Consider the following 72,089-nt stretch of genomic DNA (forward strand, 5'->3'; position numbering starts at 1 on the left):
TAGGTGATGAATCCGTCATATGGTGTTTACAATTCAAACTTTTAATGATTCGTATTCTATCCGACTATAGAGTCGACATGAATGTCATGGCAGAGATTACACGAAGACTGGTGTGACTTGAGCAAGCGGTTGTCTTAGTCTTTCAAAATATTTTTAACTAATAGACTGATTGTTGTTGTTAAAATCATTGTCTGGACTTGCAACTGAGCATTACTTTGACTTTAGTACATTTTGTTTGAGATTGTTCACATTGTTCCGATCCAGGACTATCCCAGCTGTTTGTGTACTTGAACGTCGGGCAGCAAATAAGGTATCCTAACCTTTAAATTTTCAATCGCGTATAAGACCCGTTGCATTATAATATTATGTACTTGAGTGTGTTTTTGTATATGCACGCTAGGTCATGCCAAAATATGGAAAGCTGCATTAAATGAAGTTAACGTGTAACCTCCGCCATACATGTAATGTTAATAAGTCTAGTGGTATTTTAGTGTAGATAAAAAATCAATTTTCTTCTTTACAATAAATATTTCGGCCAGTTTCAATCCTTAACCATCGTTGACTGTAAGTGCTAGTCAAAATATCGACATAGTGTAAATGTAGGTAGGCTTACATTGTTTTGCTAACGTAGTTATAATGAACATCACGCCGTACTCGCTTTACCGCGTAGTTGCTAGCGCGGCTCCGCGATACGGTAACCTTTGCGTTCAAATAGACATGCCAAAATAACTTTGTGTTGTTCAATAATGTAATGGATGCCAAATATATTGACATATGAAGCCAATTTTATGTTAGTCTTAAGTATCTGACACTAAAACAATGTATTGAATGAAAAGTAGAATCAGCAATGTTGCTAGCAACAGTATAGAAAAGGCGACACAAGTTTGTTCTTAATAGACTTGATATTATGTACAAAAATTTGTCATTTTGATATGCTTAGTGTTGTGCGAAGTTATAGTTATTTTGACAGGGTTTTCGAGCTTATCTATACGGATGCCAAAGTTACCGTTATCGCCTTTACCGAACGTATAATATGACTGAAAGTGCATAATAGGAGTGAAGTACTTGGTATGTTATTTATATTTATTTGTACTTATTTTATACAAGGTTTACATAAAATTATCTGAACCATTGATATTCGATATAATGAAATTTGTACGGCGAGTTACCATCATAATATTATGTTAAATATTAAACATATTTATAATAATAATAATTTCAATATAATTTTCATTGTACATGATTATTTTGTAAATGTATTTGTAATAAATTGATTTTTGACATTGTTTAAATTGGTTATACGAAATTATGAAATTCAATGTATTTAATTTAATCTTATTTTGGATCAATATCGTAAGAAGTATGGTTACGGAAATTAGTATCAATTTAAAACTAGTATTTACAATTTATCATTTCGTGTCCACACTTCGTACAATGTGTTTTTTTCTATTTATTTACAAGTTGTTTAATTTTTAAAGCTCGGGAGGAATAATGATCAGTTTGTAAATATTTGAGTCATATTAAACGTAAAATGTCATGTAATAATAATAAATTGATTACTGATAAATTTTCTGTTTTAATTGCAAATAAAAAAGCTGAAAATGATTTAACTTGTTTAATTTTTAACCACCTTTGCATTTATAACCTTTTTTCAAAAACATAAGGTCACTGGGTATTTTTGCCATCGTAAGTGTAGGTAAATGCAGTATTAGATTTTTTTTCACATTTCTGTTATTGCCAAATATGAGGAGCTCTGCGCCGCTTGTGCCGGCGGTATTGCCGCTAGTATGTGTGTAGTAGCAATGAGACACATATCTTAGTGAAGCTCAGTTAATATTTTAGAGAAAAGGCCTAGAAATTGATGAAATCATTAGCGATGTAAAAAAAACTGCGTTTTCCTCAAAATTGTCATTTTGCGAATACTCTGTTTTTATTTATGACTGCAGATTGTGTATGCTCCGTGGCACATTCAAGAAAAGGCTAAAGAAATAAATAGTGCTCACAGTTTCTTCAGAATTGGTCCTATAGTATCCACCTAAGTACACACTTAACGGCTTGGCTAAAAACTAAAAGATTTTCTACCCAGGCGTGTAAAAAATTGCAACACGGATTAGGAATGGTAAAGTAAATCAATAAGTATCATATTTACTAGTTTATTGCAAACAAGCGTTATAAATCAGAATTAATGTTTACTTCACGCCTGCCATCTTTGCTGCAACTCAGTGCAAAATGCAACCTGTGATTGAAAATTCAGTTCACAGATGGCGCTACACGTTCCATGAGAAAAGTTTTAGAAAGTTTCAAACTATTTTGAATACACGCGAATATTTATTTTTCGATGTAGGAAGTTGATTTTATAGGAAGATTAAAGGTTTAATTAGTTCTTTACACTTTAAACCGTCGTTTCGTCACTTTTAGTAGTTTTATTAACTTTTGGATCCTATAGATATAGTCAAGTTGTGTGTAGTGCAGTGTCCCAATGAACATAAATTTATACGTTCCACCGACATATGCTGTCGATGTCAGCGTAGGAAGAAATAAAGTCTGAATGTGTTTATTTCTCTTCTTTATAGGTATGTTATAAGCAAATAATAAAAATAATCGCAAAAAAGATGATATAAACAGTGGTCCCAAATCGCTTATCACGTGCCTACTAATTTAGAACATGTTTTATTACTACCTACATACAAGTAAAATCACTCATACTTTTCTATATTTACTCTTTTCGTTCTTTTAACCAGAAAGTTATTCTACCTTTTAAAGTTACTCAAACAGTTTTTTCTTAGCGGCCAAGAACTTTAGTGTTGACTTTTGACCACTTTTGTGAAGTTTTCTTACTTTCATTTCTAGTAATAATTATTAAGAGTGCGCTAAATGGAAGGCTATACGCTAAATATAGAGGAAAAATTATTAAAAAACTGCAATAGTAGGACCTACCTGATATTATGCAAGTTAGTGGAGGTAAAGGGTACATGACTGTACCCGTGCGTCCGTACGTAAGGATAGTTAGTTACCTACTACGCCACTATAACTGAGGCGTAGTCCTAAGTTTTAGTTCTCACAAGATACAGTTATTTCCTAATAAGTAGGGAAGCATACATTTGTGCGTCCATTGGGCAATGTGACTAAAACCTTAAAAAATATATTATATGCTTTATAAAGACATAATTGTCATATTTATAATAATATGCATTGGTGGCAAATGTGGTTAGTGTCGTAATAATCAGACTGTTCTGAGGAATCAAGTTAATGCACCAGGAACTTATGTGCGTAATAAGTCCCTATTTAGTTCTATTAGTGATAAAGATATCGTATAGAAACCTTCCATTGCTGAATGTTCGACAAACAAATCTTGAGACAATTAGAAGAATCTAAATTCGCTGTTGTCGCGGGACCTACCTTCTTTTACTATAAAAGACAATTATCTACAAGTAGTACCCATAATAATTTTAACTAATTTGATATATTCATTAACTCGTGGCTGGGTAAGGATCTTCTCCCAAACGAGGCGCGTTCATCACGCTGGAAAGGTGCGGGTTGGGGACTTTGCTGCAAACTCTCAAGAAAATGTGCTTTGCAATTTTATAAGGCATACAGAGGTTTCATAATGATGTTTACTTCACCGTTAAAGCAACTGATAATTATTTCTAATTCAAACGTAACTTCGAAAACTCATTAATGTGTTGTCTTAAACCGAATGAATTTGATAATATATTCACTAAATTCAGAAAAAAGAAAAAGCACGTTAAAGAAAAATTTCTCAATTCCGTAAAAAACGAAGTAGTTGAATTCTATTTTTTCTTACTATCTCGAACCTACGTAGCTCGTTTTCTCTCTTTATAAAAGACAATGGCATTTTGCCAGTAGATAACGACTATCTAGATCAAACTAAACCTTTGATCTCAACCTACTTAAGTATCGACTTGTGCCAAATATGTCTACATTGAATTTCTTTGCTTTAAAAAAAGATTTACGATTTGAGAGGTTGATGCTAACAAAGGGTTAAAGAGGCGACTGAAAATATACCGTCTAGTTTTTCACTCTTTAGATATGGCTGTTCCTGCCTTAGGAAGTCAAATTTCTTATATTTCAGTGTAATTAACATTCAATATAATTCTCACACAGAACACAAAATTGCACCTTTTTCTACGGGGTTAAATGAAGACAAAAGAATGCCACTTGTTACGATCCTTACAAACTTTCTTTGCAGCGAACTTCACATAGCGAATCATCAATTAATAGTTGTAAGTCTGACTGTACTTTATGCTCATTCGTCAATTATGTTTATAAAACTCTGTGATACAAGACAAGCTTTGAGTAAGAAGGACTTCCTACAATTTTCAATATTAATTGACTGGTTAAACGATAAAAAAATTAAGGTTCTACCTTATTAAATGTTTTACATAACAATAATGCAATAAAAAATGTACCGTACCTATTTATAAAATAGTTTATTTTGTACCAAAATACATAGTTTTCCTTTATTAATTATCGAAAACAAAGTACTTCGAAACCCTTTATAATTACGCGTCAACAGTTTCAGTATATTAATTTGAAGGATGCGATGTCCTTCCCCGTTAATTGGTCACACTCATTACCTATCAATTATTGTCATTGAAATATTACTGGCAATTAACAGTGATGATGGGCCTTCCCTTTGATCGTATGTTACCATTTTTGTGGAACCAATTAAATGTCTGCTTTGTTATGGTGAGTCTACTCATGGAAAGATGTACTTGTGTAAGTATACCTATGAATAAGTAGGGTGGATGTACCGGTCCCAAACCATTTTAGGACAATTTTTGACTTTGAAACTCTCTGAACTGGTAATAAATAGTTTGAGCTCAGAAATGTATCAATACATACGTTTATTTTTTATTAATAATACAGGATTAATACAATAATTGAACATAAATATGTAGGTTTCTTAGTAATTTTATGAACAATACCTACCAAAAACGGGAATGTCCCTAAGTTTGACCAGCGCGTTCCAATAAAGGACCACAAGTGGACCAATAGTTGATCACTTTATTTAGGTGATAATAAAACACTATTACTAATGTATACTTTCATTTATTGACTGAAAGTCATTGAAATATCTCAAATTAATGTTTAACCGCACAGTCGAAGCTAGCTTCTTAGCTACTCATTAGAATCTGAACATAATTATCTCTTATAATATTTAATTTACACACACTTTATTATCTCATTTCATTATATTTAAAAAATGTATTTTTAGGGGGCATTTTGCATCTAAAACAATGAGAAAAAAAGTTTAAACTCCAACGTAGTTATTCATAGGAACACTTTTTTTTGTTCCTGTGTACCAATAGTAAACCGGTGATCAACTACTGGTGTGCATTGTAAATAATCATTTTAATTATGTTTAAACACACTGAATGGTCAAACAAAATCATTCCTATGAAAAAATAAATATAAAAGGAAGTAATTATCGTAGATCACCAGTAGCAAACCACTTGGTCAACAATTGGAACCCAGAACAAAGCCTGTTCCAGTAGTTAACCACCTTTAAAATGACTTAATTACAAGATTTATTCTTAAAAATAATAGCTCAAAGCTCTTAAGCCATAATTAAATTTTCGAAATAATACCATTTGATGACAATAATTTTATTATGAAATAATAGGAGGTTTTTAAAGTTTTCCTAACCATTACTTGCGTGCACCTCTAACTGTGATGGCGGCGGTTAGGCAAGTAAACGAGACACTGGTATGTTTAAAAGAGTAAGGTAGCGATATCTTTCGGTCATTCACCCAAAAAGTATTTTTCGGTGATTGGTAACAGTCTAGGCAAAATAACCAAACAAATTAATATTAAAAAAATGCTCGTGTTTTCTTATTTAATTCAACTGAACATGCAAGTGGTCAACCACTGGTACGTGGTTGGGGACTGGTACACCCACCCTACCTATGTATTTTTTTTAATTATGATATCTTTTAAAAAATGAGTTGTAAATGAGTAATGGTGATGAGGCATAGTGCAGCAGTTAGATAGTCTATATAGAGGCTTGTGCAAAACATAAACTAGGACTACAAGTAAAATACATCATGATTAGCCTAACCTTTCTTCCAACTATGTTGGACTCGACTTCCAGTCTCACCAGAGCCAGCTGACTACCCGTACCCACACAACCCTGTTACCTGGGTTAAAATACGATACCCTTTGGTATGACTGGACAGACTTTCAAGCTTCTGACTACCAGTTACGACTGTCAAAGATCTTTGAAAATGACAGGTGGGATACACAATAAAAAATGGTTTGTTGATCGGGGTGTGGGGGCTCCGGTGAGCTGCACCACCCAACCATACAGAAGCTACGCCACGAAGTTTAGGTTAACACAAATAATCAAATTAGATTATAGTACTTAGTTTCGCTTGCCGAAAAAAAAGCGGTAGGTAGCTATTGTCTAAACTTCTTTGTGAGAGCTCATTTTAGACTTACGAAGCTTACTTAGGAACGGCCAAAGGCGTTGGAATGCACATTTATCTAGAAAATAATTGAGATTTAGTTTTATCCCCAAAAAAAGTTGCCGTAGCAAAAGAACTAAAGGTCGCTGCTTAAGTCTGCTGGTATATGACGTTCTCATTCTAGATATTCTGTCTGCAACCCGTGCTCTTGTTATACGAGGCTCTCTTCTATCTTTTCGGACTATAGTTAAACTATTGAGAATGTAACCCCCGGTCTCTAAGTAGGTACATATAGCGGTAGTTTATCTATTCGATAGCGTTTAAATTAATATAAAATAACGCTATTCAAAAGATAAACTACTGCTAAATGTACTTCAAAAACCGGTGGTTAGTGTGTCAACTAATCGCTAAACAAACCCACATGCTTGCCTAACTTTGTAATGGAGTCACTCGCCGTGTTACCATTACGTATTCACGTGCCGAGTAATGCACGAAACAGTTTCTTTCATAACTTTAAACTTTATGTTGTGTTCACACGAATACTGAGTCCAGGGCCATTGTCGTTCCAATATTTCCATGTTTCACTGTCGTCATCATTCACAGCTGTTACTTTTTATGCTATTGCCTTATAAAATACTTACGAAATATTTTACCTATCAGTCTTTGAAAACAAAGTTCGGATTTTCTGCCATCGATTTGAATTTTCAAACTAGCGGGCTCGCGAGGCTATACTCGCGCTAAACTTCCATTTTAAGCCCTTAAAGGATGGTTCTTGTCAAATAAAGTAGTCAAGTATCTCCCTGACAGATTTTCTTAACAATGCTATACTGTTTAGCCAAGAAAGCGACAGTCCGACTTTTACCTTTATAATATTAGTATATTGAGGTTGTTATATTATACTTACGCATACTTACGATACATTTTTCCTTTTGCCTTCCTTTTCGTCTCTGCCTTCGATTTGAACGTCAACTGCGTTGCGACTTGTGACTCCGTTGTCTACGCTGCTACAACGTAGCACATCCGTAGATAGTGCTGTGGATTATGTAGAGTCAGTTTGGTAATAGATTTTAGTGTTTGTGTGTATGTGTAATGTATTGATAAATAAAACAATAACAAAATGCTGGTTTCACAATTTAGGAATATTGTATTATAATAATTAGAGATATAAAGTCAGAGCAATTGTATGAAAAAGCTCCTAAAATTTCACAAGTTAAACTAATTGATATTTATCAGGAGATAGTGAAACCGGCAGTTAGTATTGTTCTTTATCTTTATTTTAACCTTTCATTGAAGATGAAAGAAAATAAATATGTTCCTATATATCGTCCTATTCAGTCGTGTGTCAGGGTTTTCAGGTAGTATTCAAATGAAACCATTAAATATACAATACAATTTATTTTATGTATAATCAAAACAAATATGTACACGAAACACAGTATGATGCAACACAAACTCGGTATTATCAGCAGATACAAAACTTAATTAGAACAAGGAACAGTTGTTGCGTTCGTCATATGACCACATCTTTACATTTGTGCAGCGACAAATTCTATTGACTCCAATTCAAAAATACATGCATTTGCCTCGTTTATGGAAGAAATCATTATCATTATTACATTATTATATAGCCAAATATTCAAGTTACATGAATCTCACAATTCAGTGTTCGAAGATATATTTGCCTGCATGAAACAGTCTAAAATTTAACATAAAACGTTCAAGAATTATTTCTCAATTCATCCTTGTGCGGTTTCCAAATAGTAAGTAAGACTTTAACGGAAGATTACAATACGTTTTACTTTATCTAGGCAACACCTACATTATGACGTAACGCAGTGGACCCTAGGTACTTAGTATTATATTAAATGCGTCATTACAAATAAAACAGTTTAAAAAGCATAAAAATACAAAACAACATCATCGAAAATTAGGAACAATATTATGCTAACAGTTGTAGAGTCGGTACAACAATAAAATGTAATTCTAACGCGTATGTAACTATTTTGAACTTAAGTAGTCAGTTTTTAGCATCCTAATGTAAAAATAATTTTTGTATCTTTATTTACACAATTACTTACTTTCAAAACATTGATTTGTATATTTTAGGTGCATCTTTTGTCGTAGCCCCGGGCGTACAAAATAACTTGACTTTTGAATGCAAAAACAAATCTGTGAATAACATGTCATCAAATTACAGGAACAGTGTCTTGTTCCTTCAAACTGTTACAATAAAAAATATTCAAGCCCATATTTCAGTGCTTTTATGAATGGAATGTATAGACGGAAGCTGTCAATATGCTCAATATTGGAAATTGAAAGCGGGACGTTAAATTCACTCGGACACTGCTATTGTGAGGAAGTCACGTTAAAATCGTTGAGGTGTGTGGTGACTGGCGCGGTACGTCGAGGCGTCGACACTGTTTTTGTTTGTTTTACAATAGTCATTCAAAAGTCGTAGCCATTTTGAAACTCCGGTGCAAACGAGACTTAATAGTTGCGGATAATGGGAAAAGATTTTGTATTTTACATTTACAAGGACTGTACAATTGTTCGGTTAACGTTGACAATGTTGTAGCCGACAATACTCTAACAAAACAATATAAACATAAACTAACTTCGTCGTTACTCATCAAATGCAACATTTGGAATAATTTTCCGTACGTTTACTTATTAATACGCTATACTATAATAATATATTTCATGCAATGTTATTACTAACTCTGTAGGTACTTTTGGTATATAATAATTGCTTAATAGGAAGGAATATGTGAATTTAAAAAATTGACATACTACGATTATGGTAATAATTATAATTATTTTAGGGCAATCAAAGTAAACCTACAACGTAATGGATATGGTTGAATACAGAGATAGCGAAACTAATCTGCAAGCTTTCAATGTACGTAGTTATTGGTCGTGTTAAGGTATTACTGTCCACCAACCTGTCGCATGACGGCTGTTCGTAAAAAACGTTGACTCTATTTCAGTCAATAGATAAGGCTAGCTCTGCAGAACCGCGCTAACGTCTAAGTGAACAGTAAGCCTTAGAGAACTACACCGAAATACAAAAGTGGCAATCGTTTTGGTCGTTATATATCAATGCAAATGTAATCGTAAACCTAAGAAATAACGATGTTACATCGAAACGTCGGTATATTAATGATCTTATTTTATTAATCGAATTGTTGTATAAGTGAGTAAGATGCTAGGACTTCAGATATTTGAATTGAAAATATTATCGACAAGTATTTACAACGTACTTATATTATTTATGGGCTAAATTTGTCTTTTAAACCGTTTTTACATCGTTAGAGGTAATTTGTCAAACTTTATTGCTTGTGGATACATTACTCGTCGAAGCTCACTTACACAAAAATTCATAAGGCAAACTCAGTATCAAACATCAATCACCTTTGTGACTCTCCTCTCTCACTCTAACTTGCTATTCTCCCTCTCCCACACTCTACGCATCACAATATGATGTAATAATCACCATTCTTTCTACTGCTAAGGTTATTAGGTTATATCTATATGACTAGAGTACTATATCCTACACTATGACTAGACTAAACAAATCTATAATTAAATAAATATCAAAATGACCGTATAATCGAGCAGCCAAACGAAAGAACAAAGTAATTCCTTCATCAAAAATTTAATTAAAGTAATCCGAAAAGAGTTGACTTAAAAAAATCAACCGTAAGAGGTGTCTAAATATGTTTTTTACTAAACTTAAGTACGAATATATTATTTTTTAGATCACTAGCGTTAGTAAATAATTCTGAATATAAATTTCGTTGTGCAAATAAATGACTAATGAAAACGATTCGTTGTCAATCTTCGATTATTGCTTATCGTTGTTTCATTAATTACATCTCCCTTAAATTTAGTATTGCTTTATTTCATTTCACACTTTATAATTGCTTTTCGTTGCTAAATATCATTTCGATTAATAATATTATAATCTACAACAGAGGTAATTAATCAACGCTGTAAATGTTATAATATCAATTCACGTATGTTATATAAATTGTATGAATAATCTTCTTAATATATGGTGTTTGTCCAAAGTCTAGATATCCTTTCTTAATTTTCGCATTTGAATTGAACACGTCTTTAATATTGCTTTTAGAAAATCGTCGTCGATTTTTAATTGTACCTTAAAATATTTTTGTATGTCGCGTTTGTCCCAGTCTAATGTTTTGAATTAGAGTGGTACGATCAGATTGTTCTAATCAAGATAGTTTTTATTATTATTGGTGAAGTATTCTTCACGATTTGAAACTCCTAAGTACTTCAGCAACACTTTCAACTTGTTTACTATCTTTCAAGCGGCACTTAAAACTCTGTAAAACGTCGTCTAAGTGTCTGCAGTCTAAAGAATATAAAATGTAAACTTGTTTTTGTACTGCACTCATTAAGAATTGCCAAATACATGAGCATTTGTATGTTGTATTTGATACTATATTTTGTGAGTTCACTTCCTTGTGATAAAAATCTTTACAAGGATTCACTTTAGAATCCTTGTGGAGTCTATTTTTTATTGCTTTCGTTTACAATCATGTATTAGTTTTTTGTATGCTTCTTGATCATTTACTTTGATTTCCTATTGATTAATGGTTGGAAGCCTGTTAATTGAATTATGAGATTATGGAACAGATAAAATGAATATTATTTATTATATTTGATTCGGAATTATTATTGCCAGCTCAGTAGCTCTATAAGTCGGAAGCTCCATCATAAGAAGCTAATTGGAAACATAGTCCGTTTCTTAGATACATCAAAAATACTTCAACGATCATAAAAAATCATCCAGCTGATGTGGATCTGAATTAGTGATTATGCTTTCGAAGATAGTGTATTTTTATTTTTTCTCGAAAGAAACTGCGAATGTATCATTTATATATATTACACGGAATATTAACAGTCCCGTTAAATCATCGTTCCCAGTTCCCACAATATGTGTGTTTACTTTTAATTATTAAAAAGTGTATTTCCGAATCCATTGAATACGTCTGTAAATACAGAATTGCACATCGTTCATGACTCCGCTACGTGTGCGGCGTATGCTATTTTGCTACGAAAATAAATTTCCCGTAATGCTGACTGCAGTATTTTGCTGACGTCGAAAATTGCATCAAACTATAAAATACAGTCATCTTTCATAGCATTTGCTACGGCGTAGCAAAACTCGTAGCTTGTCAGTTTTGCTGTGTGCAGTGTATTCGTGAAACCAGACATCTTTTATATTCGTAAGTTATTAAAACCACTCACGTGTTCCTTTAGTTGAATATCCCTTCAAATCGATTTCATCAAAAATAACGATATACTTCTAAAAATAGTAATTGCCTTATTTTTATAAAATAAAAACTTAAAGTAAAACTCTTCTTAATTTTTATCCTAAGCGATACGAATAACGAAATTTTAATGTAAAACATCATATCACCTGATTTGCAGTCTACTTATTCAGCCGAGTTTGGTTATTCACATTCCCAACTAAATCTATTAAACAATATTGCTTTTATTATTGCTTTTCTTATCAGTAGTCACATTATTGCCATTATGCTAGAATCGTCTAGAAATAGGTATTGCTGGTTGTAAAAGATGTTAGTGTGTATTGAGTGTTAATTGCCGTGTTGTGGCTGGAGAAAGATAAGTAGATCGTCAGATCGTGGGTGGTGGGTACGCCAGCACATAATCGCTTGTACACAATATACACGTGATCATGTGCTTGGATCAATGAAACTAATGGAAGTATAATCCTGTGAGCGCACGAAACGTGCCACGATCACTATTCACTAAATAAGTCTTATAGTTGTTATTCGCCTCACCCGTCTCAATTTTTAATGCGGCGAATGTTTAAATTGACATGGAAGTATTTATTGTAAACGGATTTTTGACCGACCGTAAACCATCGACGCTCTTATTGGTTACATTGTCACTCTTCTAGTAACACAATTCTGTAAATATTTTAGATTTGTTTTGTGTAGTGTTAAACAGTCTATTTTCATCCAACATCGTTTACAACTCAGAAAATTATGCTAGTTCGTAATAGCAGTAATTTTATTGCTTACCGTATTGCTAATTTGGACATATTTTGTCTTTATCACTGAATTTATCTATAGAACTTATAGATCGAGTTATGAAATAGTCGACTTATTTTCATTGACTTAGCTATGGAATACTTTCATGTGTACCTTGCATTAGATTTGACGTAGATTTATATACAGTCTATTCGACTAAAGAAAATGGAATATTAGGAGTAGAAAATGTAACTTTTTTATCGCGGAGAGCTTTGAATTATTTGTTTTAGTAGTAAAAACTTATAATAGGAAAATAAACGGTCAGAGGTGCGTAGTTTAACAGGTAGATATGATTGTAGTGTCAACTATCGTAACTACGAGTGGACTGACTTACATCTACGAAACTGCTCGTCTATAGTACTCGTACATGTATAATATTTTATCATAAAGTTAGTTCATTAATACTACATCTACAAAAATTGTAAAGAAGGGAAATTTGGTACACAGGGACATATTTACATTACAATGTATATTATATATTCTTGTATAGTATAAGTTGGTTTCGTTATGTTACTCGTTAGTACTTATCTGTATAACCGCTACAATTATTATAACGTTAGTATAAATATTTGAATAAAATATCTTTTGTTTTTTAATTTTAATTTTTAATCATTAGAAGCCAATACTTAGCGATTTGTCTACTTAACGTCAGTAGCTAGTAGGTAGGATAGTAAAGAATTTCTCGAAGGGATTATTAGAAGGAATAAATAGATGAAACTATACTAGTAGTAAGGCTAAAGTCCTAGAAGTGGAAAGTATGAAAGTACACGGGTAACAGAGTACAAACAAGTACGAGTATGAAGTATGAAATGAATAATCACCTTGGTAGGTAACTAGGTAGAGTAAGTACGTTACACAATATTCGATGTTAGTTTCGTTTCATTCATGTTGTCAATATAAGTACTCCGAAGCACCAAACATATCTAATATTCTACATATTTTATTTTTAAAGTTATTCTATACTACGGTAGTATTGCTTATTGATTTACATTAATATTGCTTGTTACGCGTCACCTTGTATGGTATTTAACCTATGTTATAAAAATTATATATTCTTTAAACCTATGATCGCCGCTATACTATGTACGTCGTGTACACGCTATACTAAATAATATTAATATCAGTATCCTTTTCGATATATTTATGATTAAATATCTTAAGTTAATCAGTGGGCGACCAATCGGTTGGTATATTACGAAGGGAAGAGAGACTATAGTATCTAAGAAAGATAAATTGTGGCACTACACCTACTAGGAGTATTTGGAAAGGGAATATAATGACTAGTTCAGTTTAGTGCCTCTGTAGGCGGTCCTGTCGACTGTTACAACTTAGAACCAGGATGGGAACAAATAAACGATCGTTGCTCAAAGATAGAAAATATTATAAGGACAACCTTGCAGATCTCAATTAACTTTCTATCTACACCAATGTTTCATAATATTTACGAGTTCGCTGTATTAATCAGTCAATCATATTTCTTGCAATTTTGAGTTATCAAGCTAATCGTTTGACACCCGACGAAGCCGTCGCGGGCACAACATAGTATGCTTATGACGTGAATTTAATCTTTATTTTTTGAATTTGATTCGTTGATTTTTGAACCTCTAAAGCCTCTACCAATCCAAATTTTATTTACGTTCCCCAAAAAAAGTTCGTGCGAATAATTACAGGAACTTTATTAAAAATATTAATTGACTGGGTTAAAAGAAACACCAACGACGAATTGACTCGAGGCACTAACTAATAGACTAGGGAGGGGCAGCGCCCGGGATCGCGGACCTCGGCCGCTCGGCACGACGAGGCTCACTACTCACTAGCTGCTACGAACTCTACGACCCGCGTCATGGTGCGATGTCGCGCGCCGGCGGGCCCGCGGCCCCGCGCGACGCTCAGCTAACACTACAGAGCGCTACGGGGTTAATATTACAAGTCTGCTGCGTCTACTCGACTGCGGTGCGCGACTTTAATGCCTACTTTATTATTGCTTTTCGAATACCCATTTCTCACCGAGCACCTCGTGCTCGTCTCGTTAACCTACGTTAATGCTACCTTACGCTAAGTTAGTTTATTGCCAGTTACGTTTGACTTGTCACCTAATAACACACGCTCGACTAAAGGCATGTTCGCTGTGGTACGCGGCCCTGCCCCTGTCGCCGCTACAGGGCGCGACCGCCGCCCTCGGTCCGCGCGTGCTCCCGCACCACCTCCACACCACGCACACTACACCTTTACATGACGCTGCTATCGTTTTGGTCCATTTTACGGACTAACACGTATTATACGTTAGGTGCCTGCCGAAGAACGCACCACAAATTCAATTTTTAATCACTAACTTTGTTTGTAACCTCGGGAAGCCTCGAGTCTCTGTGACAAAAATTGTCGTCATGAACATATTATATTAACTAGGTACTTAAAGGAGTTAGGTAGAATTATCAAGTCATTAGAATTTCGTTAGGAAGTTGAATAATAGTGTAGCGCGCGAGTGGTGCAAGTGTGAGGGGAGTGCGTGATGGGGCATGATGAGGCGTGATGTGGCGTGGGCCGGCGGTGCGGACGGTGCGGCGGGCACAGGGCGGGAGGCATAAGGCACTGTCGCGGGCCGGCGCTGCGCGGCGCGGCGGCGCGGGGCGCGGCGGACGGCCGCGGCGGCGTGCGTGCGGAGCTTCGGACGGAAAGTTTTGGCAAGTTCCTCACCGAGACGGAGGACGCGGCGCGCGGCGCCCCGCGACCCTCCACCGACGAGCTCGGCGCTCGGCTCTCGCATCTCGACGTTAAACTTACACCGTAATACTCTCTAACCTACTTTGCGGTTGTAAAAATCACCTACAAAAGATATTAGTTTCATTCATATTTCAATACTTCTATGTATATAAGGGTATATTTTATCGACGAGTATATACATTTTTAATTAATGTTAACCGCTATCGGGACGTGTGACGCTACGGCCTGCGACCGCGGCGGCCGCGGCTCTACGGGGTCGTACGTGAATTCGTTGTATGCGAAACGTTGCTCGATTGTGTCGCGGCGCGTCGAGCGCGTGTGTCGGCGCGTGCCGCGGCGCTCGCACGACGCGCTCGCTCCAGGTTATTGTAAATTTTAATATTACGCTAACAAGCTAAATTCATATTAATACTTTACGTTTACGTGTTAACCAACTGGTGGTGGTTACGGTCCCTGGTTACGTGGGCGTCGCGCGGCGGTTAGCCGGACGCGGAGACGGGCGCGTCGGGCTCGTCGAGCGAGTTCTCATCGCGCACGCACGCCGACTCTTGGTGTTTGTTGAGGTAGCTCTTGAGCGCGAACGTTTTGTGGCACCGCGTGCACTCGAAATTCTTATCTGACGAGTGGGTTTGCATGTGCGCCCGCAAGTTTGATCGGTCCGCAAAAGCTTTGCCACAATGCGCACAGCCGTACGGCTTCTCGCCGGTGTGCGACCGTAAGTGACCCTGCAGCAGCCACGGTCTGGAGAACAGCTTGCCGCAAACGCCGCACACGTGTTGTAGTTGGTGCGTGAGGACGTGCATGGCGAGCGCCGGCATCGATACGTAAGCCTTGCCGCACTCACCGCAACGTTTAGCGGCCACTGAGTCGAGGCTACGATGTGTTTGTTTGTGTCGTGACAAGTTTGAGGAGGTGGCGTACCGCTTTCCGCACTCACTACAGGTATATTTCGCTTTTGGCTCAGGCTGCGGTGCGGCTTCGACAGGTGGGTTCGTAAAGTTACGACGTTTGGACCGGCCGTCGCTGACAAAAAACGCGTCATAAGTATATGCAATAGTCTCACGTGGTTTTTCGATGACCGTCGTTTCCTGCACGGGCGGTTCGGGCGGCGGCGGTGGCGGAGGCGGCGGTGGTGGTTGCGGCTCGGGGGGTGCAGGGGGGACGGGCTCCACTTGCTGGGGCGCCGGTGGCGGTGTTAGGAAGACAGCATGCTGGCTTAAGTCGAGGATGGCGTGAGCTGCATTGAGGTCCTCCTCGGCGCGGTGGAGGTGTGCAGCGCGGTCGCCAAGGCAGTAAGGTCGGTAGATATCTTTCTTTTTCGGTGGCAGAGATAGAATGGCACCAGTGCTAGTGTAGCACATAGAAATTGACTTGCCGCTCGCCGGTGGCGGAGGGGGGGAGACAGGCGAAGATTGGAGCTGTACCTGGAGGAAGGGCGATTCTGTCGAGTCAGAGGCGGAGAGTTGCAGAAGGGCATAGGATAGAGGCTGAGGCGCCGGCTGAGGGGCGGGCTCGGTGCCGGCGGGGGCCGCGCTCACCTCACTCGGCAGCTGGGCGGTGAACTGTGTGGAAGGCTGCTCCTCGGTGTAACCTGTCGACAACAAAGAAACCGATTATGGCATTTGGGCGTATTATTCATATTTTATAATGGCAGGTGTATTTTATCAATATTTCTTTTTCAAGATTAATAAACTTAGAAACAAAAATGACGAAAATCAGAACAAGGGATCATAATCGTGGCCGGTTCAAGCTCATAATCTCTCAAACACATTCGCATACGCAAAGCTTAAAAAACGCTTATTTCATTACCACGAAGCCTCCACTGGTTAGCTTAGATAACGCATAAATTGAACCTTCATCACATTTTGACAATGCCTCATGCGCATCAACACATTTTGCATTGAATGTAAAATTCAGTTTGGTGCGAGAGAATTAAAAGCCATTCTCTATTTTGATGAGGAAGCTTTGAGGCTATAATCGAAACGCTGTAAAATTTAAGGTTAAATTCACATTTAATATTGTATCTTGTCAGTAACAAGTTCCAAATATAATTATATTCAATAAAGGTAGTTTAAAATTAAATGCCGAAGCATGTCAAGTGTGAGAAGTTACATTGTTAATGCAGTTCGCCTCATAGCTAAATAGTTCTGTTCATCGTTTTATTGTATTGAGAACAACGTTACTGACCCGGTTACTACACTCTGACTTAATTAAACTGGTTGGAAGACATAAGAAAAGAAAATGGGCACTATATAAGTCAATATAATCTTATATTGACTTATACAAGTGCCCATTTTCTTTTTTTTTTTCAAAAATATATTTTGTTTGTAAACTTCGGTGTCAATATAAATTCTATCATTCTATGTTAAACAAGTGTTGATCTGTGCGTTTTGATCCTACTACTTCCGTTAGATTGTTTTTTTGGCCCATTTCGCCGAAAAAAGACCTTGATAACTTGGTTTCTTCAACCTGTGAGTTCTTTGTCTCATTGATAATGACATTACCAATGCTCACTAAACTTTGGGGACTTCAACAACCAGTAATCGTCCAGTAATACGACGACCTTACTGCCCTGCTAATGGTCATCCTATTACATTAAACTACCAACATTACCACGGAGAATTCACATTTTCAAAATACCACAGCCAAGTGGCTTGGTACCTAAAAGCCGTATATCACGTCTGCTTGAGAGCGGCTTTCAAGAGTTATTCGTAGCCGTTAATAACCGAGCAACCTGTGGCGTAGCAGTACCCGCATAGCAACCTGTAGAGCCCTGCGTTCCTACAATTACTTGCTACGAAATTGTCACGAACAGTCTACGAGGGCTACGAGAAAATGAATTCATCGCACAAAACCCTTTTGAATTTTTGAGAAGCTCTCCCATTAAGTTGAATGCTTACTTTGGTTAATATGATTACCACAAGAAGAATTTCGTATTAATTAGCTCCACATACTTAATTGCTACTTCTTTCTCTTTTATATATAGTTATAAAAAAGGTATTGCTTACGAATTCAGTGATATTGGTAAAATGCAGACAACGGTATTCAATGGCTCATATAATACATGCAAAATATGTCAACATCAGAATTTCACCCTCAATTATATCTCGATTCAATAAAGTCGAAATAACGAATCCAATCAGCAGTGTCGGTTTAAACAGAATTTAAAACGACCAAACAATGCAAGCTTAATATGACGAAGTGGATGACAAAATAGTATTTACCGAACAACGATAAACATTACTGAACGAATCTGGATAAATAAAGCCTTTGTAATGAAAGTTAAATATTTGGTACATGCTGGCAAATGTGTAGGACAGGCAACATAAGTTGGTCTACACTCGCGGTTAGTGTTAAACACAACAATGGAATTGAACCGAAAATTGGAGATTAGATAGAGGACGTTTGAAATATGTTTTATTTATTTATAATGCTGCTAGACGTTATCGGAGGCTCTACGCGCAAAAAAACAAGGACCTAATTAACTCAGTAAAAAGTAATCAATGACTCACTTTGGCCCTCAAATGGTCAGGCGTGAAAGAAGGACAAAAGAACGCTTGCTGTGGACTACAAGTTATCAAATATTTAATTAGTATTATATCACATAATTATTTTACGTGATAGTATATTTGCATTCTAATGTACGTAATGTTAGCCAAATCCGTCCAATTTAATCTGCCCACCTATAACTAATAAACGAAAACTATGCTGCATTAGAACGTTACATTATCAGAATATAACTAACTTATTCCGCAATTGTCAACACTTGGAATACAGACACAAAAAAGAAACTAACGTGGAAATAAACTCAGTTTCAAAAAGTGAAGAAAGAGAATAAATGTAAGTGACAATTCATTGAACAGTAGCGGACAGGTACAGTTTAAATAAAAGCCGACAAAGCATCGAAATATTGGTTGGAACAACAGATCGTTTGAACCACTACAGAGACTAAAGCACTCAGACAAATGAAATAGACTCGATGACTGAACTACGCGACACAAACGGTACCGTTTCACAAAGCCAACAAATAAAAACTTGAGCAAATAGTTTTATCGAGACGTTTTTTATTCGTTCGTTAGTGGTCAATCTATTGTCAAAGCTATTCTAACTGTTTGGATGCCTTTGACGTGGGTTAACGACTGCTGTCTTATGTAAAGCAAGTTAGAACAATTAAGAACATGAATTCTGAAATACTGTGCCGTTCAACTGGAATATTACTGCGGGAACCCATCCAAGCAACGTCCGTGTTAACGCTGCTTAACCCACAGATCGTCGTATAACAGGACCCAAAAATTGTGAAGCTCTTGAGACGTTTTAAATGGATGTATTCTGAAGTGATCAACACTAAATATGAACTAATAAAATCTGGGGCGCCAGTTGTATCATTTACAACTCGACGATAATAAAGTGAGGCAAATATACATATGTATACGCATATTTCTATTGTTACATCAATCTAATCCTCTCAATTGCTTTTGTCAGATCAATTAAATTGTAATACATTGTACCTAAATCTAATTTAAAGTTCTTAAATTGAGCGAGAGTGAAACGTACGAGAAAAATTAAAGTCTAGACTCATTGCCAGCAGAGAATATTTTAAATTAAACCACTAAATTACATTAAGAACCCTGGGGCATGTGATCTTATAATCAATCTTAGTCTGGAGTTTAGATTTATTATTTTCGAAGATGCTGTCATGTATAATGAAATTTTCCTATTATTTTGTAAGTTAAGGTTCTGTATTACCACTTCTAAATATCTACGAGTATGAGATAAAATTTATTTAGCAAATACGTTACCCAATACTTATTTATAAACATGGAAACTGACTCTTAATAATCCAAATGTTAGTATTGTCTTATTCTTTTTGTAACCAGTTTCTAATATTTCTAATCTTGTACCCAGCGCCTGCTTTAGCCAGTTACTTAGTCAAACAATATCACAAAATAGTTAGGTTATAATTGATTCGAGAAAGCGTGGTAGTGGCAAGTTATCTCATGTATTTATTTACAAGTTATGTACTGATACAGCGTTACACCATTCTCGACTTTATGCTGTAGTGTTTTGATAGAAGTTTCGCCCGTATGTTTTCAGTGTAGATAGGTAAATAGGCCAGGAAGGCGGCACCTGCGCCGTGTGTTCCCATCGTCCGGAGATACGTGCTGTCATTGGCTGATTTGATTTACAGCTGTTCTCCCGTCCAAGCCCACAAACATGCGCTCTACAGTTTCATCAAGTTTGTAATCAACTTTGTATACCTACAAAACTTTTACGACCCCGATAAAAGTGAAGTTTGATTTTTAATGGCTGTTAAATTGTTTTGTTCGATTACGGGGATTCTTGAAGGTTTTAAAACGTTAATAAAAAATCGAGTTGAATGAAATTCTACTCTTCGAATTAGTTACGACATGGGCTAAATAATTCTGATGAATTGTTAGTTTGTTTACAACAAATTTATGTTAATTCAAAATTGTAAACAACAATATGACATGTCTACCTTTCTTTCGTGTGACGTAAATTTGTTTATAACTTAACTTTCGGGGCCATAATAATAAAATTTTCTGACACTGCACGGTTATAAAATATAATGGTTTGATTATTTTCTCGTTACTAAGGAAAGCGACGTATACATATAATAAACGTTAATTTTAAAGGACTTTAAATGACGATCGATAATAAAGGAAAAATAAGCATCTTAAAGATAAGTTTTAGGGCAGACTTCTGTTCCAATAAATATAGGGAACATTTTCGTTGGATTTTGGTAAGATAATGTGGGTAAGTATAAGCTAATTAATCTAGGTAATTATAAAATCGTATATGAAACTTAGTGCTAGCTACTAATGATGACAGAAGAGATAAGCTCTAATTAAAACATTTGAACGTGGAATCGACTATCATATTGATTAAAATCAAAGCCCGTTTATAAGATTTCTACGCAATTTTGAAATTAGATGATAGATGAAAATATATAGATTTTTGTATTCACACTCGGCAGCAGTACCTTATAAAAATACTTTATTAATTTAAAGACAAAAAACAATTAGACAATTTATTAACAGCATTTTCAAAATGTATCTCTTTCTTCACAAATTTATTTCTTTAAACTTAGTTAGTTAACTGAAATAGTTCAAACGCATCAGATGGCGTTGCCAACTGCGCGTTGGCAAACCTCACCTCTGACTAAGATATGAAGACCTATGATATATTGGGAAGTGCATGCATTCTTTACTGATAAGTCACTCAATTCATTGTTCTTTGTAATATTTATAACAGTCATATCTACACCTGCCTGAGTATTTTCCGTGGTTATAAATCCCATGTTTCCTATTTTGTGAACTATTAATTAGCGTGCCAAATGTCGCCAAAATTCACTCAGTTGTTTTTGTGTAATGGATTAATGATAGTCCATACATCTGTCTAATACAAACATAAGTGAGATTTTAGGCGTGAATAGAAAATTGGGTTTAAAACTAATCACCTTTAGATTTTAAAGAATCTTTCTTGAGAATTTAATTCAATATCCTTTTACAGCGAAATCCAAGAGCTTTTAGCAGTCAGTGGTTTTCTTTGCCTATGTGTGAAGTTATTGATAAATGAGAACGTCTTGTTTTAGGCATAGACAGGACGACGGTGTTGTGTTCGGTCAACATCAGGCATCGGTTAAATGATGAATGGCCTTATGGTTAGACACGTCCTTTAACTGATAGGTAAGCGACACTGGAGCATGTGGGATTCGGCTTACAGGAAATTTCAAAGAGAATAAATCCTTGCCTCCTATAACGTTGAAGTAAGTTTATTTACGGCGAATTGTGGTTACAATCTTACACATTTGGATATAACAAAATTTATGTAATAAGAAGAAAACGAGGTGATTTTATTCCTAGATATGAATTTAAGACAATCTTCTGTAAGGTACATAATCGCTCCAATGTCTCAGTCAGTAATTGAAGCCACCTTCCATTATCTGCCCTTAGAACGACAAAGAACCAATTGCTTCAATCAATCGTTTTTATAAAACCTCAACATAAATTACAAAGTCAATAACGTATTTCTTTCATGTCAAAGTATGACGTGTGTTGATGACGTCACGGCGGCTTAGCGTGCTAATTCCATTGGAACTAGCATGTCGCATGTTTGGCCCTGACATTTACTACTAACACTAATTAGTACTGCGCTGTTTCACTTTCTAGTTTTTAAAAGAAACTCATTTTTTGTACTGATTTAAGTTTGTTTGTTTATATGAATGGGTTACTCTGTAGAATGAACAGGGCGATTTAAACACAACTAATCAACAATCTTTTTGTGCGTTAAAGTTACACCTAATATGAGGAAAGCTATTAGCAATTTAACATCACGCTACGAACTATGGCATCAGAGTTATTGCTATAACGGCAGGTAGAAATAATGGCACAGCTAATGCATTTATTTATTTATTTCATTTAGCTTAGATCATTACCCTGCCCGGCAAAGGACCTTCAACTTCCAGTGACTTGCTATCTCTGTCCATTATACCAGGACTATCTCCGAGACAAATGAGAAAGAAAATATAGAATTACTTGTTTCCCAATAAAAAAGTCGTAGTTCTAACTTTAGGACAGTAAAGTGATTGAAAACGATACAAAAGTGATACGTGTGAGCCTTGAGAGTAAATTTCAGATTGAATTACAACGGGAGTAACAAGATCTTCCTCAATTCCGAACACGTCCCTTTAGTCTAGTCTAATCATTTCTTTGCCTTTTCCTACCTGCCTTATAAGACTGAGAACTTTTTAAAACAGTTCTTGAAGATATAGAAAAGCGAAATTTATACGGTCACCTCGCCGCAACAACCCAAGCGCCCCGTGTGGTGGGTTCGAATCCGACCCGGGCCAAATCTTTGTGTGATGATCACGAGTATTAGTTCTGAGCCTGGTTGTTAATTTATCTATATAAGAATGTTTATCAGTTATTTGGTTACCAGAGTACAAGCTTTGCTTAGTTTGGAATCAAATGACCGTGTGTGAGTTGTCCAATTATATTTATATTTATTTTTATATATACTTGGCCAGCGTGGTGAACTAAACTTCTATCGTCTTCCATATTCGGAGCGACTACTGCCCAGCAGAAGGCCGGTAATGGGTTTTTTTGTTATTTTTCTGTATTTAGAAGTCTGTTTGATGATAGTTTAAATGACAGTTAAAAGGGAGTATTTAGTATCCAGGCACGCATGCAATTTGTGGTGGGTGTAAGAATTAGTTAAGTGTACATTTTTGATATTCGTTAGTTTACAATTCACACTATGAGACTGGTATACTTGGGGTTCTATTCATATAAATGGTATCAGCAAAATCATTTTTTTATTTATTAAAGTTCAATCGGAATGGCGGACTTTGATATGAGAGAATAGATAGAAATGTTATTGAAACAGGCAATCAATAGATAACTAACTCTTTATATGACTACGGTAATGTCTGTATCTAAATCATTAAAAATGTGTCACGTTACAAAAATGTGGATAATAAAATGTTTGTCAGACATTTTTCGGTTACATTACTTATATCCGGATACGACTGAGACCTTTTTAACCGAAAATTTGGGTTACCCGATCCGAGCCCCTAAGCCGCAGTAGTGGAGGTAGAATACTTTTCGAACCGGTGAGGTTTATGGGTTCAGTGATAAATGTTCCTACTTACTTTTGTTTACACCTATTTTTAGGAACTAGGTCTACGGGCGTAATATATTATGTGGATGAAATTTAATATAGAAGAAATTCATTAGTGGGAGCTTTAGTCAGTGGTAGTCAAATTGACTAAAGACTATAAAAACAGTCTTCAAACTCGTCTCGTTAGTAGCTTGATGTACTACAAAGTGATTTGCAAACAACATTCCCTCGTCAAAGCCAATGAAAGGCCAACAGTAAAAGTTTGTACATCATTCACATCGGTATCTTGTAACGTGCACAGAAATATCACAAAACCGCGGAATAATGTCATTGTTCCGTAGTCATTAAAGAAGACGCATTGCAAAACAAAGTTAACGAAATAAACACCAGGCGTGTCTTTGCCGCGAGTACAATAGCAAAAACAAACGGAGAGGGGGACACCGCATTGCACCAGTTGAATCTCACCCTTCGGGAGACCTGCCCCCCCTCGACCCCCCTGTCGCACCCCCGCCCGCCCCTACAGGGGCACTATTGGGTACTTGTTGACGTTCTACGGTTGGGGATGCGAACTGCGTACCCGATTGATTTTCGGAGAAGTCAATTTCACACGTATCTCTTGCAAGGAAAGCTTGTTCAAAATCGGTCTCTTTGTAGCTCGGGGATTGAATGAAAATATTTTCTATTTTGAATCGCTTACTCGATTTAGTAGAAATGGCATGTCCTATATTTATTGCGAGGTCCTATATGTATTTTTCTGTTGAAATTAACCGCCAGCTTACTAAAATGTAAATTTATGAACAAAGTTTTTAATATGCACAAATTATTAATTTTGTTCTTAATATTCATAGGTATCCAATTAAAACCTACACCGTAATTAAAATTTAAATAGCCTCGACATTTAACCGAGCAGGTAAAATTGGATTGCAATGAAACCGGATCACCAATAGATATTATAATAAATAGTGGCAAAACCGATCCTTTATAGTTCATTAGATAAATATTAATTGGCACTGATTGGTAGCAAATATATTCGCCCACCCGACTGTAATAATTAATTACAAAATTTGCTGCGAACAGTTTAATTGCATGCAGTGAATAATTTGGCTCATTCATTATTCAACTATAATGAATATTAAATGGTTGATTAAACGTGATTAATACAGGTATGAGAAATATTATTTCACAGTCTGAGCATCACTACCTTCGAGAAGGTAGCCGCCTCCTTTAAAAATGGTTCTTACATTGACCACCGGGTTGAAAATTTGTTTCGATCTTTTAAACCCGCTATATGAAAGATTTTTTTTCTAACTCAACTAAATAAAATTTTCATGAAAGTCCAATCTTGTAATTAGATAATGATTTGTATTTTATCATGAGTTTCATGAGGGTTCTGTATAACATGTCTTTCTAGCGCGAATATTTTGGGAAATGTGTATGACTACAGGGTGATGACTGCTTGCTTAGATTGCATGAATAGGAGTAAAAAAGTACTAATATAATATTAGCTTTTTTATTCAGATAAATTTAGAATACAGGAGTAAGTAAATTACAATCAGTTTTCAACAGCTATACTTAATATTGTTTCTTTTTTGATAAAAAAAAACGAGTACATACCTACTTTAGAATAGTTATGGAAGATATAGTGTAACGGAAAATATTGGAGTTTTTAATTGTAATACAATTATGATTATTTTCTCGTTGATTGGTTTCGTAAATTATCTTCACACCAGTTGACCAGAATACACTGATTGCTCAGTGAATTCAACTTTGGTTATTCACTAACATATTTCATTTGCCAATTTTATGTATTTGAATATTTTGTTAACACATATTTATTTAATTTCCATAACGTTCTGCTACTAGTTGACAAGGATCGTGATTTTTTTAGACTTTTACTTGAAAAGAAAACTCTATTCTAATGTTAAAATGTTATTGTTTTATAAAAGTCTTAGATCATTTAAAAACCCCACAAGTGTCGGTATTTCAACACAGCGTAATCAATATATTGTGCGGCAATGTTAGCACAAGTGCCAAGGTTCCCAGAGTGTTGTAGATCTTTGCTTCCAACCATTTAATACGTAGGTAAGGTTACCAACGAAAACAGTGATAGTTCCTACACTACAACACACACGAAGCACGTACAACAAGTACTTTAAGTAATATTTTATGTTGAACCCGCTCTGAGCTGACGTTAATTTTAACAGGAACGAACCAGAATACGCGAGACATTTAATTTCACGCTGTCCAATTCCGTTATATTCAGGCTTCAGAAGCTTTAGGAAATCGAACACTTGAATTTATTTAGGCGATATTACGTTACGTAATAAGCTCCCGAGATATTTTTAAAATAGATACGCGAGAGTGAAAAGAATTTTAGCTACGAATTTTAAACTCAAATTGAATTCGTTGCAGGGAATTGTTGTTCCGTTCCAGCCGGGATAGTAGGGTGAGTTCGTTCCCGTGTTCTGGGACAAAGCTGACGCAGATGTTGCGGAGCCGCTGTGTTCCCACAACGTGGAACAATTTCTAAAAGCATCTCGCTGAAAGGTTAGCGGACTTTACCGATAGTAGGAAAAGGATTGAAAAAATCACGTTCTTTTTTTTTAAATAATCGATGTCGGAGTGGAAAATGGTGTTGAAATGCGGGATAGTCTCTTCGGGTTTCAATATAAAGAAGCTTGAAAACTTGAAGCTGAATGTTATAACTCTAAATGTAAACTATTTTATCGTGACGAATATGGTCCGATTTTCAATAACAATTAAAACATTTATAAAGTTTCTTATGAATAAGTAAGTATTCGAAAGCAAGATACAAGAATAGATACATACAAAAGTCTGTAAAAGTAATAAGGCCTCAGCACCAGGTGTGTTCTTTACCTACATAAGAATTGGGTAAATAAGTGAGCAACAAAATAGATTGAATACCATTCAATTATGGACAGGGTAAGGTAGCACGCACACGATACAGTTTGATCAACAGTTTTATTGATCGTTGAATATTTATTACGCATCAATCGTATAACAATCTGAGGACTATACTGTACTAATATTTTATTTAACTTATCATTAATCGTGATAAAGGTTAGTTTGCAATCAGTTTCGTCGTTTCTACCTGCTAAATCAAATTATATCACATGTATGAAAACTGCCGTCGAAACTCCATCTCATAAGCTTTCTGAATTATATTAAAAACTGGTGAAACAGGCTCTCACTCAGTAGTAATAGGACTCTAAACTTACGAGATTTAATGCATGTCACTTGATTTCATATCGATGGCTTTATTATTTGACACAAAAAGAGCTCATCTGGGGGCACGGAAGTGCCCCCGCAAGTCGAGCAAAAAAAAAAGCGGCACGGCCGTAACATCCTTTTCTCGAAGCAATTCGGGCTATTTTTGACACCCCTATAATTTCGTTGTGGATAAAACAAGAAGCCTGGATTTTCAGCAACTAATCAGTCATTGTATAAATACGGTATGTTTAAAATTTCAGTCAATTTGAACCAGTAGTTTAAGAATGACAACTTGTTAAAATTTTGAATTTTGTCACTCACTGATTCACTGACTCACTGACTCACCGATCATCAAAAGTCTAAGGTACTTCTAGCAGACTTAGAAGCTTAAAATTTAGAATACAAATAGGGTTTAGTGTCTTAATCATGGGAAAAATCCAATATTTTCTAATTTCGGTCCAGTTTTCTAAATACATCAACGGCAACAATAACTTTGTAATCCCATATAAATGTATAAGATTACAAGGTTACATTTGCAGTTAAAGAATTATTATTACTGTAGAAAATAAAATAAATAGATGTAAATAGGTACATACTATATGAGGCATAACGGGAGGGGGTATAGGATGGGTAAGGGTGTTTAGCCCATGAAACTGAACAACATTCCCATAGGAAAATATGTTGAATTATGAAAAAATATAACGTCTTTCCATACAAATTGGACTTATGTTCGCTCTACAAAAAGAAGTGAGATGCCATCAAAAACATTCTGTAAAAACCTCAAATCTCGCCGTAAAAAGTTGTGAGATCTGTATAATACCAAGTCGATTAATCTATTTAGTCTCTACTTAAAGGACCTTCTGTCTTAAGTTATTACGTATGTTATTATCATGCCAATTTAAAAAAAATACCTTTAAAACAAATAGATCGACTTGGTCATCGCAAGAAAACACAAATTCGCCATTAACATTTCAGGAGCATTAACTTCTCGTCGTGCTGTCCAGTGTGATACATACTAATAATCAAATCATGCGATGGCCAGGTCGGTCTATTTGTTTTAGAGGTATTTTTTTTTAAATTGGCATGATAATAACATACGTAATAACTTAAGACAGAAGGTCCTTTAAGTAGAGACTAAATAGATTAATCGACTTGGTATTATACAGATCTCACAACTTTTTACGGCGAGACTTGAGGTTTTTACAGAATGTTTTTGATGGCATTATATTTTCACCTATAAACTAAGACATAGAAACGTGTCTTGAACTAAAACACGCGTATGTTTGTCGAAGGAAGCGAGCGTATGAGCATACAAGTATATATACGATCCCACACAAACAAGCTATGTATGTGTGGGACTATACGCGTAGACGTTTGGTGTGGTTCATGTGTGTGCGTGTGTATGGCCTACATCGCTCTATCTGACCTACTGGAGAAAACGTAACGGCCTCTGTTCAAGCCACGATTGTTAGCCATACTTCCGATTTTTTGTGAAACCTTTTGTTTTACTGCTGTTCTATTTTTGTAATGACGATGTGTTTTCTTTTTCAGGGATTTTTGTTCAGTTTCTATGTACGAGTTCTATCCAGCCTTGCATCGGAGACTCACCGAAAATGTAGTAAAGATTTACACTTTATTGGCTTCCGAATAATGTCGTAATCAAATTAGGAGAACATTTTTCACTAGAATGTTGATACGCGAGACAATGCATTTTTCATGTATTATAATTCAGAACTTCAAAGAGATTAGTACATAAAATTGCAAATCCAATAGTACAAAACACTGTTACTCAAGCCCAGATCATATAAATATCAAAATATCGCAAAATCATTTCTCCGTACCCTTTTCGGAGGCCGTTACGTTTTTTGAGGCTCTATTAAGTGGGTAAAGTATTCGTATGACTATAGGAGCTGACATAATGGGGGCGAGCGTGTAAGAAACAAATTCTACCGCATTAGCTACTTCATGAGCGGCCGATGACGAGGCAGAACAGGAGTGGATACACCCTAATTAGGTTAGTACTTTAGTAGACTCTTTGTGGATGGCCTTTTTATAGCAGAGTAATGCTTTTCAAGTGTGGGGAAGTTTTATGAATAGATATTTTTAGTAGCTAGTAGATGTAGAGGTTTGACAATTTGGAAGTTGATTATAACTCGGTTTAACATAATTTGATGGATCAATGTGATTTTTATCGAAGTTCCCCAATTTTCCGGTAAAAAATTGGAAAATTAGGAAAACTTATCTATTGAAGGTTTCAACCTAAGGATTGATGATTCGGAGTGAAACTGGATAGAAATTTCAAAAATGAATTATTTGTAAGTACTATGCCTACAAAACTTCTATAACTATAGAATAGTTTGATGTACTTCACAAACGATGCTTCTCAAAATATAGCGCGCATAAAAAATCATAAAAACAAGTTTATTTCGTTCATCCTATGATCGTAGTTTATAGTTTAGAAACAATTGACAAAACAATAGATTTTAAACTCGATATTGAATGGTAACAAATGGCCGTTCTAACATTTCCCGCAGTTAACACAATAAAACGTAATCCAATTTACTACACCACGGATTAAAAATAAAAATAGTCTCTCAAACCGATACAAAAATGTTAGCGACTAAAAAAGGTGCATTGGAGTCTCGTTAAATTTTCGAGTACCGCTTATGATATTTCGCATTTTTGTAAAACTGCGTAAAAATGTCGTTCGAAAACGAGAATGTATTTTTCGGTAGTGTTATTCTTTTATTATTCGCCAGTTCGTTTCGTCCAATTAATGATACACGCGCTCCGAACACAAAGGCATGTCAACGACGGCGAATTATTTTAAAATATACATTGCCGGATTGTAATTAATGATTTTATTTTAAAATCTGTTTGATTTCGACTGATATCCTTAAATAACGAGGCGATTAATTTTTAAATGAGCTGACGTTTTTCAGTTTTCACGTACGTAGAAATGATTTAGTAGTTATTTTGCGGATTGTATTCGAATCATAATATTTATATGGAAAGAGTAAGATTCCCTAAGATTTTATTTTGTAGATGTTAATAATGCATTTGTACAGCATCTAACGAACAACAGTATGGTATTTTTAACTAATCTACAACAAAGTCAGTTAAACAGATGACGCATTTATTTTCAGCTGTCTTCCTCATTATGCGGAATATCGTTCAGCGGGCGATTTCCAATCTAGCAGAGTGCCGCAACCATGAACTTAGATATCTGAACGCACCATGCGTGTTTTGATAGCGCAATCTGTGACGTCACAACGCGAATACCCGCAGAACGATCTAACTAAATTAATTTTCCCAAGAATGAGATAGCGGTGATGAACGAAATACGTTTCTAAGCCAACTCAGAGCAAAACGAGCGAGAGGAGAATTAAAACGGCGGGTTTACGCCGTTCTGTGCGGATCTCTGATTTTATTGTCTTTTAGCGTTGTCTCATTATCCCCATTTTCTTTAATGAGAGAGCTTAAAGCGAAACCTCCTTTGCGTTAGATTCGTGGGCCAATTATGTAATTGTGTGACGCTATCATTGACACAAGAATGTTCAAAGACACTTAACAGGTCAAATATTCGTAGCAACCTGTAATAGATTGGTAAATTCTACGTTGCGTTGATTAGAAATTTAGGAAACCCTTTTTGATAACCGGGAATAGATAACAGAAATAAAACCTCAAAAGCCACCACATTCATGCCGGTTGAACAGGAATGAAAAACGCACGTTATTGTCACGAAGCGTACACTATGAAATCAAATGTGCAACCGAATTTATCGGACATGGGTCGCAGCCTGACATGTTTCACTTCCTATAGAGACGCGAAAATATAATTGAATGTCAGTCACTATGCATGTGGTCTATTCAAAGCTAGTCGGGAGGTACTAACCAAAAAGATATTGTGTGATCGGACTACACCTCGCTTTGCACGTTTTGCGATTGAACTTTTCACATCAAAGCTAAAATGTACACAAAAATTGTAAAGAAAACTCAATGCTGGCACCCAATAACATTAAAGTTTTATATTTTGCTAGAAGACGAAATGTTTGCAGCATTCGATGTTTGTTATTTTTGTTATATATTTTATTCTTGCAATTTCTATTTTATAGAACTTTGCGTGTAGCTTTAAAAAGTACCTACACTAAAGAACAATTACTTAGTTAAATTACATGTTGAAAATTATATGGTTGGATTTATTACATTTTGTCAAGAAAAACCGCCTGCCCGTATCGATGGTCATTGGTATTCACAAGTAGTGCAAAGGCTACGTGCTTTCCGAGGCACGGAGCGATGCGCCCGCAGTTTTGTTCTCTAACCTCGCTAGTGGGTTTTTATTATTTATTGCTTTAGAATTTTGAACCTAGTTAAATAGTTGTATTACAGTTCAGTTTTGTTCCAGAATTATAAATAAACAATTGATTTGTCGGATAGTTTATGCAATTCAAAAATTGTTACACGTACGTAGATTTACTATAAACATTCTATACAGTTCGTATCGAACACACAGCTCGTTAAATAGAGCTATTAATTTGTTGCGGAGTACTTACCTTACTCGTGCCTACGACTCATTATCACACACATAGAGCTTACAACTTTATCATTAGGTCGTTCAAGTTGTGACCCGAGAGACGCGATGAACTTTCCAACTAAAGTACGATTTACTTTGTGTGGACTTGTAAGTTTAAAGTCTTATAACTTGAACGGAGTTTGAACAGTTTTATCAAGTAGATGGCTAGTTTAAGTTGAGAACATTTTAAAATAATGTGATCAAGGTAAGCTTGATCTTTGAGAAAATAGTGTAAGTGGAAATAAAATAGAGAAGAGACGGTCTTGCGAAGATTAGAAATATAAGTCGCTTTAACCATTTTGTGCTAGTTGCTAAAATGTATGAGCAAAGAACGTTATAAAGCTACAAACTATCTCCAATAGATATCCTAAAGCTGAAGTTTGCGAAACAGATAATCCCTACGTTTCGTTTTGAGGCAAGAGCAATCCCATTTCTGGCGTACCACTTTAATTTGCGAATTATTGCCAACATCGCTGCCAAGCGTTGGCACATTTTATACTGGTTTAAAAAAATGTTGCTTTAAAATGCCAGGAATGCTTGGTATTACAAAAAAGTAAAAGCGAAAATGTAGCACATTTTCACTTTTTTGCGTATTTAACTCCAATTCTTCAAGGCGTATCATATTCATATCGTATGATTTACATAACGTATATTATAGATAGGCCCTGTAACCTAGATGACTGAGGATATTATTTTGTTCACTGACATGTTGCCCTCCTGGCCAATATTCGGCTCGACTTTTATCGGAATCAGCCAACTGTGTAAGAGTTTGTGCAAAGTACGCAAGTGTGTGCACAATTTCCAAACCTCTCTATTCCATCACTCTCATAATCCGATGGGACAGTAACCGACATGATGGGGGAGAGGTCAGGCGTAGGATATCCAGCTCCCGTCAAACAACAGTTTGAAGGGTCCAAAATGTCCAGACAGGCACCCTTGACTTCACCCGGTTGAAATTCCAACCAACCAATCAACTAGGGGTTGGCCAAATGTCAAAACCACTAACGTTCCAGTTTGTTACATCAAAGTTGTTCGTTCCCTAGTGAATTATTGAGTAAAGTTGTTCTAAAGCATGTAATTCATGTTTGTTAAACATGAATGATGATTTACGGGATGGCGATGCGCGATCGTAGATTTATTGGAATCATTCAACTGTGTGGCCGTCGTAAAGTTTTGTAAAGCTTTTAATATGGGAACATTATGCTGAACCTAAAGTAAACGCTTTATCGTGCCTTTGGAATAAAATAGAAACCGAATGCACTGTATTTTCCTATCCTTGCATTTACAAAAGGCAACGGCTACCTCTAGTATGCTTTTGTCTTTTTCTCGATATTATCAAATATTTTATTTATTAAACATGGCATTATTCCGTTTAATAAATTTACACTCGTATAAATGAGCGTTGTTGGTTTGTGGAGAATGCGATTTGGAGTCGCAAAGCGTTCGAATGCGATCGGCGGCTAACAGGTTCAATTAAATAAACACGCTGTATTGGTCGCTGTTCAAAGCGGTCCTGAGGTTACCACGTACATCATTGTCTCTTTACAGCGTGTTGGTAAATCGACGTTAGTGGCTTGTGAGATATTTCTAATGCAATGCCATTAGGTGAATATATTTGCAGGACATTGCAGTAAACCGCATCATCCTAGTTGAGGCTTTAAACGGGTGACGGGATTGGTATAACGTTGGTATGATGATGCTCTATGCTGGGATATGTATCTTCTTATTATTTAATTCTTTTTAAGCCCGTTACTGTCCCACTGCTGGGCAAGACTCTTCCTAAAGGAGGAAGAGGTATCTTCTTATTAAGTTGGTAACTTCTATATGCTCTTAAAGTACCCTTTTAATTGTATAAGACAATAATAAAGGCGGAATGCCTTTATTATTGTCTCCTTATATTTTTGCTTTTCTGTGACGTTTTTATCAGCAAACCTACTCATTATTCAGTAAAATACACGCGTGTTTAAATAAAATGCTTTCAATCAAGAATCAGTGAGTGTGGAGATTGATTAGTTAAGCCAGTGAGTGTGCGATATAAAGGGGTGATGTTGAAAAGTCATCCACTTGTGTGAGGGGTGGGGTAGAGCTAACGGGCCCTATGTATAACCTAGGGCATTGACTGACGGTCCAAAGGTCAATAGTTCATTACATTGTGCGTTGAAACACTGGGAAGCCTAACTTTGCTATTAAGAAGGGGTGTCAAAATTGTCGCCTTATTGAAAAGTTTTACGCCGCCAATATTGTCGCAGACTGCTTTTTGTTCGTTTTTTAATTGTAAAAAGTGTCGTGATAGTTATAAAATGCCATTTTTCTTGCTTGACTCGGTGTTGTGTTTTCTTTTAAGTCTACTTTTCCACTTTCTACAAACACAACGTAGAAATATATAAAAGAAAAACTAGTAGTATTTTGAATTTTTTGGGCTTTTATCTTTATTAAATAAATTTGAGTAGGCTCAGGCACTGCAGTTTAGGTTCCGCCATTCGTAATATTTTAAAATCTCTAGCATTTCGACCTATATTTAAATAAATAGCGTCTGCTGGCCGCTCTTAGTAATATTAGTAAGTGGATATATGAGAGCACTGCACCAAGTATTATCGGATTTCGCAGTGAACCCGGCTTCGTGCCAATATCCATCTTTTATCGATTACTTTAAACCGATAGCTGCAGTTTTGTGCAAGTATTCCAAGTTATTTTTATGTGATTAAATGTTTTTTGCAACTATTTTATTGCATTGGTATTTGAGAGAAATACACCGTAGATTTAAAGCCGTACAGTCACAATGTAGGATGCGGGAGGCCATGATGTTAAGGAGCATCGTTAAGACGTAAAAACGTTGTTGATGTTGATGAGAAAAAACTTGTTCCCTAAACCCTCTTCTGAAATTGAGACAAGCAAACTTCGTTATAAGTTGATAAAAAAATGTTTCTACGACGAAATAGACAAGATTAGAAAAAAAACCTTATCCTAATCTATTTGTGAACATAATAATATTATGTACTATTTAAGGCTCAAGTGGAACTACTAGAGATACAGTTCAACTCAAATTATCTCAGAAATGTTCTAACACAAGGTAACAAAAGCATCGTTCCAAAGTATGAATAATAACGTGTAACTAACGTTCACGATATTAAAGTTAAATAACTCTTAAACGTTGGTGAGTTTTGAGATTGGCCCTCGCCTCGGCAGAGTGGTTAACTCATAATTACTTGGGTCCGAAACTAGCCGACGAACTCAAACTGTTTAACTCAACAAGGTGGTATTTTAACCACTTTGTGAATACTCATCTTTTACTATAATGATTTTCTTTTACGTTACTTTGGGAAATAGCTGGTTTTGAACATAAATCTGTTTTCCAGTTTGATGTACAAATTGGAAATTAAGGCGGTACTTTTTTTTTTCAATCATAAAGGGTTGACTTGCCTCAAGTAATTCTTACAATGGTTTCGACTAATCTTTGTTTCGAAGAAAAAAGAACGGAAAGAAAGTTGTCATCTACAAGATTTACAAAGAAACATCTTTTGCAAGAATACTCATCTGTGGGAAACCCTACTATCTGTAAAGTTATGTAGCACCGCTTCTATCGACAAATACCTATATGCAAACGGACTTAAGCACAATTAAAAAATGATTTCCACTTCTTCGCTTCACTCGTCTTCAAAAACCTGTCAAAGAATTTTCATTTACATACAAATAAAAGCAACGGAACGGAACAACTTCACATCGTATTTAAATATGCAGCTTAATAACTTGACTTCAAGTTGTTTGAAAGTTAAGACGTTTCACGTGTGAATTTTCAAAACATAATTCTACAATTCAAGGCGAGAATATTAAACTTAATTATGTACGTGAATTGTAGACGTGTGAAGTTGTACTGCTTGTTTTATAATTTATGTTACTGCGACTGTCGGAAAGTAAAAGTTCTTTCTCAAAGTTATTAATACAGAATGACAGACCTAGTTTAGTTTTTAAAACTTTCGCGTTGCATAACTAGTACTACTAACTCCTATATAACATATTAAGTGAGTAGAGGACCGATAAAGAGATGGATGGATTGTGTGACGGACATGGACATGAAAGAGGTAAAGACTGAGTTGACGGCTCAAAGAGATGAGTGGAAGGAAAAAACAACTATCTTGTACACCATCAAAGATCGTACTTTACATGGAGGAAAGTAAAGAAACCGATAAATTAAAGATGAACTCGTAACTATTTTTACACGGGCATTAAAGGTAAGAATGTTCACTTAATTTTTGATCGGCGTTTTGTCGCTGTTCGATATGGTCTCAAAGTCTCAGGGCAGAATCTGTGTTAATCCTCGTATAATACAAGTTAATAACATAAGCCCTAGAGCAAAATGAGACTGTTATAAGAGAGAGATAGAGGTGTTATAAGATCGTGCTTATCTGCCCGGCGTCCGTGTTATTGGAGATCCTAAACAATGGATTGATTTTGATGATTTATTAATATCAATCTCCCTCACAGATTGGAGTAACTACCTAAGTCAGATTGTCTTCCTATTTCGCCTTTCCAACACAATCTGTTAGAAAAACTATACTATTTCGCTTTAGACCAAGCATAAGTTATGCGTCAATTAAAGCGTTTCAATCGGCATTGTTTCTAAAACGGTCCTCTCAAATAGACGCACGAATAATCGAGTCAAGTGCAGTATCGTGTTAGCCTTAGCTCGATGTAATAGACGTCCAGTCCATCCAGGCGTTGTTCCCGTGAGCCTACATAAAATATACATTACTTATACGGAAATAGCTTAACCAAACGTAATTCAATCGTCCATGAATCAACGTCCCAGTTAGAGAGCGCTTCATTACGCTGCAAACGCCCGACGCAGAGTGAATTTTATTCAAGAGCGTCCGTTTCAGAGACCGACTACTATTCTATTCGAAAACGTTGGACGTTCAGCTCCGGATCTCAGTCGATTGAAATTAAATCGAATACTCACTCGCAATCGTTTGAAGCTCAAACATTTTTGGTTGGAAAATCTGATTTACATTTTAGATCTATACAAGGCTTAAAGTGGATTGTAGTTATCGTAAATTGATTGAAAGAGTTCGCTTTTAAAAGCGGAACCGGGATTTATTAGAGACGGCGTTCGAAATAGAGGAACATTGCTCTTGTGACAGCGCGTTAATACTTAATTTACGTGTGATAGTTGAAGTAAAGAATAACATAGTTACCGTTTCTTCAATCAGCTCATTAGTTTGTTGCATTTTCAAGTTGAAATAGTATCTTTAATAGACAAAGAGCTTTGTATTGAACCCATTATTATTTTATTGAAACGACCCATAAAATTTAATACACTGCAACGTTATTGCAAATTCAAGGAGGAATCGAAGTTGTTTGTTTTCAAATGTAAATGTTAAATTGGTTGAAAGGTCGGTATTATCGTGAACTTGGACTATTACGTTATTATTTATTCAATAGAACCTTTACATTGGCTTGTATTGCTGCACGATACAATTGTTAGTAAATTGCGTAGTGTTGAGCTATAAACTGTCAAGACATGACAACACCTTTTCTCAAGGTCTTTCATGTTGTGCTTGGTTTTCTTTGATATGTTTACGTTTTTCTTTGTTTAGTAAGAGAGTTACTAAGTGCTGATTTCACCGCTTATGGTGCTTACAGAGAGGTTATTACGAAAATAACTGTCAGAGTGCTCACTCATTAAGAGGCCGTACATGTTTATGTTTTTTATCAGTCACTTAAAGCAACTGGGATTATAATTTTACTGAAGGAAATCTTACAACAGTACTTACAGTACAATGCGATTATTTCTTCTTCAAAACAATTTGAATAGAAATAATGGCTGAAAGCATTTATTTCGGCATTAATACGATTCAAAAAGTTAAGTACTTTGTATGTCATCCCAATACAGTAGGGGAGTTGAATGAACAGGAAAAATACTTCAAATATGAATGAATAATATATTGTTGGGCAAAATGTTTTCATCTTTTAAGCTGCTTTGCCTACTGTTCAGAGTATTACGCTTTAATTCCATCAAAACTGCCTATATTTATCAGCAAATTTAATAGACAATTACAGTTTAATTCAATAATTAATAAATGGAATATTAATGCCCATTCATAAATCAGTGATAATGGTTTAAATACAGATAATAGTTTATTTTATTCGTTAAGCCGTGAATCAGGTTACTTTATTCCAACGTGTTCTGTAAATTCCCAACGTGATTCGTGCGCGTTGTGGCTATTTAGTTTGTGGTTTGTAAATGTGTGAAGTTAGATAGTTTTCATTACCTTTAGAATAGTTTTCGGACATCAATCATCCTCTTGTTATGTTCACAAAATGTTTCCTATATTATTCAATATTTCTATATCGTGGAGGCAATTAATACAACATTTTAATATTTATCTCATCAAAAACAACTTGAAGAGAAGCTAATTAGCCCGACAAGTGTCTGCGAGCGCGGCGCGGACAAACTCAGCGAAATTGCATATTTCAGAAGCATTTCAATCGAGATACGATGCTTCCGAGTAAAACCTTTTAAAATATTAGCGGCTATTGTTCTTGAGAATCTGGGGATATTAGCGCCTGTCTCCAGATCGCTCTCGTAATTAAATATGACACTCACAACGGGCTAACGTCGAGAAAACTTGGACTAAAGAGACTTAAAATGAAATGTATTACGACAAGGCTTTACAGCTAGCTTTTTATTAAAATGTTTTGCTCTCCAGTCTCCAGTCTTTACGATGAAGAGTTTTATTATCTTCGAGCTAATAGCGCGGTGTAAAGAGCTAAAGACTTTCGTATTAACTCGCCTTTGAAGGAGATTATGAGGTGTTGTTTTCTCACCTCAAAGGAAAATAATTTTCTTTGTTGATGCAAAATAAAATCTTATTATTATTTACGAGCATCCTAGACTTTTATTAGCAAAGGTAATTACTTTCATGCCAGTAATTACACTATAAATGGATAACTATTTTTCATTTAGTTCCTGTTGCTACTGCTTCTATTTGTTACTGGAAAATATATTGCACACTGCACGTTACCGCAATCTTTAACCTTTAATACCGGGAGGAATCTACGAAAATATTTTTCAAGCACGCTCCACTTAACATCAAAGCCTTCATAATACCTCAAAAAGGGGTTAAATAAAAGTATATTCTTCAGGAGCATAAAGTTGGAGAAATTTTATCAAAGAGCAGAGAGGTATTTCAGCTATTCAGGTTAAACCGCGAAATGAGGTAAGTAGAGGTAGGTAAGGTTCGCGAAATGAGGTATCCTCTAAAAAGGTAACATGTAGGTTTACAACTAGTTTAAAGGTGCTCCTACGTTAGTGGGGTAGAATGGTAACCATTAAAATAAAGGGGTTTAGTACCGAGCGACTCTGAGACTATAACGAGAAACTTGTTTTTCACTAAGTTGGCCGTACCTTATTCTAAAGTAAAGAGGCTTTAAATGTTTAATACCTGTACTTTGGGAAGGTTTCAAATGTAATAATTTGTAATAAAACAAGGCAGAATGTTAATCCCACGCACTATTTTATAACAACAGTGTTACCAAGACTAATGTTTTTTTTGTTAAGACTATAGGAAGGTTTCTAACTTGATACGTAACTTAAACGTCTTCATAATTTTCGCGACAAACAAGGCGGGTCACGGGTGACATTGACACGTTAACCTATTTACTTAGAAGAGTTGCATTTAAGAGAGAATGAGACGGGCTATACATATTTATTTACTCAATGCCTTTTATGAATTATACATTGAAGCGGATTAGAGAGAAAGTTTCTACAATCTTCAAATTGTTAAGATACTGTAGATAATATTCTTGCTGATTTACTATTAAACGTTACGTAAACTCCGCTCAGTTACACGGTGTTTTGTCTTTTTCACTCATATGCAGTTTCTGAACTGATTGAAAGTGACAAAACACTTTATAAAACAGAACTTACACGTCTTTTAGTACGACAGTTAAGGTGTTAATAATTCGAATGTTCTCGGGGAATGTGCCAAAATTCCGTGGCGCATCTAACCACCGCAGGCATGAAGTCGAGGACACAATAGGCCGCATTAGTCGCTTTAACACTAACTCGGCCAACTCGGCCGATTCATTCAGCACCGGCCTTTGTCAATCGCACACTAGTTTAATTGCACCACCATTATGCATCGTGCACCTAATTTCGTGTATTGTTTTGCACGAATATTAACGAGTTTGTTAATGTGATTTTCGAAATTGCAAATTTTGTATCTCGTTTTATTCTAGAGCGCTTACATACGCGGCGTGTTTCAGCAGTTTGGTAAGCACAGATTTATGCCATTTTGCGCGTGGTCACGAAGTATCTTGCCAAATCAGACGGTAGTGCCTTTGTCTTTAGTCCAGGGCTATTCTGTCAAGTATATTTGAATGTTTTACGTCTTTTTCTTTAGTTCAGTAAATTGTGAATTGTGAGTCAATGTTAAAAGCACTGGCCTTTGCTGTATTGTTTATTGCAATTCAACATGTAAATCCAGAGACATTCACACAAGTTATCAAATACACAGGTAGACCGTAAAAGTTTAATCTGAATAATCTCAATATCGCTTTCTCTATACGGGTCAATGCTTGCCTAGAAGTTAGTGTAGTCAATGCTAACAATATATGTTCATTTCAACTAGATAACAATCCGTAGCAAGTCTATTGTTCCACCGCAACTATGGCGGCTCAACTAGTGGGCTTCTACTGTCTCCACTGTAGATCAATTCTCCGACCGAGTCACTTATTATGCTGCGACGGTACGAAGAGCGAGACAGAACATTGATCCTCCCATTCTCCATCGTGCTATCTTTGTCTTTTCCATTTTAGCTATAGGTGAAATACGGATAAGCTTTTACGAATTCAACGAGTCGAAATACAGCTTTGAGTTCGCAGTCTGAGCTGTTACTGTATTTTCAATGTGTAAACAGCTATGTAAGTCTATTTGAAGCTAAGGTGGTGGACTGTAGTGGCAAAGGAAACACGTCTGTTAAGTGGAAATATTGTGAATGCAAGATAGTCATTTGGGCTTTTACAGCTTAGCTGCGGAACCTATTTAGATTAGTGAAATGCAGCATATTATATTCGATATAAATGTCATAGGCTACCTTTTCGACCACCACGTTCTCAAATCCGGGATTGCTGATGGTGGATAATGTTATTATTCCGTTTCTGGCATCTGGAAACGGTAATATTATGTCTGTATGTTCCATGGGACGGAAAAACAAACTTTATGAAATGAGGGTGTATGTTCCAGCAATAAACATAAATTCACATGTTTTGTATAAATTCTTTCTATTTGAAATAAAATTTATTTAGAAACCGAGAATAGTATCCAGTTTTGCCACAGTCAATAAGTTAACGTATCAAATGGAATACTTCATACATTTGCTGCCACTTTATCATCTGGATAGATTATCCGACACTTATCCAGAAGCTGCAAAACAGGACCTAAAGTTTATTTGTATGAAAGTTATGTCTATTCCAATACAATTCACGTAGATACAAGTAACAAACAACGCGGTTCTCGCCCTACTTAAATATTCATCCAATGAGTATCGTACGAGTGTATAAATAGTTCTCGGTGAATGAACGTAGTGCATTTGACATTGGTCTACTTTATGAATTAGGTTACAAACTTGCATCTGCGCCTGTTCACACTGAATATTTTAGTTTACCTTGACATTCATAAATGTTGTTGTTTAGAAATATGTTTACTAGATTTACGAGTATGTATCTACGCAAAACTGTAGCATCGCGTGTTGTAGGTTCGAATCCTTCCCGGGACAAGTACCTATTTGTGTGGTGAGTAGAATATCTGTTCTGAACCTGGTTGTTAATTCATCTAAGTATAAAAGTATGTATTTAGAGATAGCTAAAATATATTAATTTGTTTGTTAATCAGTTATTTCATTAAGATAGTACAAGCTCTGCTTAGTTTGGTATCAAAAGACCGTATGTGATATTTACTTATTTATTTGTGTCGTACCGCGAAAATCGAAAACTTGACATTTGAAATGAACTGCAAAAATTTACCCCCATTGTTTCGTGTTTATTTGTTAATCTTTGCTAAGAATACCGCAGTAATGAGTTAACCATTTTGCGTTCATAAGCCTTCATCGCGTAAAAATAAAATAGCTCCTAATAATCTTGCGGATAGCCCATCGATACGTATCTACTACTTATCCACAAAATAATAAAGTAAACTACACCTCCCTCGTTAATAAGAGCTGAGTTCCTTCAAATTACCTCAAAGTTTAAAATCCATTTGCCTAACGTCAGACCCAATTGGAGCAGGGAATTCGAATTCCATATTAGCAAAACCACGGGTAACAGTTAGTCATTACAAAGTTATGTAAAGTTCGACAGGCGGTGAGACGAGCCAAACTTATGGTCACGGCACGTCTGCGGTTTTCTTAGCTCGCTCTGTCTCGCTCGAACTCCTTCCGTCTCTGTCTGCCTTTCTATTGGGGTCCAACGTCGCTCGGTCAACCTTGTAATAGCTCAACTAGTTTGCGAACTGCTCTACGCTTCTACAGCAGACGTTAATTGGAGTCAAATACTACGGCTATGCTAACATCGACGTCAAATCAATTAGAGTTTGATTTTACACTTTGTCGTATGTCAAGCGCAGGGAAAATAAATTGAGAAAAAATATAGACAAGATTGTGATTAGCTTGAACGTTGAAGACTTGTTCGAAGATTTGAAAACCAATTCATAATTTCAAAGCCTGCATAGTAATATGTTCGAAAGTCTGTTTATGAAAATATCGATTGAAATAAACTGTAAGTACAATAAATTTTATTTTCAAGGTCAAGGTCACATGCAAGCATTTCAGACTAATTAACTCCATGATTTGGTAATTATGCTACAATCAAATTAAGCCGTTTAACTAACAGATAATCTCCATTCGTTATACAATTAAACAGACAATTTAAAACAATATACTTTGTTATTTTCAAGGTCACATTTCGACCTATGTTTAAATTAATAGAGGTATTAGCTGTCATTTCATTGATATATCGAGTTGGAGTTTAGAAATAATAGACTGTTTAGTAAAAAAAGCAAGTTGGTTAGCGAAAATTGTCGAATATTTTTTCGCCGATGACCGAACGTGTTTGTTAGGAAAACACTCGGTGCATAGTGCACACGGACAGTTCCGACGTTTATTTACCCACATCATTCGTCATATTCCGATGCGGAGTTTGCGAATTTTGTTCTGGTTTTATTTCACGGCACTATTTCTAACGCCGTTTGATGGCTTTTTTTAGACTATGGTGACGAAAACTTGATTGACGTACCTATCGTGTTAGCATTTTAGTGATCCTTGTTATGTAGTAAGTTTAATTTCATAGTATGGGCGTATATTGCCGAATTCTCTCCACGTTTGAGAGCTCGTTATGTTGGCTGCTAGTGGTTCAAGTTACAGGTAGGACCAATAGACAAGCCATACGTGGTCATAAACTGCATCGTCAGATACTTTAAAATTTGATTTCTGGTTTAACACCCTTGAGTACATTTCAATTACTAACTGATATGTATCTAGTTCAAATAATATCGATAACAGATTCAAGTTATCCATTAAACACATGTCACTATTAAGTAAAAACTTTAATCCGCCCGCTAATCTGTGGGATCTCGAGGGATTGCCGCGAATACCGCTCGAAGGACGATCAAATCGATAAATGCTCGAGAACGCAACCCCTGGGGGTGACCCTACGTCGACATACGTATACAATACGCACAACTAAATCAATGCTACTGCTAACATGCTAATTTAAATATTTCTTGCTAAATAAATAAAGCCGTTGTTTGGGTATTTTGAGTTTATGCGTTTAGCAGTAATTTTTTTTGCGAGAGTTTTATCTTTTTAAATATATCCTCAACCATAGAGTTAATAAGGTTCTCGGCTTACGTATGAGTGTCGAAGAACCTACCTAATCTATGAAACAACTTCAACAACAGACAAATAATTACAGCTGATAACCTGACCGATAATTATTCAGGAATTGCAAAGCCGGGGCTAAGGCACTCGGATATCTGATATCCGAAAACGTATTTATGTATTCATATAGATTGCAAATGTAATTAAAATCAGACATATTAAACCCTACGCTATTAATGGAGGGAGCACCGGCGCGATTGATATCCTTGTGGGGGAATGGATTTGATCGGATGGACCGATAGACGTTCAGTACAGGCAGTACCTACGCGGACAGACAGAATACACTCAAAGGCAAAATTCGACAGAATATTGAGAGTGGTTTTGAGACTGTCTCTCTAACTGCGGTTGCGTTTACTTAGCTTGGTTCTACAATCTGCAATCTGTCTGTCTGTGTGTTTTGCAGACTCGGGCTTTGAGTTTGATGATATAATCAATTTAACGGGTGTTGCGACTCTCCACGAGACAAGATTAATGCAGGAGATGTCCTTCACAAAACTTTTATCTAGCAGAAAAAATACTTTTACACTAATTCTTTGAAGCCACTCTACGTAAAATGAAGTTAATAAGCTATAACCAAATGATATCTATTACCAGATCGCTGGCTTTAGACCTAAAGAACAGTTGTCAAGACAAACGCCCACCTAATTCACTTAGGTATTAAGTATTAATGTGGCGACAGAGTGTGCTCGGAAACATTCACACCGGTATAGTAGGCAGTTTAAGAAATGTTGACGCAAATACCTACTTATATGGAATTATACTTACAATCTATGAAATTTATTTGAAAATATTAATGTTTAATGCTGGTTTCAAGAAAATCGAGAAACAGGTGCCCATGCGAGCCTGCGTGCCTGCCTCTTGAAACATTTTCCTTCCACAAGTAGAAAAGAACTAAGGAAAATTTTACACGATACAATAACACGTTATTTTTATAAAATAAAAGCAGTAAGTGCACACTAGGCGGGAAGTGCGCGCAATTGAAACGCGTGTTCTTAAAACCGCACACTTCATAATACAAACAGTTATGAATCTTTTGTTGAGCGGCCGTCGAGCGCGTCACAACACCCACCGAGTGCACTGAGCTTACACACCCGACAATTAATATTAACACGTTAATAAACCTCCTGTAATTAAAACCCGGAGTACATTTTAAAATGTATTGTGTAATTTATTATGAAATTGCATTTTCTCGTATAATAAAAGCTATACGATAATCAGATCAAGTTCAACACTTCCACGAGCGCATATTCGAAGAGAACGCTCATTTTACTCGCGATATTTTGAGTTTTATTGACGTTGAAACCTTTTAAAGTGGCCCTCCACGTGTGAATAAAACGGGAAGGTGTAAAATTTCATTAATCAGCGACGGACTTGATTTTATAAAATGTTTTAATGAAACAATATTGGAAGAGCGAGGGTGATTGATTTATTGAGTGGAGTTTATTAAGTGCCTTTATTGGGAATGTGCATTTTATAGTTGCGAGTGACCTATCAGATATTATAGCAGGGATCGAGAGATATTGAGCCGACACTCAAAACCGATTGATGTACGAACTTGGGCTCATTTCTAATGTGACTAGAAATTTAAGCATGAACCATCAATTTATATTCAACATTGGCTGCTGTATCCCGTAAGTTAGTAAATCTGTAAAAAAGGGGCACCATTCAAAACCTTTTACACTGTTACATTACCGGTGTAGGCAGCTATCAAATCATCATAATGTAATATGACGTAGCTTAATGCACGAAGCGACAATCGCTACTAGTACCTACCTGCTGAAATATACGCTTCGACAAACGCTTTATAACAGATAGGCCGTTTATTTCTTATTTTGTTTGGAATTCAGGGTTCAGCCTTTACTAATTTTGGAACAAATAATGCTTTAAGTGTCAAGATACAAGTGATTTGACCAGTACCACCAACATTTATACATTTTTTTCTACCAATATTATACGATTATCATAAATAGAACTATCCAATTATTTCAAATATATCCCACGACCTAAGACAATTACAATCGTTAGGACTACATAGAGTGGAAGGCAGCTATTATGTGGAAACTGTTATACAAACAGCGGTTGTTAAATTGGTGTCATCGACTCACGTACAGTAATCGATAGAGGTGACCACGGAAACCCGGGGCGATACACACCAAATAATATAATTAAATAAATATACAACTATACCAGTTATCCAGACGATTTAGAGGTTTTGTCTAATAGGAAAGTTCGTCTGCTTTACCATTGGCAAGAAAAATGGACAGGTTTTATGTTTGAAATATACTTGTAGTGTTTCTAATGCAGATAAATTTAACATAACCTAAAAGTCTTAAGGTCGGGAAAAAAGGTAATAGTACAAATTGAATGTGCATGTAATCTTAATACATTGTTACAGTCTGATGAATTTATACCAATGAATTAACATCTTCATTCTCCAGACAAAAGCTACTACACAGTGTCTGCACTGTCTGGCTTCAAGTAAATTGGCACCGGATTAATCCGCTTAAAATGAATAACCCCTCTTGTGTTGTCCGGTTTCAACGTGTTAGGAAAATGTGAGCGAGATTCGACAGGAGATACGCTGAAATGAATTTAGGCAAAACAACGGCGGCGCTACTCGACAACTGATTCATCGACACTCTTGTTTCGTATGTCGAGAGGCAGGAGATTGTTAGTTTGATTCGACGGATAAACTCGGAAACAAAACCGTGAAAAGAGAAAACATGTGTTCTATTTCTATCCAACAACTTATATCAAACAAGTAACATAAAATTGTTTTAGAACTTGGGACAAAGTTCAGACGGAGGAAGCTCGCTTTCGAAAATAACACGTATTACTGTACAAACGGTTTACGTGCAAAGTGTTGAAGGAAAGGCAAAAAGACGGTAATGCAGTGCAAAGGACGATCAATTGGCACAAAAGAAGGAACGAGAGAGAGGCACAAAACCTTTTGTAAAAGCTGAAAAAAGAAAAAGAAAATCTCGTTTACACGTCGTTGTTGAAATGTGCTCGTATGTATGTCCCCGTGGTACCGTTCACAGTTACATACATTTGCCATAAAATCTGATGATTTATGGCTTGTGATAAGAACTGCATAATATTACGTAATATATCTTTGTCATACCACTGTTACAGTATTTGAATTTTTGAGAGGTTTATTTTGCTAGAAATGTCTTTAGAGTTCTATCGATAAGTTATTTATGGCTACTGGTTTCGTCCTCAATATTTTTAAATACTATGTTGAAATGTTTGTGAAACACCTATACAATCTAAATGTTTAAAGCAGAATTAGTCATAATCTTTTATACATGGAAAAACGTCTTAACTTGTTAACAAACTCAATTTCAATCAAGCTTATAGATTCCATCTTGAGCGCCAAACTTGTACGTCTTTAAGTTTAGGAATTTTAAATTTGCCTTCAAACCGAAATATAAATATTGGATGATACCTTTCAAAAGTGTAAAAAATGCGAACATTTCCCGAGAGGCGTTGTATCAATCAAACCGATGGAACGGGCCTTTAAAACTTTTCAGTGATAAATGGTTGAATCGCGTCTGCCACTTGTCGAACGATGAAAGCCCATAGAAAATGGCGGACGGGTCGCGTGTGCACGAAATACGAGTGGTAAGTTTCGTAGAAATATTTGGTATATTTTTAAGACTGTATTCTGCTGCCTGTCAACATATTGGACACTAGTATGAATAGAACGTTGTGTTATATTTAGCGCTATTTTAAAGTGAAGTGTAGTTACACAGTCGCAACAAAGAGTTATTGAACATGTGGGAGATAATGATCTGACAAAAAAATTACATTATGTGAAGATCAAACAGGTTGGACGGCTGGATAACGATTGTTTTAAAATAACTTTACCACATAAGACATTCTGTACTCGATTTTAAAATCGGCAACCAATAGGAATAGATTTCGGAAGAGATAAAGTTCACCGAATTTTGGAGCGTTCTAAATTTATATATTTTGGGACTTTTCTATAAAGGTTTACAGAATAAGGCCAACTTTATCTGTCACGGACTGATTTGGGTCTAGTCGAAGAATCACTGACAACATAAATTCAATACTTCGGCTTAATATTTGTATTTTTGCTACTTGATCGAAACAAAGAACCTGTTGTTTCATTAAAAACTCTAGCATATTTGTATTCCATTCTCATATTTAAAAACGTAGTGTTAAATTTTATCAGAATTGAAAATGTTTAATGTTTTATTGAAAGCCTGCGAGGCTTATTCCGATAAACTGCCAGTTTGATTGTTGCCCAGTCGAATTAAGCCCGCCAAATTCAATTTCCCCCTCAATTTAAGCTCAGGGTTGCTGCGCCGGATAGATGACCAGTCATTTATGAAAGTACATATACATACGTGCTATAGACACTCCAATATAGACTTAAGCAGATTGGAAAGGTAGAATGTTGAAAAGATATTTAATTTCAAAACGGCTTGTAACGAAACAGAACGATCTGTTTAAACAGTCTAAAAGGAGCCGTCTCGAAAGTTGAAATTATTTTAACGAAAACGAAAAGGAATATAATCACCTCCATTAAACTTTCCTGAAAAAGACTTTTATAACTAACTTTGAAAAAAATATGCATAGAACTTAATAGTCTGTCTTCACTTTTGTGCAGTTCTCGACACAAACGATAAGGGTTGTCATCAACTAAATGTCCGACTTTATAAAATTAAAGATAAAACACGAAGTGAGAATTTAAAAACACTAGGCTTAAATTATTCCGTAAAGGACGAGCCTTCGTTATCCCGGTACAGCGTTTGTTCAAAATAAAGGAGAAAAAGCGAAGGCTTTGAACAGAAAATATTCTACGTGTGAAGCGTAAGCTGCTAACTTTATTTAATTATTTTCTTTCTTTTACAAAGCATTTACAACGGTTTCCCAGTGTTACGTATTTGTATAAATTGTGTGATTTTCTGCAGGTTTTATTTTTGCTTTGAAATTATGATACTCGTACATTTATTTGACTTGCTTTAGAATATTGAATTTATGTTAGGTGCTCTGGAAATTCTTTTAGACTCTTTTGCAGCGGGACTTTGATTTATGAATGTTTTATGAAATAACTTTTGTATTATTACTATCCATTGCATTAACCTATCCGATTTACCGATTACTGATTGATTTATAGAAGAGAAAAGTTGGGAGTTTTATTCATTCATTTTGGATGTCCAGCATGTACTGTGAATACCGAAAAATGTTGGATTTTGCTGAACAAAATGGTGGCAGCAATACTTCACGTCAATCTTAACGCGTATGGAAACATGTGAGTGGTGTATCCGCCGCCGGCGATGGAATTTCACGCGTCGATCGTTTGCTCGTGTCGGTATAATTAAATTGCGGTACGTTTCATTGGTCGCTTGCTGTACTCCACTGTACAAACTGTAGCGCCTGATAGCGACTAACTTGCGGTGGAGTTTTATAATATGCCATTGTTATCTTAGTTTTAGTTATCTCTTAGAATTTATTTAATTGTTAGAATGCTACATTACCTTTCTTAGCACAAATAATAACTACTGACGACGTAAAACTAGTTACTACTAATTTAACAGAGAGGGTAAAAATGCGGACTGAAGCGCTGGTGACACCTATAGTAAAAGAATAACACAGAATTTATCCACTATCGAGTAGAACAACGACCACTGTCTCGTCGAGTTATTAAATAATTTGAATATTGTGCTTCCATCCGAGTCGCCTATTAGACTCAATTTGTACCCGTCGAACGATATTGTTTAACGAGCCAACCGACTACCGCGTCTATTCTAAAATGGCTGCGAATGTTTTAGAGGTTCTGCTTTTGTGAATGAGATATTTCAGACGTAGACGGTCTGCAAATATTCCATTCACAAAAGCTTTTGAACAAGTCCGTGCTGCCGATTTCTTCCTATTTTTAATTCGGATGTAAAGGACTTTTATAAAACCGTTTCCATGTATCAGAAAACTCTTTCTTTATTTGGCTTCTGGGCATAGAACGAGTTTCAATACTGCGGAATACATGACCGGGCAGCGACTAATTAATTCCAGTTCAGTAATTTTGCTTGTTAGCCAGGAATAAAGCGCTTTGTCTGCGAGTTGTGACAAATTTGTACTTATGTCTATCGCTCTCCCGCCAACAATGCATCCAATGGAAGGGTTGCGGATGCACGCATATGTAGGTATGTTATAGGTATGTGCATATGAGTGGGCTCTCCCTTCTGGCTTAGGACCGGGATCGATATTTTTAATAAATGAGCTCCCTCGTTTTGTACACCACGCCGCGTTTTGTGCGCTTACTTGGTTGAAATTTTATACATGTATGCGTATACCTGTTACTTCCCTGCTTCATTATTTTTATGCTTTCATCTGATTTTGTTGTCTGTTTTAACTTTTTGGCAAAGGGGATCCAAATGAATTTGGAGTTAAAAGTAAATTGGAAAAGGGAACCTCTTTAATATTACTGAAAGTGTATTCAATGTTTACTCTGTTGAAATCCTTATACTAAGTGAAATAAAATATTTAAGGGCATGAGATGTCTCAGAAGAACGAAGAAAAGGAAGGTGCCTAAGCTGAACAGTAAAATACCACCATATTAGAAAAATACCCAGAATGTGAATAGAAAATTAATTATGTTTTAAAAAAATCAAACGTTTTGATAACCCATTTGAAATTTTAAGCGAGCCATTTTCAAAGCAAAATAATCAATCAGAAACATTTCCGGCCTGCATTGTTACATCGTTTTTAAACTATGGTAATTGATGACTAGCATTCAAAATTTTAATTAATGGCCGTTCAAATCGTTGTAAATTTCGGTACTATCGTTTTTTATTATCTGTGCACGCGTAGAGCGTTTAAACCGATAAACGATTGCCAATTTGCACTAATTCTATCACGGTTTGGTGCATTTTGATTTATAGCGGTTTGCTCTTCGTAGGCAAATATTTTTACCATATACGGCATTTGGGAAAAATATTTACCAACGATATTAAGCGATCGCAAATCATTCCATTGATTGAAGTGTTAAAATAAATAAGTTGACTATTTTTATAAGCACTTTCTGGTATTTACTCATAATTTATTACTGATAGGTACTATTCTTAGTTCCAAAAAGATTTTTGATTACAGTTTCTCTTTAAGAAATATAATTTTTAATGACTTCAGCGTTAATCAGACATCTTCCTTTGTCGATTTGCTACGGAACATTGTTCTGTATCAAAAGAGAAAAGTATATTTCACCGACACAAGAAAATATTTCTTCTTATAATTTTAAATTCGAGCTAAGATGTTCCCGTTCAATTTTATCTCCGGCTGCAACTGAGGAACTGTTTACAAAACTATTTAAAATAACTTAGTAAAGCAAACGTTTGCGCTCGAGCCGGTATTTCTTTATCAAATAAAAACATTGGTTTATTTTGCAATAAGTCTTTTAAAGAACTCTTAGAGAAAATGTTGTTGCTACCATACTAATATTTCAAACGCGGAAAAATCTTCTGTCTTATGTAGCGGCTAAAAGGAATACAAAAAGTGGAATTGTGGTTGAACAAGATAGATTTTAACAATAGCTCGGAAACGGCTGCAAACTTAGGTTATAATTAAATTTATACCAAAAATTTAAAAAATAAGTTAAGAGAGTCTTCCTCTGTGTCTTGCCCTATTATAGTGTAGTTTATCAGGACTGTATTACTTGTAAAAATATTTCCAGCAGTAAATTAAATTTCACTGGAGCAGTAGAATTTTCATTTCCAGCCCTGCACTTCATAATGCGCTCGACCTCGGGTAAAAAACAAATTCTTGACAGTATCTTTGAAGAAAATTTTAAAGTTAACATCAAATTACGTAATACTGAAAAAAGACCAACCACGCGTCCACACAGCTTTTAAGTTGCTATGAAAAATTGACAAAAAACAAAAGTAAGTTAGCAAGCCTTATCTAAAGCAGATTAAAAATCAAAATTTATATGACGCTATCATATTTTTAAGTAGCAACCCTCACTTGGTAATGTCAATTCTGTGACGTTTCTACTACGTCACCGTATTTCACTTACGCTGAATGATTAATCACCAGCAATTAATGACTTTTGAAAAATACCATATTTAGGTCGCTCACCCTTTAATTGCCTACTATATTTTTAGAAGATTACACCTAAAATATAAAGTTTGTAACTTTGTTAGTAGTTATAATAATTACAGGAGAATTTATATCAATGGCTATTACTTCCCAATTTATCAACTTCGAAATAATTTCTTCTTGTAAATTATTTATGTTCCAAAATAATAGACTGTATGACGTCATAATCATCGTATCTACGTCATACGTAAAACACTTCTATCGTCTCATTATCAACAAAGTTTGATTGCCGTTGCCTAGCAACGCGCGCCTAGTTGTGCCAATGCAACAATGTGCCCTTAGTTTTGACGTTGAGGTCAAAGTGAGTTCTAATGAGTATACATGTAGCCTTTATTCGTGACATTGAAAGCTAGTATAAAGATCAATGTGAAAGAATTAAAGGTCTTATAACACTTTATTTAATATTTTTGAGAGAAGAAGGTAAATTTAAAATAGGTATCCGCCGATTATGTAGATGAGATGACTGCGGTGACACTAAAAATAGGAGTAGGAGTGTCGAGAACTTTATGCAAATGCTAGTCCAAACAGAACTGTCAAGTTTGTAAAAATAAGCATTTGTTATTTCGGGAATAAGCCCTCTATTATTTGAAACAAATAAAAACCTAAAACATCAGTGTACGAATTCACAAGACAAAAGTTACAAGCATTTTACTGCTTTCGAAAGGTATCAAAGTTTTATTAAATTTTAAGGTGAAACATCGGCAATATCGATTCGCAATTGTGTTAGAATTAGTGACAATTGATAACTGAGTGGTAGCAAATTGAAGTTTATTGCCGAACTAGTGGCCAATTTGTTAAATTATTAGTTCTGCTAGCGCGCCTTCCGACGGCGCCGGTATGAGAGCTGTTAAAAATTTCACGATAGAATGAAACAATATTGTACCATTTAATTGGTATTAGAAAATAGAAGTAGTGAAGATTAATTTGCGCCGTTGTTCTTTTTATTAATATATTAGTGTGCAAGTCTTTGTCATATTTTATAGGTGATGTTATTCAGTTTATAATTTATTTTTAAATTGTCGGCTTTTTCATAAAATGTCAAGTAGGTAAATAAATATTTTTGGTATAAATGTTAGACGACAAACAAACGACAGTAAAGTTTACTTGACCATCTTCTTTAAATCCCAATGAACATACAGCAATTTGCTACATCGTTCATCAATTTAAAACAGAACACGACTAAAATATCAAACGTTTTCACGAAACGAAATAAATTGGAATTGTCCCATTGAATTTATTGGATTTGTGAAGTATCTATTCGATATTCGCTACAGAGAAACACCTATCAACCCGGCCATCCGTGTTAATCTAGAACGTTCTAGCTCAATTACTGCTACGCTTTGTTGCCGAGAGGTCTTAGTGTTTCTGAGAGGTAAGCCGATATCGGAATACCACTACTAAACTGTCGATAATTATTCCTCCCACTGATTGCTCATTTAGCGAATATTCAAATAATTTTCTTTACATTTTTAGCAGCGTGTTTTTAATAACCCGATCGCTTTAGTTGTTTATGTTTACTTTGAGGGCATGTAAATATTGACAACGGTGAAATGTCTGCAAGCGTCTAGACAGCTTCGCCGGGAATTGAAAAATAATTAGAAGTTTGCAAGAGGAATTTATCTGGATAATTTTATGAATTTTAACTTGTAGATTTTAGAGAAGGGGAAGATAAATTTGAAATACCTAAAAGTAGTTCCGTTCTCTATCTTGAACTGAATCATTTAAGAAGTAATTCAATAAATTGTACGTGTTATATACAAAAAAATATTGGCATTGCTTGTTTTCTTTTAGAACATCTTATTCGTTCAAAGTCTAGTTAAATGTCGCAGATAGTTTTGGTAGTCCAATGAACAACAAACTAGCATTTAAAATGTATAAGTGAATTAAAATTGATTTACTATCAATTCAGATAATAATGTAATTAGTCAATGGAATATCTCAAGCAATGGATTGACAAGTTAAAGTAGTTAGATAGAGTTGACGGGCTGGCTCAGTGAGGACAGACTTGAAGATAGACTGCCATGTAACTTTGTAGTTAACTTCAATATTACTGCTATCCCATCAGTTAGTAAAGATAATTATATCAATAGTTTATAACCAATGTTTCTTGGATAACTTTAATCGGCACAGTTGATAAAGAAATATTTATTCATATTGGTAAAGTGAGCAGAGAAATTTGATTTGGGTTAAGTTGAATGGTTAAGTTTTGATTAATTTTGAAAAAAACAGATGTTTTAAGAATGTTATTGGACGCATAGCATTCATGTATAACAGAGATATTAAAAATCCCATGAGATTTTTAAAACTTCAAAGTATTTAGCAAAGGTTAATTGTAGCGTTGTATATTTATGAGTTTAATATTTCGCGATAGTGAAGTTATTCCGTGCGTTAATGTTTAAAGTCATGTTTTTATTGTTGTTGAAGGATAAAGATCGACTGTTGTTTACATCGACTGACTAATTGTAGTAGTCGACCCCTATACTGTTATTATTTGATAAAAAATATGTGTAATCAACGTTTGTTTGTGGCGTTGTCGCTATTATTTCAGCAAAACAGTTTTATTACATTTTGTTGTGAGCGCGTGCTTGTTAGGGAGTGTTTTCAAAAAGTTTGGACGTCCATAGACAAAGTTGTCATTGATAAATGAGGAGACGGGGCTCCAATGGAGGTATTGTGTTGAAACTGTTCGTATATCACGAACGGGAGGCATTGGTTGTACGAGCATTCCCATTCCAGTGAACGAAAACAAAACACAGCTAAGTACAAATCAGTTCGCGTCGTCCTTCAAAGATGGCTTCATACTTTAGAAGCTTGTATTGTTCAACAAAAGCATCTGTACAAAGTTTAGGGACATTTGATTTATTGTTGTTTGATGTTTGTTTAGGGACATTTTATTATTGAATGCATAGAAACTGATTTGTTAGTTTGCTATTAGTAAGAAGTTGTAATCAAAAATAAGAAGTAGGGTTTTGGGCAATTATGAGAATTTATGCTTTTGAAGACAGTTTGAAGATATTAACGCTATGTAAGTACAATAGCAAGATCTATGTGGTATATAAGCTGTTGTTATAAAGTAGAATGGCCGGGTTATGGCGGTATAACGTAAAAGAAGATAGGAGTGCGTCACTCATATTCAGACGTATATGGCCTCCCGGGCGCCGCCGTCCGATATGGCATCTTGCCAAAAACGATGAGCTTTTGTCCTAGAGAAGGTAACTGTTGCTCAACTGTGTCTGCACTACATGTGGAGAATATGAACGTGTTGCGTGCTCATTAACTTCATTACAGCTCAGGGTAAGCTTAAGAGTTTCATCAGTCCATTTAAATGTATATTTATCGACGTCCATGGCGGGTTCCAGGTGCCTATTAGATCCCCGATACGAAGTAAGTAAGGTAAAGAGAACGCATAAATGCATACGCTAGCAGAAAGGTTATAAAAAGTTCGCAAAACAATTGTGGCGGCAATCGCAGCAAGCTTAAAACTTAGTTAAAGTTTGTAGTGGACGCGTGGAAGGTGTAGGTCGCGTGGCAGCGGCGTCGCGGCGGGACCTTGGCGCCAGTCGTGACCGTGGGGCCTTGACACGGCGGCCGTGCAGCGCCAGTCACTCCTCACACCTGCGGGATGCTTACCGTTGTAGAGGAGCGTCGGCTCGGGGTCTCTGGGCGAAGGCCCCGGGGCGGTGGCGGCGGGCGCGGGGCTTCGGCCGCGCCCCTCGCCGACCACGTCGATCTCCTCGTCCGACTCGTCACCCAGCTCCGCCGCCGGGGCCGCCTTCCACTTCTTGGCCATGAGGCAGCGCGGCATGGCGGCGCCCGCATCGGCCTCAGCGCGGCCGCATCAGCGAGAGACAGACGAACAGAGAAAAAGAGAGAAAAGAGAAAGAGCGGCGCCCCGGGCGAGCGGCTAGCGAGTGATCGCGCGCGTCCTCTTGCGGTTGTGGGGCCCTGGTGTGGGGGTCGCTGCTTATATAGAGAGCAGGGGGTTGCGCGCGCCGCCACTTCGATCGATGGGGGCGGGGGTGGCGCACCACGCCGCACAAACTTTCCTCCGCGCCAACTTGGAGCGACACTTGACAGCGCGAGCACCGAACCCTACACATGATCAACCAGTGCCCCTTGTGCACACGCGACGTGCTCGATTACGTTGCCTAAGATAAGCTCGAAGCCGGCGAGGATCTCCTGCCGCGCCACTCAGCCGCGGAACACTTTTATTTACTTTCCACAAGTTTGTTTCAAACTAAACTTTACAACTTTCTTCGCCAACTATTATATTCAAAGCTTTTAAAAATGATTTAACATCATCTATTGAGTTAAACTGATCAAGTTTACAAGAATTTGTATCGGAAAAAATAGTTTTAAAAGTTTTGAAAACTTTTTAAAAGTTATTTAAACCACTAAAAAATATAAAATTGGGTTCTGAAAAATGTGGTAGGACATTTTTGAAGATAATATCGTTACTTTTTGGAGCGGTAGCATCAAGTTCAAGTTAATAAAGCATGACGTACATTGTTAGGCGGCGCGCGCGGGCCGCTGTCTAAGATGAATGGTAGCGGGGCCGCACCTCCGGCATCCCAAGGGCTTCAGATAAGAGACCCCCGTAACATACTTACTCTTCATCAAATACACTATTAAATATTAGTGACAACCACTGTCAGATCTCTAACGTTATATTCAACTTTATTTTTTATTTATTTACTGTGAAGGTTTAAAGACTAATATTATTCATTACTTTTTATTTGAGACAATCCCCGATAGAACCGTGCTCAATTTTCATTACTAAATAACTTTTAAAAAGTTTTACGTAACTTATCAAAACTTTTTAAATTGCTTAAACTGTTGTAAAATTGATTGAAAATAATTGTAAAAGTATCGGAGAGATATATTTGACGATAAAAATGAATAAAAGTTAGCAATATTTTAGTTTTGAGAACTTTTATATTCCCGGATATATCGTGAGTATTAGCATAAGTTTAGACATGTTTTAAAACACTGATACTGGGGATCATTCTACGTTATCACATAGATGGATAGGTCATTTTTTTACGCCATATTTTTTGAGTCTTCGCAACTAATTCTTGCAACAATTCTTAAAGAAATTCAAGATCTCTAGCCCGCACTTGATTTACTATAGTTGAGTCACGGCTTGTCCTACCTGTCAATACAGCAGGGGACCGTTGCCCAGCAGTGGGACAGCAATTGATTTATATTCTATTTGTTATTACTGTATCAACGAAAAATAATTGTCAAAATTTGTTGTTCTAAAACATTAAACTAAGTTGAATTATACTAAAGTTGTCAAAGGCTGTGGCCGGCGGGTTGTAAGGCTGTTCGCTGTAGGCTATTATTACTACGAGCCAGCATTAACCGCGATTGTCAGACTGTCGTTCGATGAATGAAAACTATCTTTAGACTCCTTCAATGGAACTTTGTTAGCTATCTTTAGTTCATTGAAGCGTCGATGTAAAACTTTCATTGATTCATTTCTTAAAAGGAGGCTTCTGGCTTTTTCGTAGAAGTTTATAAGTGTTTTAATAGTTAAACTCCAGCTTAAAGCAAGTCATAAGATGAATTATAAAGTTTGTCTTCAACGAGTTTGCGTGCGGTTTTCATAGTTTGTAGTACAGGTAAAAAGTTGGAAAGTTTCTTGATTGTAGCTAGTAATAAAATATTAACCCAATTTTTATATCTTTCAAAATTTTCTCTAGGTATCGAATCTTTAAAAAAACAAACGTTCGAACAAAGTACCTACTGCACTTTGAAGTCAATAAAAATGCTAAGCGATACAAAAGACAGCCAGTAAGATTTTTGTCAGCAGTTAATAAGCTGACTTAGTTATTATATACGAAGGGTGTGTTTGTTTCGCGAAGTTCGTTAAACCAGTACCGGTTATTGTCTTAACAGCTAGTTAGTGGCTGCTTAAGGAGTTTGAAAACTTTGACGCTTGGATTAGCCATTAATCCACTCTGGCACGGATACTGCAGATTCTTACTTCACTATAATTTGAGGGAAAGCCCCGAGAAGAGAGTTCCTAATTTAATATTTAAGTTTATATTTAGTTTCGAAACTTTATGCAACACACAACCTTCATTTCTTTAGGTTCTCAGCGGTTTCAAAACAGTGGAAAGTTGTTAATTTTTTTATAAATGAAAAAAAAAGACAGTGTTTTGCTATCGCTTCGCGCGATTCAAAACTTTCTTTGACAAGAATTCCGATTTCTGTTTTACTTTTTAAACTTGAAAATCAAACTTTTCCTTGTACCAATATCAATTTAATATTTTTCATTGATGAATTCCAAGTTTTGAATTGATGAAACAACTTGGAGAGAGAGAGGTAGTTTGTAACTTTAAGGTAAATACGAAGTGTGTAGACAAGAAGCAACTATTTCATTAAATTAGCTGCATAGTTGGTGTTTGATTCTGAAGTACGGCAAAGTGCAGTTTCAGATCCGCTCCAGCATAATAAGTCAAAGTGATGCCGGTTTGAGTAAAATGTTTAAATGTTTACAGCATACTGAACTTTTGGGAGGTAATTTAGCACAAAGTTTGTTACTAACTACAGTGGTTAAATTATGTCAAAGGTTTTCGCTTGTGCCATGTCAGAGGCTTGAATAACTTTGACATCAGGTAGAATTTTCCAAAAAGTAGTACAAAACAAACTCGCATGAAATTGTAGGTAAACTTGTGGGACGATGTTTTTTTACATTCGTACTATCGAATAACGAGCGTTTGAAGTTTAAAATGACTTCAATTAAATATTTCTTGCAAATTACGTTTTAAGTATTAATCGTTAATAATAATAATCAGTTGTTCATACATACATAGACTAACCACTATAATATGTCAATAGGGCTAAGAAATCCCGACTGAAACTTTAATCTTTTATACTTTCGACTAACATCTTTGTTTAGGTCAAAACTTAAAAAAAACTTATTTAGATTAGGTTAGCATAAAATAATTGACTAAACTTTTAAAAACTTTCCAACTGAAGTTACTGTCAACCGTAACTAACTTCTCATTTTAAATAAGATTGTTTTTTTCTATCAGACACCGAACAGTTGTTTTATTACGCGCTCGATAAAAGATTGATTGATTGTAGTGATTTATTGCCCTGTTACGTGAAAATGAACATATTTAGTTTAAATTGCATAATTTTCGATAGTTTGGTAACCTGCCCGAAATACGGCGATAGATTTGCGCTCGTTTCTGCGCAAATCTGTGCAGGTGTCTGGTACACCTCAGCCGTTTGTATACAAACAATGAAATAGTAAACTTACTTGTAAACTTCTAAAAACTTTTCACTGATCCTTCATAATATAATAATATCTAATATGGAAAACTACTGCTCGAATAACAAATAGACTCAATAATTAAGGGACTAACCAGGAGTTGTTTGCAAGTTCTAATTATAGACTATTCTTTATAAGTCCAGTATTCCAGTATGAAAACATAGTGCCCTGTTAAAAAGTACCTAACACAAAAGTTTTCACTTTCACACCGCACGGCATCGCGTGTCCACTTATTTTGTTTTTATTTAATGGCAACTGTCGGGTTAATGTTTAGCGGGGTGAAACTCTCAGTAGCGCGTTTTTCTATAGTAAGTACAATGAAAAGTTTGACGTACAGAATTCACTCAAAATTTGAACTTGCGGCATCAATTAGGCTCGCAGGTTTTCACACAAGATATGTCGATAAGTTGGTGGTTATTAATAATATAATTATAGTGGTACAAATACGGGTTTACTGCAACACTAGCACGTGCGTGGTGCATCAAAATAAAAATTATCAAATCAGATGGAGACTATAATTGGCAGTGTTAAAGGTAACTTTATTTATATTGAAATGGAAAGACTTGAACATTTTGATTAAAATTTTAATGAAATGAGTAATATGGTAAATTAAACTGCGTTTAACGAAACAATACCCGTCACACTACTCACAGCGGTGTTCTATGTGATACAAAGTATCGTAGAATTGATCGCATTGCTAACTTTCTATAGGAAGTGTTTACTGTTGTCAAATTGACCCGAAATTTTCTAAGTCTCCATGCTCTATGGTACTAAGGTGCTTGCCATTCTATCATGCTCTCCAACATTAAAAACTCGAACTCGACTCATACTCATTTAAAACAATAGTAACGACCTGCAACATGTCATGTCTACAACAACTGAATAGCAAAAGTCCCATACATTTCCGCGACAATGACTAGCACTGGTAGGTTATTAATTATTTTAATTGGTCACTTAGAATGGACACTTAGAATGGTCACTGGTGACTAGCGACAGCCGACAACCGCTCATTACCGTGGCTTGTAATGTAAGGGTAATTTGACCCGTGCTTTGACAGGGGTCTTCATATTGTCACTTCAGTTGTTTAGAAGGCTAAATGGACATCGGTTAAGTTTCATTCAAGTTTAATGAATTGGCGTTGTTAGTGCGATTGACAGTGGTTTTTATTATTTATTTGATTGTAAAGTGTGGCTTATTTAGTAAGAAAAAAACAAAGTTTGACTCTGCTAGCCATCAAAGGGCTTATGCCAGGCAACAAACGTAGTCCGGGTCGCTATCTTCGGATACGGTGAAGATGACTGTAGTACAATAATGTAAGGTTCTAATTTCTAGTATATTAGCGTAGCCTTTATTCCAAACTATGATGGAGTCGCCTTCCAGTCTCACCGGATGCAGCTGGATACCAGTGTTTTACATGGAGCGACTGCCTATCTGAGCTCCACAACCCAGTTACCTGGGTTATAACACAATACCCTTCGGTAAGACTGGTCGTCAGACTTTCAAGCTTCTGACTACTGTTAACGACTGTCAAAGATCTTCAAAAATGACAGCCGGGTGGTCAATGGTCACCCATCCACAGATCAACCTCGGCAAGCGTCGCTTAACCTCAGAGATCGATCGGCGCGGCTGGTGTTAACTAAGCCACGAGCTCCTTTTCTAGTATGCAACTAAAGTCAATCTGGAGGCCTGCTCTTATTATTGGCAACGGCATTTATATAAACAAGGAAAAGTATACTTTGGCATTATTTCATGCAAGCGCAAACTTACCTTAGCATTTTAAACACTGCTCGGGATAAACTAAGGTCGGTGCATCATTCCATGGCATAGTTTGCGCCTGCATGTATTAATGCCAAAGGATCCTTTTACCTGTCCATGCCGATAATGGAAGCCGTGCTTAATAAAACTCTAACTATGAATAAAATTCACGGGTGTGTACCTAGTTTCTATTGCTAATATAATAATAACATAATATTCAAGTATCGAGTAAAATTTTAATATAAAACGATCTCATTCGTAAATTAGTTCGATCGGTAATAACATTGTCACGAGTCTCCAATTGAACTCATAAAATGTAAATATCTGGAATTAGTAAGCGCTACGTGTTTAGAATAACTTTGATATTTAAAGGAAATTAGACGCGGAGTTTAGAACAAGAATATTTAATAAGTATCTTCAAAATTAATTCAAGAATATTTTCACTATTTACAGATATTTGCTGGATATAGCTAAATCTGTTTAAGGACAATAGTTTGATAATTTAGCAGAGAGCCTTGTAGGCAAGGTTCGCGAATGGCGAAGGTATATAAAATTTGTAATTTAGAGCACCAGTGACCCGTAGGCCTATGCAGCTGACGGTGGCCTGTCTGATACAGCTACTTTATTTTGAAACTACACAGAATTAGTATTATATTATCAAGATAAATCTTGCATGCTGAGATTTTTTTTAGAACTATAGTAAGTGTAAGGAGCAGTGATAGCCGAGTGGTATAAGTTGACACCTCCCACGCCATTGGTCGCAGGTTCGAACCCGAGGCAACACACCAATGACTTTTCGAAGTTATGTGTGTATTAGAAATAATTATCACATGCTCCAACGGTGAAGGAAAACAACGTGAGGAAACCTTGCATGCCTAAAATTTGTTTAATACATTTATTGAGGGCATGCAAAGTCCCCAACCCGCACTTGGCCAGCGTGGTGGACTCAAGGCCTAACCCCTCCGTCATTACGGGAGGAGACCCTTGCCCAGCAGTGGGACAGTAATGGGTTAAATTTATTTATTTTATTTATTTATAGCAACTAATCTATTAATAGTCTTGTTACTTACTGAGGGTACTTTATTGAAAACGGCCTGAGACAGATGACGTTTCGTTAGTATGTCACCGGTTCGGTTACCAACCTGGACCTAAAAATACTTAAATTAAAATTTGTACACAGAATAATTTAAAACACAAACCAATGAAAGTATTGCGGTGGAATTAATAAAATATATTGTGCGGTCAGCTGTCAATCATACAGCGAAATTGTTTAAACCGCAAAATAATATGGTATGGCTGATGGTAGAAGTGTATTTTAAAACCACAATGCCCAAAAAGATTGACGTATGAGCTAAAAAATAACTATTTGCAGTTTGTATAACGACGTAATATAACGCTGGAACATTGAAAATTTACTAAAATCTTCTCCAGAAGAATACATGAATGTGTCGAAAACTAACTTCACTTAAGTGAAAAAAATACCTTGAGAATAAGTACCTCGTCCAAGCATTATATTAGATTTGCGATGCAATTGCTTTTTCTACTTAGGGTAGGCATAGGTTTTCAACGGGGGCAGTCACACTTTAGTGGACGCTGGGGCTTTTAGTGTAGTAGATTCAGGCGATAGATGTCCAAGATGGTCCTAAAACAAATGAAAAATACCAAAAAAAAAGTATTTTGTTCCAACTATCATATTATTATACATCTAAGGGAGCTGGGTTGCTTTTTTTTAAATGGGGCGGTCTAAAGTCCATATTATTATTGGTTTGGACCTTGTTCGTAAAATTATTAAGATTTCGATTAAACGTGCCTTCAAGGGAATTGCAATACTGTACCTCGATTCTCTACCACTATCGACTACCGACAACCGGCTAGCTATCGAAATTTTGACATTTAGAATGTACTGCCAAAATGTTTCTTACGACACCCGTCAGAGGCGCTGATCAGATTTTCATACAAAATTTCTCGATGACAGTTCGGCTGTCGGTAGTCGATAGTAGTAGAGAATCGAGGCACTGATAGATATTGTCAAACATAGTTCAATTTATTATTTCGAGGTTGTACCGTGTCTATTAATGAAAGTGTAAGCGCTATCCATTCATCAATTAACCGTGTCAAAGATTGCGCTTAAATTCGGACAACAGTTGATAATTTAACTAATTGACTCAATGAATAAACTTATTGACATGTTTCCGAATCCTTTTATGAATTGTTAAAGTGATGAGTAAATATTTTACACACTGTTAAACACGGGTCGCTTCCCAAAGTAAGGTGTTAAGACTTAAGTCTACCGCACTGGGCGAGCGCTGTAGTTTGAATTTCTACCAAATGTCGAATAGCGATCGTTTGACGATTTAAATGACTTAACGAGAATAGTTTTTGGGTAATACGCTACGGGCTTTAATCAAATTTCATACATTGCTCGATAGTCAATATTAGTCGAAAATCGTTCCACTGAAATTTGTATTCCTCCCAAGATATTTGACTGTCGAGTTCTAGTTCTATCGAGAGACTAATTGTAGTATAAAAATCTAATCAGCGCCTATTTTAAATGTCAAATCTTAATTGTGTCGTCTATAGTAAATGACGTGACAGCACTGTTTTTAAAATTTCGGAAGCTAAATAATTGGTTAGTATTTTTAGTTTCATAAAGCTTGCGTATAAACAAGAGATCGTAACTCATGAAACAATTGAAATGGTATGTTCGTTGCATATTTAAAATGCGTTCAAGACTTCGAGGTACCGCGAGAATAAATGTACAAGTTCATAATGAAGCGGATAATTATTTACTTTTAAATGGTACAAATTAATGGAAGCGTGTATCGCGGAACATTCTTGCGGGAAGAAAGGTGTGTTCATGTCTATTTTTAATGAAACCTTATTTGTTTGATCCTGTTTGCTTAGAGGTTTGTTGTTAATGCTTTTATATTTTTTTAATTTAAATTAAGTGTTGTACAGAATTTAAATATAATTAGAGGCCGTATAACTTGTCAAGTATATTTGAGGCGTGTTATTAGTTTTGACAGTAGTCTCCACAGTCGCCAAATAAATGTAAAATGTTAAGTTTTGACATCAGTCTCTGTAACCTATATGGATTGGACTAAACAAACAGTAATACAATTATAAATTATATTTACATATACCAGATGAGAAACATCTTTATAGTTTAAAAGAGACAAAGGTAGTAATTCATATGCGTCTATTTTAGAAAATATTCTAAATTATGTACCAGAGTTGGAGATAAGCTTTTTTTAAAATCTTTCACGAGCAAAAACTGTTCGAAAAGTAATACAATCAACAAGTCTCAGCTGACTATAAATAGCCCCGCAAACTTATTAATTGATGTAAAATACCGTTATTTTCACTAGATTGTATTAATAATGCAACACTTTGGGAGTCGTGCATAGTAAATGAGTGTTAGCGAAGTTTGAGCGGCCAATATACAAGCTTTGTGTGAAATAACTTTGTATCTGGCTAAAGGATTTTGTCAATATATTGCTTATTAAAACTACCATAATAACTATCAACGTGTGTACTGAAGCTTTTCAGCTTAGTTATTTATTTTAAATTAGGTACAAGATATATAGAAAATTCGAACATGATATTGTTTCAGGACGATTCCGTGATATACTAGACTTCTTCTTAATTCTAGTCTTCAAGACTAATTCGTTAGATAAAGTAGCAAGTTTTGTAAGAAGGGTAATTAATTGAATGCCTTTTAAAAACTAACCAATAGTTATTTGCAGGTGGTGAATGTGGTCTTAAGTTCAGAGAAAATTACATTAACACTTGAGAACAACTTTCCTACAGGCATCAAAAGACAGTGAACGGCGGCGGTGTCAGCAAGTCAAAGAAGCTAAGTTTTAAGTCACGGCTGCCAAGTGCCACAAAAACTATTTCTTAACTGAAATTACTTTCACCATTACGCCAAACGTACTGTCAAATCTTCGAGTCGTATTATTAAAAGCGTTAAGCTACAGGTAGACGGACGTACGACGACGTCGCACAAGCCTTTGAGCTTAGCCGCAGGGGTTAACAAGATTGCTCCTATTGTCGAGACTGCGTTTCCTCCTTCACCTAAAAAATAAAACGCAAAATCCGTAATCTTAAATGAAGCAGGTTTGTTAATTAATATATTTTCCTTAGAACCATTTCACTTGTATTTATTTATCTCGCAATATTTACATTCTAGGCTGCGTATTGTCAAAGACAGCAAGAATTTTACGCTATTTCAAATATCGCCTGAACGAGAATTTTATTTCAAAAAGTGTCTGTTGCGCCGCAGTAAAATGTGATCGTATTTTGACAAAGTCTTTTCACGCTTTGCCGGCGCCTAAACTTGTGGCGTTTTATGGAAAGTGATTGGCGTTCACATGACATGGACTGTGGCATACTATAAAAGCAAAAGGGGTACGATTCACAAACGAACATTTGATATATAGTGTGAAGCTTTTTAATTTGTCGATGTGGAGGAGTATTTAGTTGGCAGGTAGAGGGGCCGCGTGTTTTGTGTTCAAAGCGCTCCGTTTGTGTTTTATTTTACGTGGATGTGCATTGGTCACATGAAAAGTCTGCTCGTTGCGATTGCTATTCATAACGGTTTGAATGCAGGTTTAACTTCAGCTTAAAACCAACGCCAATTATGAGTTATTCTATAGATTGGACTTTTATGAAAATTTTACGTATTAAAAGATGTGGATTATGTGGAAGTTATTCGCATGTGTTTTTTTATACATGATTATTGCAAAGGTTGAAGTCAGGACATACAAATTTCATCATTATGTTTGTAACTCAGAGGTATAATCGCACCCGGACACACGGCAATAATGTACCATGAATTAAATAGCAGACTACGCCTGCGGCATGGTTTGTTAAAGGGAACCCCCGGGATTGAGGTTTAGTGTCCGTTGCAATACCTGACTGCCGGGGAATATAGAATACAATTAATTATTCATGTTAATGTTTGCAAGGAACATACCGATAATAAAATGAAACCACAACAATGGCGTTATAAATTTTGAGCAACGTACATATTTCACTTTTTTGGCTAAAAACACTTCTTATTCTTAATGTATAAGGCTTTATAAAAATAAATGCACCTCTTTGTAAAGTCTAAAAATAGCCAGACTAACATTGAACTGGCAACCTCCATTAAATATTTCACCGCCACTGTTTTTACCTGTCATCTTTTGAACGTCTCGCGGCTTTAATACAGTCGTGTTTCTTTTAACAGAAAAATCAATTTAAGTCACAGTCGTTTTCTAGACGTGTAATCTGAACTCCAGACAAGTTAGTGGTAAAATGCATTTCTGCCTTATTTCCTGTTGTAGCAACGGAGAGCACGGTTCCGGAGGGCAGGTGTTACACTACAAGACAGCGAGACGATCCTCTCACAGACGTCTCCGCGCCGTCTTCCCGCCAATAAGTTTGTTTACTTACACCAATCAAAAAGTATTCAAAGGATGTTTCGTCAAAACGAACGAATGAAAATTTTTCATTTAAAGTCTCGAAGCGAAATATCAAATAGTTTTACGTCTACGAATGAAAAGCAACAATTCCCTCGGTCTAAAGCACCGCCGCCGGAATGTTGTTTTCTTATAAAAAGTTCGAGTAGTGATTAAAACTAAGTGCATACCTATTCTAATTGCTTCACTTTTCCCTTTTAACTTCAACGCTTTTTATAAAGTCTATAAAAACGTTTGACTGAAAGCAATTTAAATACTTGCCTCGTTGTCGGAACTATTTCCAAGTATTTCCAATCAACGATCGTTCAGTAACACAATAATTGTGTATTTGCTTAACAAATTTAGATGGAAGTTGAAAGAGTTTGCATTCTTTATTTATTCAGTAGTTGACGGTGATGGTTTCATTAATGTCTTTGATTGGAAACGTGACATTTGTCTCGGTGTCGGGCGGCTTGTAAATTAGTTCTGTTTAATAATCAATCGTTTTATTTATAGTTCTGAAGTACCTTGAATCTAATTTCATACATAGATACACTCTTGTATTTTCGTTAGTTATTAAAACAGCAACTTAAACTTTGTTAAAGTCACAGTCCATTCGTACAAAAAGTCCACTTGTCATAAATGAGATTGAAAGATGTTCTTTAGTAAAAAATATAAAATGGTGTTGTAAAAGTAGTTAATTAAAAAGAGGTAGACATTTTCTTGGCATAATGAAGTAGCTTGCAAATGAAGCCACTTTACGATAAGTTCCTTAGTGCATTTCAAGGAAGACTAAAATTCCTTTACATTTTACTCGCTATAATTTGCATTGTGCTTACATGGAGGCTGCTACTTATGAGTAGAATATTTGCGAAGCGTTTTGAAGTTATAAAAACACTATAACATTGTTATATAACGCAATGAAACTCAATTAATGATAATGAAGTTAACGAATCAATTGACTTATGAAAATTAAAGCCGCACAAAATACTACCAAAATAAATAAAAACGACTTAATAAAAAAGAAAATGATTAAATAAACTTGCGAAACAAGGACAATCGTCTTGTCAAGAACCCATATCGATACAGAAATTTCATTCGTAGCGAGACATATAAACGGTAAACAAGGGATCTAGCTATTCACAAATAAACGTGGCTTTAATTCGCAACCGTTCTTAGGAGTCTCATTCCAGTAATATGCACATGTGAGTAACACAGCTTAGTGTTTAAGCCCTTTTCAAATGTCTGGCTTACGGTAGTCAAACCTTTTGAAGGAAAGGGAAGAGCACGAATTCCTGAATATCACAAGCATTCATAGAAAAGCCGTGCAATAGAATTTCGTGTTCGCTCGACCGAAAATGACAAACAAAGCACTATGGCGCGTGTGAAAAGTTCTTGTGGAGCAATACAGATGGAATGTACGAAATCTGTAGCCGACCATTGACGGTGTCTGACAAACGGCTAAGCGTACGTTTATTACATGTCGTTTTCATTTTTGTGTGCAATAAATAAATAAGGTTGGTATGTCAGAACACGGGTTTTTAGATAAACAATTTTTGCAGTAAATATTTGTGTGGTACACAAATGGATTCGGATCGTTTTATGCAACTTTTCTGATTTGTCTAACGGAGCAATGAAATCAAGAAATTTTTAAAGAGAAAGTGGTTCAAATGTATTGTAAAAAACGAGGAATAAAATATTATAAAAATATCCACGTTTACAGGACATGCTCTCTGAATAAAATATTAAAAATAAGAGTTTAAAAGAGCACACAGTTACACTCGTGTGTATGTAAACAGTAAACATTGAGACAAACAAACGTGTGACGCAACACGAGGCCAGAAGTACACATATCCATTGGAGAAGGTATTATCACCGCAACACCTTTTGCGTCACTTTCAACTGACTGTTGTATATTACTCTCTACTAAATATCTCGCCTTACAGCTTCTAGTCCGTAGCGATGAGCTCATATCAATGTGAGTGTTTTTTAGAAAATTGTAAGTCACTATAATTTTTCTGCAATTTTTACTGTTTGTAAGCTGATGATGTTGTTTATTATGGCCTAGCAGAAGAAAAAATCATACATTTCCTCTACCGTATGTTGACAAACTATCGTCAAAGTTGATAAACTTAATTTTGAAAAAAAAAACGAAACGCCTATAGATGATAATCGTTCTGTTTACGAGATGATGTCACTATGTGTACTACGAGCCGGCGTAGACGTACTTGCCACGTGCCGCTTACGTATCGTACGTAGATTAACAGACTCCCAGCGGACGCGGGACGGCGCGTGGTTTGTTTCAGATAATCTCTTTATCGGTTTACTAAACATTCTCCGTATTATTTGTATCACTGTACTCAATCTGAATACTGTTTATTTATTTAACTATCTGATGTAAGCGGTTCATTAAGTGTTTGTTTCTCGGATTGGACGGTATTATCGGTTCGGAGTTTTCGTGTATTCTTTTTCTCGTGATTTTTATTCCCGCCTCATGGAACATTTGGCCGAATCCTCAAACGAAACTGCTTCTACGTTACATTTAAGTTTTGTGCTGTCATTGTTACTTTTACATATTGTGTTGCATCGATAGATATAACTTATCTTAAGATTGAGTGACGTTTATTCATTCTGCCGTTAGGGTAGTTTTCTCAAAGAGGCTACACAGCACTAGCAATCTGGTTAAGCCTTGCAGTTACACTCGAAGACTTGTGTCAGGAGTGGGTTCATGTCGACGGGTCTTAAACTCGGCCTAAAGTCTCGGTAGTAAGTTCAATTCCTTTACCATTACACTACAGCCATTAAGTCTTTGAAAAGAGTTTTCAATTAAACAAATTCCGATTGTGTGTAAGTTTTCTCATCTTTATTTGGTTCACAACATTTGAGAAGTATCGGTTAGCTTATCAAGTAGAATATTGACAGTTATTTTCATACATTTTTAGACTATTTATCAAGTGGATTTTTGTGGACCATTCATTTCTAAGCCGTCAAACTAGCCCTTATCAAACGCTTGACTATTTAAGTTACATTGGACTATAGACCGAAAACTTAGTAGTCTTGCCATGAAAGATTTATCTTAATAATAATAAATAAATCTGCTTATTTTCAAAACAAAGTAGCCGCATCAAACAGGCCACCGTCAGCTGCATAAGCCGACACTGCGGGACATGTTCTATATTCTAAATTTTGTCACTTACGCCAGCCGCAAACTTTGTATACAAGGTTCTCTACTAAGTTTTTTTTAACCCATTAATGTCCCACTGCAGGGCAGGGGTCTCTTCCTAAGCGAGGGGGAGGGATTAGGCCTTGAGTCCACCACGCTGGCTAAGTGCGGGTTGGGGACTCTACTAAGTTATCGGTGTATAATATTAAGACTGAAAATAACTTATTTCTATTAATTTGCACCTACATCTTCGACGTTTCTTACAACTCACGTTGATAGTGAAACGTTTTTATAAAATATCTCTATTATACTATTTGTATATACTATTTACTTCAAAACTTGTTCAATTCCCGATATCTTATTTACAATATCAATTAACTAATTTCATACTGCATTACTAGTATTAGATGTATTCATAACACAGCGTGGTAATGAGGCGGAATAATATTATTGAGCGTTTGCCTTAATTAACCGAATTAGTGTTCATTTGACCTTTGGAAGTTCATTACGCATAATTAGTTTAAACTAACTGTTTACATATTGTCTAACCATGGATGGAAACTGATAATGATCAACCATTGAAGTTGTGGTTTTGAAACGATTTTTCGTTGGCGAAAATATAGAATGAAAATCACTTCATTGTACACCAATACATGTATAAAAAAAAATTTTTCTTTTCATTGGTTTTGTTTTACTTTTATTGTTTAAAAGTAAAACAAAACAAATGAAAAAAAAAATAATTAAATGAAATTAATACAAAATAAGATAAACTTTAATAATAGTACAATTGGTGGCTTTATCGTAATCTTTTCCAAACAACCATGGGATGGAGAGAATATTAATGTAAATAAAAAAATGAGTAAAGTGTCACCTGTGGCTTGTTTTTGTTGAAGATAACTACTAAAGTTTACGCGTAACGTTCAAGAGGTCTCAAATTTGGAGCCTTAGTAAGAGGTGATTTTGGTTTCACAGTAAAAATATTTATCGCCATATTCATAAAAATATATGAAGTTATGAAAGGCTAATAACAGTCTTGTTTCTTTCACTCCTTAGCGAAATGAAAAAGAGAAAGCATATGATAGTAGTTTTTTTACTAAAATAGGTTTAAAGAGTGTTTGTGAATAAGAGGGTTAGTATTTTACGACTAATTACACAGGCTTTCAAACTGTGCGCTGTATTTTTGTTAGTCAGTTGTAGTGACCCCGAGTTCGACAGTTTGCCAATAGATGGCACGCTCAATGCTGTGTTTATGTGGAACGTGTTTGATGCTTTGCTTTTGGAAATACATATAGTTTGTTTTAAAATGTGCTAATTAATCATTTATATCGCGAATGACATAAAACATAATTTAAAAAAATGATGACGAGGCATGACACAAGTGTAAATATAAATATTTACACTTGAAATTTTATTTGTTCACGTATTAGCACCAATTATTTACAAACCAACGCTTTTATCTTATTATTAGTAATTAGTAAAATAACGAAACATCGTACTCTATTCATTAACATCTGATATCGTCAGCAAGTTAATGTCTATATTTAATTGCAGCCGTCTATTAGTTTAGCTTATGCAGGGCAAAACTAATAGTCTAACTACCAAACATTAATAACGTTTTAGATCGTAACTTGATTATAAAGTTAATAGAAAAATTAATCAAAATTGGCAATTGGTACTTTGCAACTAAGGTAAATACTAGGAACTACTATGTAAACAAAAGATTTTCTTGAGTGACCTTGTTATATTTTTAGTAGTTCTCTTGAATACATAAAATAGAAATCCAAACCGAATACTTAAAAAAACATTTTACATTATTAGTCTCACAATAATCAACTACACACTACCAACGTTCATAAGACTCTACAAGGCAAGAACATACTTCCCGACTTTAAAAGTCAATGTAGAATAATTGAGCAAAGAGCGCATCGTTTGCAATAAGGCTTACGAAGAGCTACGTTTAATTAAAGCTATTTGTTCTGTTGATCGGATGCCTGGGATTCTTTAAAGTTCTACTAGTAATAGTTTCTCGTATACCAGGCAAATACACTGTTAGTTTTTTTCTATTCTACATTTTTAATAGTTGGTGGGTGTAAATAAATACGAAGTGTTGAATGTTTTGATGAATGATTTAACAATACGACTAAAATAATCTTAACAAGTAAGAAGTTTATAACCAGGATTAATATATTTATAGTAGAAGAGGTGCTTCAATACCGGAAAACGTTTTGATCCAATCAAAGTCGGGGACAGGGGCTAGTTTTTAATAAGAACGAATCTTAGAAAATAACGCGTATATCTTGACAGATGAATTATTAGCATAGTTTAGAAACTGTCTACTAAAAGTATACCCTTGGAGACCGACTAAGTATTGTTATAATTTTTAAGTAAAACTGTAGCTCAATTCTCTATTACTATCGACTACCGACAACCGACCTGTCATCGAGAAATTTTGTATGAAAATCTGATCTGCGCCCCTGACGGGCATAGTAGGAAATGTTTTGGCAGTACATTCCAAATGTCAAAATGTCGATAGCTAGCCGGTTGTCGGTAGTCTATAGTGGTAGAGAATCGAGGTACTGATCTTCGGATTTAATATACTCTCATAACAATATATGCACCATAATCTTGATGTAAAAGTTTGTACCGATCAAAACTCGTCTACGAACCTTCTACAAGTTGCTACGAGAATACGTGCTACGAACAGCTACGCGAAACA

The 72,089-nt window shown here is 35.8% G+C and overlaps 2 protein-coding genes across 8 annotated transcripts in view; one reads left to right on the forward strand and one right to left on the reverse strand.

Moving 5' to 3' along the window:
* The window catches only part of syd (JNK-interacting protein syd), a 39,329-nt gene extending 37,724 nt beyond the window's left edge, over positions 1–1,605 (forward strand). For all 7 annotated transcript variants that reach the window (XM_076135477.1, XM_076135473.1, XM_076135475.1 and 4 more), the window contains one exon: positions 1–1,605. This exon is cut by the window's left edge and continues 2,737 nt beyond it. The gene's annotated coding sequence lies outside the window, so the exon portion shown is untranslated.
* Positions 1,606–7,808: 6,203 nt separating this feature from the next.
* LOC142986161 (uncharacterized) lies at positions 7,809–55,647 on the reverse strand. The gene is made up of 2 exons (XM_076134462.1): positions 55,357–55,647; positions 7,809–16,823 (listed from the first exon to the last, which is right to left on the reverse strand). The coding sequence occupies exons 1-2, from the start codon at positions 55,529–55,531 to the stop codon at positions 15,712–15,714; spliced, it is 1,287 nt and encodes a 428-aa protein (XP_075990577.1). The 5' UTR covers positions 55,532–55,647; the 3' UTR covers positions 7,809–15,711.
* Between the last annotated feature and the right edge of the window lie 16,442 nt (positions 55,648–72,089).

The sequence above is a fragment of the Anticarsia gemmatalis genome, chromosome Z (genome assembly GCF_050436995.1).
Source record: "Anticarsia gemmatalis isolate Benzon Research Colony breed Stoneville strain chromosome Z, ilAntGemm2 primary, whole genome shotgun sequence".
In the NCBI taxonomy this organism is placed as follows: domain Eukaryota; kingdom Metazoa; phylum Arthropoda; class Insecta; order Lepidoptera; family Erebidae; genus Anticarsia; species Anticarsia gemmatalis.

Bases quoted from the DNA above. Each gene is read 5' to 3' on its own strand.
- LOC142986161 (XM_076134462.1), bottom strand. From the start codon at position 55,531: ATGCCGCGCTGCCTCATGGCCAAGAAGTGGAAGGCGGCCCCGGCGGCG. The intron at 16,824-55,356 runs GTAAGCATCCCG...TGTTGTCGACAG, and splicing joins GCCGACGCTCCTCTACAACG to GTTACACCGAGGAGCAGCCT.